The sequence below is a fragment of the Canis aureus genome, chromosome 36, assembly GCF_053574225.1.
Source record: "Canis aureus isolate CA01 chromosome 36, VMU_Caureus_v.1.0, whole genome shotgun sequence".
Taxonomy (NCBI): domain Eukaryota; kingdom Metazoa; phylum Chordata; class Mammalia; order Carnivora; family Canidae; genus Canis; species Canis aureus.
This window is the reverse complement of record NC_135646.1, coordinates 17768972-17841060: the sequence shown is the minus strand read 5'-3', so window position 1 is coordinate 17841060 and position 72089 is coordinate 17768972. Positions and strand designations below refer to the sequence as shown.

The 72089-nt window shown below is 40.4% G+C and overlaps 2 long non-coding RNA genes and 1 pseudogene across 2 annotated transcripts; 1 reads left to right on the top strand and 2 right to left on the bottom strand.

Moving 5' to 3' along the window:
* Positions 1–6776: 6776 nt before the first annotated feature.
* LOC144306297 (U6 spliceosomal RNA) lies at positions 6777–6876 on the top strand (annotated as a pseudogene).
* Positions 6877–11733: 4857 nt separating this feature from the next.
* On the bottom strand, positions 11734–17698 carry LOC144306116 (uncharacterized). Its single transcript, XR_013373137.1, has 3 exons — positions 17573–17698; positions 15777–16003; positions 11734–11871 (listed from the first exon to the last, which is right to left on the bottom strand). It is a non-coding gene; the product is annotated as an uncharacterized LOC144306116 (long non-coding RNA).
* Positions 17699–49617: 31919 nt separating this feature from the next.
* On the bottom strand, positions 49618–67923 carry LOC144305836 (uncharacterized). Its single transcript, XR_013372858.1, has 4 exons — positions 67571–67923; positions 59220–59299; positions 58074–58149; positions 49618–53722 (listed from the first exon to the last, which is right to left on the bottom strand). It is a non-coding gene; the product is annotated as an uncharacterized LOC144305836 (long non-coding RNA).
* Positions 67924–72089: the final 4166 nt, after the last annotated feature.

Sequence of the window (72089 nt, the reverse complement as noted above, 5' to 3'; positions counted from 1 at the left end):
CTTTCCTGTATGAACTGTGTTGCAGAATAATTAGATATGTTCAATGAGGGAAAATTCTCTTCTTTGAAGAAAAATTTCATGTTTCACCATTGTTTTGTCAGGCTAAAATAACACAAAGTCATTGATTTGCTTTAATATATTTCAGAATAGAAAGAAAGGGATAGATGAAACGAATGGGAGAACTCTTGATAAACATTGAATCTACATTAGATCTGCTATGTGGGGAGGTTTACTCTATTATTTCTCTTTCTGGTTTTTTACTGAGAAAGAGAGACAGAGTCTTTTCCTTTTCTTATTCCCTCCAGCACTATCATTAGCCTTGGGTTGCATACACATTCTTATAAACGTGATTACCCATTATTAAGATAAACAAAGCACTAACTAATGCAGTTGAACAGCAAGCAACAGTTTTCTTTCTAAGATGCAAGTTCCAAATCATGATGCCTGTTCCTGCTGTGATCACATTATAACCTTAAATTTTCCCTAATGAATTGATCCACTTATACATAGCCAGTGCTTGTTATGAAATCTTGCGTGCATACACACTTTATAGGTTTGTTGTGTGGATTTTAAAAAATGATGAATGTGGGGCTCCCATCAGAGTGTCTGGCACATGGGGAAGGAAATGAGTGTAGACACATTTCCCACCTCCTCCCCTTCCCATATCTAAATAGGAAAGGCTCCTTTTAGTTCCTTCCAAATGTAAATATATTACCTGAGAAGGGTACTAAGTTAACTCATTAGCACCTCCTAACACTTGAGCAGAGTTTACTTTATCAGATTAACTACAGAAAACAAGGTCCTGAGGCAATGGAACTTCAGATGCATGGATGTTGACAGGGACAAGGTAGTATGGAAAGTAAATAAATAAAATTCTATTTTACCTTTGTTTGCGGATACACACATTCTGGGTTGCTTTTGTTTTGAATCTTACCTGATCCTCACAGACCTCACTAAATTCAACACAGGAGACTCAATAAGCATCAAGCATAGACCTAGCCTTAAAGAGCTAATAAATGGCAGAGCAACAATCGGTACTTGGACCTTCTAACTCTGAAGTGCAAAGAAGGCCTGGACATCTGGAGCCCAGAATGAGAAAACTGAGGAACACAGAATAGCAGAGGAAGAAGAGACAAAAGGTGGGTTATTTGCCCCCTTCATAAAGGGATCCCCTTAGGCTCCCTACTGTGCATAAGATTTCAGTTTCTATATTTGTCCTCATCTTATCTACACTGAATCATGTGCAGGGCAGTTTTCTTGGTGACCTGTAACAGCCTCAAGTTGCATTCACAAATACCTTCCCCAGAATATTCATGGCTGTGTTGTTTTACCCACAGCTAAAAGCAAAATAAGATATATCAACATTCCTGGAAAGCATTCTTCAAATTATACCTACAGATTATGTTCTGATTTGAGAAAATTCTAGCTTCATTTTTCCTATTCTTGACTACATACGTAACATTAAAAAAAACTATTGATAATTACCCCTGTTTTAGGTATTTGAAACTCAGGGCATGGTGAATTTTAATGGCAAAAGATAGACTGTTTTTACATTCTTCCCCATGGAAAATACTCTTTAAAAAGAAGATTCTTATAGAGTTTGCTGGTTCTACAAGTTGTACATATCTATAGCTTTCAGCATTAGAGATTCAAACATTAGAGTAGTATATAAATGAGACAGTGACATTCCCCCCATAATCCTGTTCTTCAGCATGAACCATAGTGAATAGCTGGGCAGCTCTTCTTTCAGACTTTTTATTTTACAGAGTTTACAAAGCACTTTCACATACTTCATTTCATTGAAACCTCACAACAGCAGTATTCAATTATAAATGTGAGATTGGGGAAATTGTTTTCCAGTGAACTTTAATAACCTTCTCACAAAGGGAGCTACCATGACTGACTACCTTCTATTCACATTTTTGCAAACCCAGGCCAGGATTGATTCACTGTGACCTTTCCTGCTCAATTCATATAGCAAAGAGCAGACTGGGCTGTGGAGAGCAGAATCAATCCAGAATCTGCTAAGCATTTTGGTTCTATCAGCCACAGCCCTAGCTAAACACAGAACATTTGCATGGGTAATAGATAAAGATGGAGCGGTCTTCCAAAACACTATAAAGGATGCTTCTTCAAGATCACTAACAAAGAAAAATGTGGGGCTAGCTGGTCCAAACTCCGGTATAAAATTGAGTTCAAATTAGAGTAAATTGTGGTATTTCCTCCTATAGAAGTGGGTAGAGATAGACTGAATGCACCAATTACTACTGGAGATAAAGTAGCAGCTCTCAAATTAATGGAATAAAACAAGTCCCCCAGGCTAACAGCATAGTCTTGGGGTTAGCTGCTTAATTAGTGGGCTCTTTGTTCTAATAGATCTTTTAGATAAGATCTTGAAATCAAGTCAGATGGGGGGAGGAGGGAGTTAGAGAGAGCTTGGAGTCTTAGGTGAACCTGGTTACCATATTTTTAAACTAGACTAATGGAAAGATAAGGACCTCAATTCCGAAGAGCCAAATCAACCTTATCTCTTGAATTAGTTTGTGTATAATGAGCTATTTATTTTGGCCTGGAAAGTTGCTTCAATGAACCCATTATGATGGCCAAGCATTAACCATGATTAAATTTCCCTCCAAGGACAACTGAAGGATAGTTAACATCTTTATCTTCCTCCAGTTTCCAAATCATGAGCAAAAATATTTCCAAGGTAAAATCTTTATGATTGTGGCTTTAACACTCAGTGCTTACATGCTTCTCTTAAACCCTTGGTCACAACCTGTAGCAGGAGGAAGTGGTGACACAGTGGATTTGATTTCCACTGAAACAAAGAGCAACAAGTCTCCGAGCTCCCTGGCCCCTGTGCAAAATGCAGAATGACTTACAGTAGTGTGACCTAGCTTAAAATGTTGTAATGGCCTTGATAGTGATTCATGTCCACACAAAACAAACAGCTATCTTTCTAAATCTTCACAGCCTAGGCGGGGCCTCCACCACAGAGCTGCCTTTAGTCAGCTCTGCTGGCTTTGATGATGAGGCTCTGGCAGCCAGTCTAAGAGAAAAAGGGACATTCAGGGAATTTTAAGTGGTTTTGGATCAGCAGTTGTCATGTACAATTGATGTTCATTTATATTTTACTAGCCAAAATCTAATGCTGCCCAAAATTGGGAAAGAAATATTTCAAATACTAATCAGGTCCAATCCTGCTTTAATGTAAAAAATGAGCTGTCCTACCTTTTTTCAATCCTAGTCTCAGAAGGGAGATTTAATGTTTCCTGACAGTGCTTTAAATACTTTGCTGTTCAGACTTCAATGAATCCACAATAATTATATCAGTTAAACCAGCTTGGTTTTTCCAAAGCTGTTTCAAGCTTAGGGTGCTTTTGAACTCCTTATCATGGCATTCATCCTTTGATACCAGGTTTAATAGAAGAAGGGCTAATACTCAGATGGATCACCACTTAACTATTTAACCCATTTACCTATGTTGTTTTTGTTTTTGTCTTTGTTTTTTGTTTAGTCTATCAACTCTGTATTCTACAGTTTCCCAGCCTCTTCCCTTCCAGGAAGCTTAATTGCACAGAATATAGGAACCATATGCTATTCCCAGTGGAGAGTTTCAGGGAAGGCCCAGTGGTTTTTAATTCCCAGAAGATCAAGCAATAAAGACTTCAGCAGATTATCATTAAGAATTGACTTAACATTTAGCATCTAACTAAGCCTTTTGTAAGAGCTTTTATGTTGTCGTTTCTATGAAGGAGGTTAAAAAATTATCTTTTTCACAGATAAAGTGTGAATTATCACTATACCATTGTTTTAGGAAAAAAAGTACCAGCATCTCTAGGTGGAAATTAGTTCTATCCATCCCTCACCACTCCCTCAAGATGTCTAACAATTTCATCATAATTTTGGCTTCAATCAACGTTCATTCTTACTGAACCACACTTTCCCATAAAATGAGATCTTCTCAATCTGTTGTACTGGCAATCTCTAGCCTTCACCTCTACAACAACTGAACAAACAAAAGAGCACATTTGAGAACGATTTTCCTTCAGAAGAGCGGCCAAAGTGTGCTAAATACATTTATGTAAGGCCATAAAGCAAGTGTAGGAAGCAGAAGGCTTCTTCTCCATGTGAGTGGAGCAGTGAGCCTAGCTTCCTGAAGAAGCGTGGAAATGGTAGCGGTAGACCCTCTATTTCTTCAGACAACCAATGAATTTCCACAGGAGAATCTGTCTTAGCATCTTTGAAAGTGTAAACAACAGCACAATCAACCAGTGATCACATGTGGGAACTCTTTCATTGTTTTTCCATAAACAATTTTCCTATATAAAAATATAGGAATGTGGAGTGGGTGGAGTGGGTGCTTACTAATAACAAAAGAAATTATCAAAAGGATGCATATAAATGGTTATAAACTTGGAAGAGATCTTGCAAAACACAAACATTGCAGGGTCAAAGTATAGGAGAGATGATAGCAAACAAGGTTTGCTTTGAACTTCTCATCCAACATTTATCATGTTTTCTCTTAATTTTCTAATAACCAATTATGTATTATTTTGCATGTGACTCTTATACAACCAAACTTTCATAATTTGATGCTCTGTTCTTTAATCCTGCCATATCCATTCATATGATGCTCCAAAATTAATGTCAGCAACTAAATTTGTTATTTTCACTTTAAGTGGGAAACCTACCTTTTGATATTAATAGGCTGATTTAGAGAAGGTTATTTCTTAAGGCAACGAGTTTGGACTAGTTGTAGGATTATTGCTAAGCTGGGATATTATACTGGCAAAACTTTCTAATTTGGGTGTCAGAAGAAACAATGTAGTTCTAATTTTGCCTTTTATTAATTACATGGGCTAATAAATAGGGTGCAATTTAAACTCCCCACATATACCATAATAGGAAGTATATGTGTATGTCAGTTAGATTCAGCTACAGCATAATGGTGGTCATTTGCCCTAATTACAAATCCACACCCTAGGAGTCATCAACTAGTCTTCTAATCAACTAGTCCAACCAGCCTCCAGAGGTGCTTTCTAGCCAAAATTCAGCTATCTTAATCTTCTAAAAACACCGCCTGAATATCCTTAATTAGTATAATTTCTGTTAGTAATGCCTTTTCATTGGTAAAATTAATGTGTGTCAATTAGCATTATTGTTACAAATGGGTGAGAGTGGTGGAAATGGAGATATTAAAGAGACATGGATTGTATAAAATATCCTAGAGACTTTTCCTTGGCTGTATAAACAGAGTAAGAATCTAGAAACTCTGTGCCCTGTACTGTATTAGGGATATTGTTTCCTAACTTGTCCTGTGCCTAGCCATTGACTCAACCCTCAGTCCACTGCTGGCCTGATAGCTACTAAATCAGTTTACAAACTTCTATGTTATGTTATATAAGCTGTTTTGTGCCTATTTCCTAATAAATGTTTAATATACATCTTTATGTGTGGAAGATAGTTACTCCTCATTCATCTCTAATTTTTGATGGTTCTCATTATTCACAAAATAACTTTTGCAATATTGCCCTTCACTCAGCATTGATTTCTCTTTAGCCCTGTGCCAGATATTTGTAATGTCACCCAGGTGACCGTAGGCAATTAGGAGGTAATAAACTCCTAGATCTCCAGGCTATAAACTCAGAGGGATTCAGTGGGATTCAGTGCATGCATAGGGCTCTCTGGGTTAGCAGTCCCTCCCTTCAGGACTCTATGGTTTGATCTGACAGTTGCCTAGTCCTTGCCCTAAGTCCCAGAAGCAGTTAAGATTTCTCCAATTCCCTCCAGGGTCTTCAGTTCCCTGGAGTCTTGATCAATACTTCCCATAGACTTTCTACCACAGGCCATGGTATTTGCTATTTGCCAACTTTTGCTATTTGTCCATAAGAATAGAACACAGGGCAGGGTAGGGAATGCTTGGGTGGCTCAGTCAGTTAAGCATCCAACTCTTTAAAAAAAAAAAAAAGATTTTATTTATTTTAAGATTTATTTACTTGAGGGAGAGAGAGAGAGCAAGTGAGAGAGAGAGAGAGAGAGAGAGAGAGAGAGAGCATGAGCAGAGGGTGAAGGAAAAGGAGAAACAATTACCCCACTGAGCAGAAAGCCTCACTTATCAGATGAGGAAACCAAGCCCTGGAGAAGTTAAGGGGCTTGCTTAGAGTCACACAGATTATAAGAAGTGAAGCTTGAGCTTAACTCAGTTCTGTGTGAATCCTTAGCTCTTGACTGCTCTACTACACAGCTTCTGCAAATTCCTTCACTCAAACTGTGAGCACTGTCACCATCATACTAGGATAGGCACCGAAAGAACTAGCCAATGGTTAAATACCAAGAAGGCAGCTAAGAAGGAGTAAACAGAGGAGGATCCCTGAGAACGGAAACAGAAGATTTAAGAAATAGCAAGACAATGAGTAAGGTCCAAGCTGGTCTTAGCTGTGTACCACACTATGCACTTAATGTTTTTCCCAGACACAAAGGGCCTCTTTTTCTACATCAATGTGTATTTTTGATGAAGTCACAGGGAAATATCTATCACAGAAGATGACCATTGCCAATTGCCTATCCAATAACGATTCTCCATTCATTACTCATGGAACCCCCATTTTACTAAGGGTAACATCAGACTCAGTTAAAATGGCTCACTTCTACAGACTTCCCTGCCTTTATGGGGTGGTCATATGGCACAAGGCTGGCTAATGTAAGAATAGCAGTCTTTTGGCGAAGGTTTCCTGAAAAGTTATGTTTATTGTTGAAAAAATACAAGCTTGTGCTTACTTTGGCAGTATTTATACTAAACTTGAAATGATACAGAAATTAGCATGTCTCTTGCACAAGGATGACCTGCATATCTCTGAAGCACTCAATATTTTTGCATAGTTCCCAGAGGTCACTTGACGCTTTGCTGGTTAATACCAAGAAAACTACATGAGTCAAAGCACAGCATATGGCGTCCAATGTTGAAATTGTGATTTTTCCCTACAAGGAGAGAGGGGGAAGGAGAGAGGGAGGAAGTGTGACAAGCTCAGCTCACTCATTATTTGCCCTTTATTCATTCTTCTTCTGGCCTGGAATCCAGTTATGATGTCAAATAGGACAGCAGCTATCTTATCAGCATGAAGATTATAGTCTCACACTAAGGATGGCACAGTGGAGAGATAACAACTGCTTAGAGGCTGATCCCTGATAACATTCTAGAGCCTCCATACCAACCTAAACTTGCCTATTTCTGGATTTGTGATGATTTATGAAAAATAAACTAGTTAAGCTGCTCTTATATTATTGTTGTTGTTACATAAAGCTGAAAATAATACCCACTGACAGAGATGACCATGTTATTCTCGCCTTCAGTTTCATTTACTTTTAGTTTACTACCAAAGTCATCTCCAGCTAAAGCATATCATTGTCTTTGCCCCAGCTTTGACTGCATGGGGGATCAGGTGCTCCTTTCTTTGCACTAAAGAAGGGCTTAGAGTAATAAAGTGATATTGTACAAAGAACAGAGGCTTTGGCAAATCTAATCTCCATGGCAATTTTACTCACTCTCTCTGAACTTCAGCTTTTTTTTTTATCTTTACAATGAAGACTCTTCTATCTACTTTAAATATTTACGGAGAGGTGTGTGAAATGCCTAATTCAAGTGGTACATATGTGTATGGTTATCTTTATTATGAATTCCTCTTTCTCACTAATACAGATGGAAAAAATTATCTTACCCTCTCCTCCTCTGTTCTCAACGGATCCATCATCTTCTTGTTATAAGGTTCTTCAGAAAAATAGCTGCCCCTAGAATTTGGTCTTGGTTTTCATTTATGCATATTTTGTGTGATTAAAAGACATGGCTGGAAAAGGAAGTGGGGAGAAGAAAAAGAGTAGGACCCTAGGCACGCACGGATGACTCTGCTGTCGGGCAGAGGAAAACCTACGAGAAGATAGCAGGCAAACCTTTCCCTTCCCCAGAACTTCCTTTCTTCCCCAAGTGAAGTTGGAGACCCAAGGTTGGGACCATAGACTTTAGGTTCACAAAGTCTATCTACATATTTAATTAGTTTTTCTTGAGAGCCAAGTCTTCTGAGATGTGCTCTTGGAATAAAGTCATAATCATCTATAGTACATATTTATAATACACACACATATAGATATACGACATACATATTTATATATAACATTAGAGTCTGTTACTATGGCAACTATTGCAGTACTAACAAATTAAGCATTGTGACTCCACTGTAATAAGAAAAAAGAAATTCAAATGAAACACCACCAAGCATTTGTTTAAGCACAAATACCGTTAGTAATTAAATACACAGAAACAATACAGAAAACCACAAATTAATGTGTAGAAGCCTTTTCTAGTATGAAAACCGGCTTTGCTGTTGTTTTCCATTTTCCATTGCGTTACATGATACATCTTTATAAATTAAGCTCAGCACTGGGTTAACAAGAACAGATCTACTGCATTGGAGCTCTCACACACCAAAAAGCTCAGCTTTCCTTCTAGTTACACCTTCCACAATCAGTGAGAAAGATTTTATGGCTCTTTTTATTCATCAAAAAGAGGACTTTAAAAAAGAAAGCTCAAATGTGAAGTTGGTCTTACATCCCCTGTTTCATTCAGACAACATGTAGAACTACCCCTGGGGTTTTGAATACATTAACATCCTTTCACAATTAACCCTAATAGGACAAGTGTAGCATTTTTCCAAGCAGATATATTCAAGGCTGAAAAATACATAGTGTTTAAATAGATCTCATTATATCAGCTACACCAAATCTCTCCTCTTTATATACAGAGGATTGTACCTCTTTTCACTGTCATGCAACATTAAAATAGGAAGGCATACACAAGGATGACATGGATTTGACAAAAAATTAATGATTTGTACATCACTTTAATGCTTCAAATCTGCAATTCATGTATGCTAATTAGTTCATAATGGGCTGTTGAAGAACAGAACTGTCATCCTGCTGCTTCCCGGGTTTCTGGAAGCTCTGATTCAGCACAGACTTGCCCGGTTGCCTGCTGGATTCTGGGCTGTAACCCGGCAGATCTATGAGAGCATTTCTCCCCACATACACAATTGTTTCTTGGATGTGGTGCTTTAATCTATCAGAGTTACGATGGCATATCTCAAATAAGTGGTTCCTGGGTGCTGCGATACACACCGGGAGCAGTAGCATGGCACCACTATATCCAAATGATTGATTCCTGGGTTTTAGGCTGTCAGGCTATACCTCAGAGGGCAGCTGTCAGCTTCCTAAATGGATGAAGTTGTATTATGCAGCACATTTTGAAAATGTATGTACAACTTTTTTAAAAAATTTATTTACAGATTAAAAAGGCTGTAAAACTTTGAGAGAGGAAACAAAGGGGGTACAGAGATCAGATATCTCCCCTTATTGGAAAATCATGTCTATCTCCCCAGTGCAAGAAAAGCAGCTACCGAGTCCCTTTTTCCTTTGGTCTTTGTGCTGCTGAGGTGGAGCCAGACTGTCACAACTGCAGGAGAGTGTGAGGCTGAACTGCTTCAGGAACCAAATGTAAATACCAGGACTTGCTGGAAGCTGCGAGATTTGAAAACAAGTTGCTCTGTTTTTACTGGAGAGAAAACTGATTTTCCCTGATCTCATGATAGAGGCTTAACCCAATGTGTTTCTCATATCACACCTGCTGATCTGTACACTCAGCTGCTGCGCATGTCCAGACAGGAGACTACACAAAAGAAAGAAGCACTAAATTTGTTTCCAGGTTTGAAGTATCAGATGCCTGATGGCTGAAATTTTGTCTTGAAGTCTCCGAAGTGAAAATGCATTTAATTAAAATTTTTTTTTATTTGGAAACTCGAACTAGTGGTCATAACTGAGCCACGCCAAGGGGGAAAGATACTCCCAATGCAGATGAGCTATTAAGAGATTTTAGATGATCAAGAATACATACTTCATAAATATGCAAAATAATGATACACTACAAGAGTTTAAAAGTGATCAAGTTAATAAGAATTATTTTATTTATAGTTTCATCTAAGGTCTTTATACAAGCAAGCAGGTAAAAAAGGTACTTATAAGGCTAGGTATTTAATAAATGTTGAATGAATGAAGGATGCTCTTTGAAAAATATTGTGATTTGGAGTGTCTGGCTGCCTCAGTTGGTTGACTGTCTGTCTCTTGATTTCGGCTCAGGGCATGATCTCAGGGTTGTGAGATCAAGCCCCAGGTCAAGTTTTGCATTGGATGTGGAGCCTGCTTGGGATTCTCTCTCTCCCTCTCCCTATGCCCTTCCCCTCACTTGTGATCTAAATAAATAAATAAAATATTTTTTAAAAATGTTATGACTGAAGAAATACATGAAATGATATTCCACCCTTAGAGGCCGCACATGGCTGTCTAGTCAGCACCAGGAAAGCTCACATAGATGCAGACAGTGATGACAACATTTTATCTGCATTAGACATCTGAATAACACTTTCTTGTGAAGGAAACCAAACCACACACTTGAAGCTCCCTCCGCTGGTTGGGTTATTAAAATCTGTAGATTTTGAGTTGTGTATGGTAAATATTTTTTATTAAGATGGAGGTTGGGTCATTTAGTAGATGTATGCTTAGCTTTTTGAGAAAGTGTCAAACTGTTTTCCAAAGTGGTTGTACCATTTAACTTTTCTGCCAACAGCACACGAGAGTGCCTGTTCGTCCACATTCTTGCCAACACCCGAAATCTTTTTCACTTCAGATTATCTAATAGGCATGTAATTAGATCTCGCTATGGTTTTGATCTGCACCTTTCTCATGAGTAATGATGTTCAGCATCTTTTCATGTTCTTATTCGCCATCCAAATATTTTCTTTGGTGAAGAGACTATTCAAATTTTTTAGCTGTGTTTTACTTGTCTGTTTTTTTTTAAATTATTATTGTCATCAAGTTTTGAGAGTTCTTTATATATTCTGGATACAGTCTTTTATCTGATATATAATTTCATACATACATACATATATTCTTTTGGTATCTCCTTTCCTTGATCAGTCTGCTACAAGTTTATCTATTATCTTCTCAAAAAACGGATTTTGTCTTCATTAATTTTTATCCACTCTTTTTCTATTTCCTTGAATTTTGCCCTTATCTTTATTATTTCTTTCCATTTGCTTATTATACATTTCTTTTGCTCTTCTTTATCTACATCTTAAGCTGGATGCTAAAGTTCTTGATTTCAGATAAAAAAGAAATGAAACCATATGCATATGCAAAGACTGTTATACAAATATTTATAGAAGCTTTATTTTTCATAGCCAATACCTGGAAACTACTCAAAGGCTCATCATCATGTGGATTAATTCCTAAATTGTGCTATATTTATTCAATGGACTATTACTTAGCAATAAAAAGAGAAAAAGTGGTACACAAACTGCGTGGCTACATCTGAAAATAACTATACTTTTGAAAGAATCCAGAAAAAAAAGGAAATACTATATGATGTCATTCATACAAAATTATAGAAAATGCAAAGTAATCTCTACTGACATGATAATATGTAGGGAAATCAACCCAATAAAACAGTAAGCAAAATATTTCAATAGCTATTTCATAAAGAAATATATATGTATGGCCAAGAAGCCTATGAAAAGATGAATAACAATATGAGTCGTCTGGGAAATACAAATTAAAACAGCAGTGAGATACCACTACACAGCCACTAGGATGGCTAAAATGAAGAAGTGATAACACAAAACATTGGTGAAGATGTGAAGAAGCTGGAATTTTAATACCTTGCTGGAACAATTGCTGGACTGTAAAATTTGAAAATTTGTTTGACGCTTTCTTCAAAAAGTTGAAGATATGATCCCTGGGACCCAGTAATTTCTCTTCTGAGAATGTACCCTAAAGAACAGAAAGCAAATGTCCACACAATATATGAATATTCATAGCAGCTTTATTCAAGATAGATCAGAACTAAAAATAATCCCTCCCTTGCTCTGGGGACTCCAATTACATATATGTTTGGTATTTAAAGTTGTCTTACTGATGTTCTGCTCATTTTAGTTTTCAATATATTTTTAAAATTCTTTGCAATTATCATTTTAGATAGCTGCCATTGCTATTGTCTTCAAGCTCACTAATCTTTCTTATTCCAATGTTTAATCTGCTGTATTTTTTATATCAAACATTGTAGCTTTCATCTTTAGAAACTCAGTTTGGACCTTTTTTTATATCCTATATGTCTCTAGTCTTCATGTGCAATCTTTCCTCTAGTCTCTTGAACTTATGGAATACTGTCATAAAAACTCTTTTAATGTCTTCTCTACTAATTCTAACATCTCTATAATTCTTAGATCAATTTTCATTGATTGATTCTGTCCTCATTATGGGTCACACTTTCCTGCTTCCAAATGCTAATTGAAAAATGTTAATTCTGTTCACTTCTGAATGGATGTCAGACATTGTAAATTTTACCTTTTGGGTGCAGGGTATTTTTGTATTCTTATAAATATTCTTGAGTTTCTGGGATGCAGTTGCATTACTTAAAACATGTCAACCCTTTCAGAATCTACTTTTAGGCTTATGTTATGTGGAAATAGAGCAGCCTTTATTCAAGGGTTACCTTTGTCTCAATATCAAAGCTTAACCTTCTTAGGACTCTACCCAACACCTCATGAATATTGAGATTTTCTACTCTGCCTGGTGGGAACAGGAATTATTCCTGGCTTTGTGTGAGGTCTTCGTACAGTCTCTCTAATATTTTCATAGTTGTTTCCCTGAACATAGTGTCTTTACAAACATGTGCCGATCAGTACTCAGCTGAAGACTCCAGCAGCACTCTGCAAACTAACCACAGACTCCCTTCTCTCCCCAACTCCAGGAGAACACTACTCTGCTAGGGATCCCACTCTCTGCACCTCAGCCAGAAACTCTCTCCATGCAGCAAACTAGGGCAAGTGTAGGGCTCACTGCATTTATTTCCTATCTCTCAGGGCTCAGTGTGTTTCATTGCCTCATGTCCAAAGTCTTGAAAACCATTGCACCATATATTTTATCTAGTTTTTCTGTTGTTTTAGGAAGGAAGGTAAATCTGGTTCCCGTTATTTAAACATGACTAGAAACAGAAATCCATCTAATCTATCCCACTACTCAATGAGGTCTTTGGACCTCATATGAACAATTTTTAATTTTGAAAAAGTCCATGTTGCTGACTTTTTTCTTTCATCATTAGTTCTTTTTTTTTTTTTTTGTATTGTCTAACATGAAATTTTGCCTATCCCAAGGCTAAGATTTTCTCCTATGTAGTCTTAAAGTTAATTTTTGGGTATAACATGAGGCAAAAGTTCAAGGATTATTTTTTCCTGTGGATATCCAGTTGTTCCACCATACTTGTTGAAAAGACTGTCCTTTCCCACATTGAATAACCCTAGAATCCACGGCCCTCTGCCATATTTGAATGAAATTATGTTTTCACTCTCACCAGTCCCTCCTCCACATTGAACTTCAAAGTCTACTTCTCTACAGCAATTTTCTTTTCCTTTTTTTAAAATCACAAACATTTCTGAGCATATATTTTATACAAGGCACTGTGCTAAGATCTGTGAAGAATACAATAAAGTAAAATATAGTATCTCCTTTTCCAAGAAGCTCTCAATATTAAAAAGAAGTAGGAAGTTACAGATAGTACTTTAGGGTAAAAGAAAGGCCAGGTGGAAAAAAAAAAAAAAAGAAAGGCCAGGTGGTTTATTGAGATGAGTTAAGAAAGAAGAGTCAAATATAAAAATGGCCAAAAACTTCTAGTTGTAAAATGGAAAAGGGTATTATATTAGGCATAGTAACAGCCTCCAGAGATGTCCAAGTCTTAATTACAGCAACTGTGCATATATTACCTTATGTGGCAAAAAGGGGACTTTGCAAATATGAAGGTAAGTGTCTTGAGATGTAGTGATGATCCTGGATTATCTGGGTGGGCCCAGTGTAATCACCAGGGTCCTTATAAGAGAAAGCAGAGAAAGCAGAAGGCAGGAGAGTCAGAGAAGGAAAAATGATGATGGAAACAGGAGTCTCAGTGATGAAATTGCTGGAAGTGGCCATGAGCCAAGGCTGGAAGGCAACCTCTAGAATTTGAAAAAAGTAAGAGACCATATTTCCCCATAGAGTCTCCAAAAGGAACAGAATTCTATTGAAACCTTTATTTTAGTCCAGTGAAGGCCATTTTGGGCTTCTGAGCTTCAGAACTGGAAAGTGATACGTTTGTGTTGTTTTAAACCACTAAGTTTGTGGTAATTTGTCACAGCAGTACTAGGAGAGTAATACAGGTATTGAATAGAAGGTCTACTTTTTGCCTTAGTCCTGAGTGAGGTTGCTAGGGAAGTGAACTTCCCACATGGAGGTTTCCTCATACAGGAGTGATCATCATTTACCTGTTGGTGAATAAAGAACTAAATTCAAAGTGCCTGTTACTTTCTGTCAGCATCTGTTGCTATAAGAAATATTTTGACTCAAAATAAATTTTTAGTCAAAGTTTTCTATATTTGTAGCAAACACTGGCTTCCTGTGAATCAAAAGGAGTTCCCCAGCCCTAGAGGGAACCTAAACTACACAAGGACTAAAGAGAAGAGGGTGGCTTTACAAGACCTAAAATCTGAAATGCTGTCATATTTGTAGCACTCCTAATTGGAAATCCTCCTTCCCTTTGTAAATTTAAGTCTATTATTCAAACTTCCTACTGAAGTCCAGAAACATGAGCCTGAATATTCCCAAATAGAAGATTAGTTGTATATGACTCTTGGCCATATTTCTCTTCAGCTTGATTTCTCTTTGCTTGAAGGAATTTTCTAGTATTTATACAGTGAAGTTCTGGTCATAATCCATGGATACCTTTGTGTCCACATGAGGCTAAGTCAAATGCTTCTTTATTAATGAACATTCTTTAATAACCAGCATAAGTTGTCTATATTAAGACCAAGCAAATGCAAGTCCTTTGCCCAGATCATTACATTGCTCTCAGCAATGGTGGAGACAAAATGCAGAGAGCTGAGCAGTGGCCTTCCTCTCCCTGGTGGGAACAGAGCCGCAGGACACATGGTTGTCACTTTGGGTTGTAAAAGTCCTCTCTGCATGTGGGGATCTGCACAGACAAGCAATGAGCTGAACGTGCACAAGCATTGTGTTGGATGAGAACCTTGCTCCTGGCTAAATAGCAAATAGCAGTGTTCATTGTTGAGGCTAATCCCCACTCACTTGGCCTCTCTGTGAGAAATGAATAATGCTCCACAGCCTCATATGTCCGGGCATCGTGCTGTAAATCCAGGCAAGGCTAGGTGGAGACAATGGGCTTAACTAGATTAGATCGCTCCAATGTATTCATGTGTGGGGGAGGGAACCTTCAAAAGGTCCCTGCAAAGCAAGCCATGGCAAGATTTCAAAACACACCAGGTAAGACAAGAAGATGTTCATGAGCAGAATTAAGTTTGCAGTGTCCTAAATCTCTATGGTGAATTAGCTTATTTTTCAGATGGGTAATGTTTTCACATTCAGATTGTATCTACATAGGATTAAAAAGATGGTAAAACTTAAAAATTCAGATAACCAGTTTTTTCCTTTCTTGACCATATGATATCAAGGAATTGGTTTTAACTTTTTATTTATTTTAGTTGATTAGAAGAATTCACTTATTTCACCTTACCTAAGAAGGTTTCTATTTTGAAATGGGCTTAATGTGCATTTATAGTTTGTCCCCACTTTAAACATATACACACATATTTCGCATACTCTTCTTCCATCTTTTCTTTCAACCTCCTGACCTGGAAGATTCTCAAAGTGAGAGGCTAGGAGTTCTTGGGTGGCTCAGTCGGTTAAGCAACCAACTCTTGATTTCAGCTCAGTTCATGATCTCAGGGTTGTGGAATCGAGCCCCCTGTCAGGGTTGAGTCCTCCACTCCCTCAGGATTGAGCACCACATCTGGTTCCATGCTGTGCGTGGAGCCTGCTTGAGATTCTTGCTCTCTCCTTCTACCCTCCCTTTCTCTCTCTAAAACAAAACAAAAAAAACAAAATTAATGATGAAAGCTAAAACAATATTAGTATAACTGAGCTGTAATTATTCTAAATTTTTTATGCTATCGTTTGGCTCTCAGAATACTGATATCAAATTTTCCACTTGTGACATTGCCAATGAAATGGTGTATAGAGGCTGGGAACAGAGTTTAAAGGAATCTAGCTTGGAGAAATACTACAGAAGCATAAATCTTTTAGAAGCCTGTTGGCCTGGACGATGCATGCTGATTCACGTGAATTGTAGCATTCATGAGGCAGGTGAGAACACTTTTAAAGTAGGAGGAGTTCAAGGGAGTTTGGTCCTAAATGTTAGATAATTAGGCAAAGAGAATTTAATGCAGGAAAAATCTATGAACAAATATAGTGAGTAATGGATTCAAGGTTGTGATGGTTTTTTATTTTTTTATTATTTTTTATTTTTTTAATAATAAATTTATTTTTTTATTGGTGTTCAATTTACCAACATACAGAATAACACCCAGTGCTCATCCCGTCAAGTGCCCCCCTCAGTGCCCGTCACCCATTCACCCCCACCCCCCGCCCTTGATGGTTTTTTAGAACAATTTTGACTTGAGATTAGGTGGTCCAGATACAATTGGCCCCCTTTCCTTGGTGGCTACAGAACAATAAAAGATGTTCTTGTCTTAAATTTGGAAATGAAACTGACAAGTAAGTATTATAAAATCTAAGCCATTTGCATGAAGTAGCTTCAATGCTCTTACTTCACACAATAAATGAATATTTTGTACCTGAAATGTGCAAGACTCCAGGTAGGCAAAGTCCAGTAGAGGACACGACAGACATGGTTATTATCTTCAGTGGAGCTTAAAATGTGAAGAGAAGACAAATGTGATAGACTGAGGAACACCCCCACCTCCAAAGATGTCCACATCCTAATCTCTGGATTTTAATTTATAAAATGTTATCTTACACAGCAAAAAGGACTTTGCAAATGTGATTCAGTTAAGGTTCTTGAGATAGAGATTAGTCTGGTTTATCTAGACGATCCCAGTGTTATTTCCAGGGTCTTTATAAGAGGAAGGCAGGAAGACCAGAGTCAGAATTGTGATAGTCAACCAGAAGTGGAAGCAGACATATCCACTAGCTATGCAGATGGAAGAAGGGGCCACAAGCCCAGAAATGCGGGTGACCTTTAGCAGCTGGAAAAGGCAAGAAAACAGATTCTTCCTGAAAGCCTCCAGACGGACCATGGCTCTGATGACACCTTGATTTGGGGCCAGTGAAATCCAGCTCAGATTTCCAGTCTCCAGAGCTATAACATAAGAAATTTGTGTTGTTTTAAGCCACTACATTTGTGGTGATTTTTTAGAGTAGGAATAGGAAAATAATAAAAATAATACCAACAGAGATGAGCAAATAACCATTCTAAATGCCATTTCATGATCATTGTTGAGGGTGTCTGAGGGAAAGCACAGAAAGCCAGCAGAAACAAAAATTCTCTTTGCCTAATTATCTAACATTTAGGACCAAACTCCCTTGAACTCCTCCTACTCTACTAATCTAAAACAGGACCAGAGCTGACCTCTCTCAACTTCAGCTTCCCTGAAGAAGACAGGAGTAAGTTGACCAGGAGATGATGGGGAGTGAAGTGCTGCACCTAGAACCACCTCGGCAACACCCCCTGCCTGAAGCATTGTGACACACCCAAAAGAAAGACTGAGAGGAGGGAGCTGTAGCATAGGGAGCAAGGGGACAGCCCCAAAGGCTAATCAGGAAGCGAGCTTGGTAGGGTTTGGTGGACTAGAGAGAGTTTAGATTTTGCCCCAAAGGAGGGAGATATTATGACCCTGGATGGTCATAATAAATGGATGCTAAGATCAGATTCAGGTTTTTGAGAGATCACTCTGGCTCTGTGTAGGGAATGGATGTGAGGAAGGAAGAGGGGAAGGGAACATACCAGGTGAAGACTGTTGCGTTGTCAAAGGGAGGAATGATTATGGGTACCAGCATGGTGGTAATGGGAGGAAGGAAGCAGATACATTTCGGAAGTAAAATCAACAGGACTTGGCTATTAGTTGATTTAATCAGTAATTCTTTTTTTTTTTAAATTACTGATAAGTATTTCATTTTATGATTATGTGATAATGCATTTGTCAATTCTCCTATTGATGAACACTTGGGATTTGTCCAATTTGGGGCTATTCTGAGTCATATTGCTATCAATATTCCTGTGTAACTCTTATTATGAACCTATAATTTTACTTCTCTAAGAGTGAAGCTGTGGAGTCAAAGGGGAGGTTTATATTTAACTTTTTAAGAAACTGCCACACTGTTTTCAAAAGTGACTGTGCCATTTCATACTTCCTTTGGTGATTTATTTGGACTGTGTCAGGCATGTTCCCTCAAACTAAAGAAGGATATGCTGAGTTCTTTAAACATTTCCCTATGCTTTGAGTGTTAAGAAAGACAAAGAGGTGAAGATAAGCCCATAGGTCTAGTTGTACATTTCCTAAGCAACAGAATCCCTTGGTTCCTTGGGTAGAAGGTGGAGGGGGGAGTTCCTTAAATTGTCACCAAATCATTCTGGGGAGTGTTTTGCTTGCAAACTTGTCAAGACCATATTTTATCGAAGCAAACAATCAGACTGGATCAGAGACTCAAACTTCAGAAGCTGATCACTCTTAGACTATATCAGATAGGGAAACTGAGGCCCTAAGCTGTTAGGAGAGGCTTGATCACTTAGTCAGTGGAACAGAAGTGTGGTTTTGATCTATGCTATGGTTACCAGGTGTGTGTGTGTGTATGTGCAGCTCTCCCCTTCAGGTCTTCCCTGTTCCCACGTTAACCTCCAAAGTTGCAGGTTTAAACAAAGGCCTCTCCCTCCTCACCACTCATCACTCTCTAAGCAGAATCCTTTCTGTCAATTGTTCCTCAAGTCCTCCCTCCAAAAAGGAAAGTGTTCTAGCTGGGGGTATTATCAGAATGAGGGTTTTGAGCATTAGAGAAGGTGACAACCAGAGAGGACATGGGGATGGATGAACAGGCTGAGTCTTGGACTGTCTCAGGCAAACCAAGATGTACCACCACTGGTTTGGAAAGCCAAACTGACCTACATAGTAAAGCAGCGAAGGAAGAACTATGGACAGAATACTTACCAGACTGACTGAATAATAGAACCCTAAAGCCAAGTAGACTGTGAGTTTTGAGAGAGATTTGAGGAGTCGTCTACAAGAGAATGATGATCTTAAACAGTTTTGACTCATAAGAAAATTGAAGAGGCAAGGAAAGGGTATGTTAAAAATGTCTTATTGCAGTACGAATGGATTATATGTTCATGATTAGCCTCTTACCTAAGCTATAGGAAACACTGAGGGTTCCTAGAGGGGAGGTGGGTGAAGGATGGGGTATCTGGGTGGTGAGCATTAAGGAGGGCACTTGACGTAGTGAGCACCAGGTGTTAGTGATGAATGGCTAAACTCTACCTCGGAAACTAATAATATATTATTTATTAACTCATTGATTTTAAATTTTAAAAAGTCCTTGGATTTAGAAAAAAGGGTTCAATGGTGACTCCCACACCCACCAAAGGATGTGTCCACCCAAAACCTCCAGGCTGAACTTTATTTTGAAAAGGAGACTTTACAGATGTAATGAGTCAAAGATCTCAAGATAAAATCATCCCAGATTATCCAGGTGGGCCCCAATCCTATGACAAGCATCCCTGCAAAAAAAAGGCAGAGGGAGAGGAGGAGGCCGTGTGAGGACAGGGGCAGAAATTGGAGTTCTGCAGCTATAAGCTAAGAGACACCTGGAGAGACACCAGAAGCCAGAAGAAGTAAGAAAGCATTTTCCTTTTGACCCTCCAGAGGCCGTTTGATCCTGCCAACATACTGATTGCAGACTTCTAGCCCCCCAAGTAGTGAGAGAATACATTTCTGTTGTTTTAGGCCACTGAGTTTGGGGTTACTTGTTATACAGCCACAGGGAATTAACATAGGGTAGAAGGGAGGTTCTTGTTCAGCAGGCCTGGGGGTGAGGTGGAGGGAGGCAAGGCATATGTAAGTGTGGAAAGAAGGAGCTGGGTATGAATGGCTGTGAACTTCTCCTAAGTCCAGGAGCAATAGAATCTAAGGGCGAGATGTGGCGGGGAGCACAATGAGTCCATGTAGCCAGCTCCTCATCTAGGGTCACAGCTGGGGAACCCCCAGGACAGATTTCTCATGCTGCTTTTATATTATCCACCCAGTTTGAAAACAAAATCCAGTTAGAGATTGGGAGAAAACGACTTCCTCCATCTCTCCTGCAGGTTCCATAAATACATGCAACTTCTGTATTTAGTTCAGGCTCATTACCAGTAGAGAAGCCACACAATTCAGTTCTTTTAATCATTTTTCTCATTATTTTTTGTTCTCTGTTTTAGTTGTCTCATATTTCTTCACTTCTGTCAACCAGTCCCTTGGTTATACATTTTTCTTGTCATTCGTCTTAGAAAAACAAAACTAAACAGCATAATTAGTAGTGCCTGTATGAGAGATGTGACTTTTTAGGGGGAAAAAAGTTGCTATTAATTGCTGATTCACATTGTAAACATCTTCAGCTCCTCTGAGTGTACTGAATTTCTGGTTCCCACAGGGCATTTCATGGGGTCCACAGGGCTCTGACTGTCAAGAAATGGTGATTCAGGCATGACTGTACAGAGCGATCTGGATGCAGAGATGCATGGCCAAGACTAGGGTCACATCACACCAGTGTTTGTGTTGAGAAGAGAAGCCCATTCTCAGCTAAAGCTCCACAAAAGTAGGTGTCTGGGTTTTAAAAGGAGAACATTTAATCCAATATATATTTGAAATACAGTTTCTTTAATCAAGCAGCACTTCATGTTTGTGGATGATTCTCCTCTGTAGAGCTTAAGGATGCAAACCAAACCTCCCTACACCTGATTCTTGAACATCACCCCCCAGCATCAGGGGATTAAACTGCTAAATTTGATTTAAGTTTAAAATTAGGGCAAGAATTAGAAGAGGCAGTGTAAGGCAGTGGCTAAGAGCCTGAGCTTTCGGTTGAGATAGATCTAGGTTTTCAAGTGCAAGCGTGCAAGCATCAAATGAGAAATATATCCAAATACTAGGTACAACACAACCGCTCATTAAGTATATTAATTTTAATAGTACTGGGTAGGGTTACTCCAAAGCAGGGTGTGGAAGGGAGGGCCACTCCTTTTCTCCTTTTGGAGTCCTTCTCAAAGTCTATGGTTTCAATGGTTCAGAAAAATTGGAGTGAGGTCTCAGCAGTGCTTCCTGGGCTCTCCACTGCAGTCCTTACCACTCACCTGGAGGCATATGGTCTGCCTCCCCTGCGCCAGCACTGGGCTGTGAAGCTCTTAGCGGAGATTCCTGAGTGTGGCATGCAATGTCCAGCCTCTCCAGGGACACATGCAGCCAGCCCTATTCTGGTCCCTCCTACCCTAGTAAAGACCCCTCGCCTTCTCAGGGCCCAGAACAGCCCAGCCTCCTGCCTTTGGATTAGGTCACCTTAACTCTGAGAAACATATTGGGACAATCCAGCCCTGGAGCATCAGGGACCTAGACTTTGGGGAATGAAAGCTTCTCAATTCTCTCCCAGATTGAGGGAAGTGTAAACAACTGGGTACAAATCTCAATCCACGTTTCCAAGAGGAATAAAGAGAAAATGCCCCCTTACTCTTTCTCAGATGACCTATAACAAGAAAACACAACTTGATTAGTGTTTTGTCCTGACACATGAGCAGCCCAATCTTCACGGGAGGGACAGCTTTGTGAAGTACTCATAAGCCTGGAGTAGTGAGCCACACTAGTGGGTTCAGGTCCTACTCCTCTACTTACTGGAAGTCTGTTCTTAGAGCTCGAGTTGCCAGATAAAATGCAGGATGCCAAATCAAATTTGAGTGCCCAATAGATATTTTTTTTAGTGTACATATGTCCCATATATCTCATGCAATATTTGATTAGCAAAAATTTGTGAGGCTGTGATATATGGGACATACGTATACTAAAAGATTATCATCTGTTATTCTGAAGTTCAAATTTAACTGGGCATCCTGTATTTTTACTTACTAATCTGGCAACTCTATCTTGGATAAGGCCCTTGACCCCTCTGAACCTCAATTTCCTCATCTGCAAAAATGGAGATGAAAATAGTATTGTCTTCTGAGTATCCCTCTCACAGAGTTGTTACAAGAATTCAATGAGTTAATATTTGTAAAATGCTTATAATAGAACTTGGCAGATGACAGGTACTAATAAAGACTTGCTAAGTAAATAAACAATCCAACCAACCTCTTGTCAAGCTGTCTATACATGCTTTACATAAACAACTATCCCTTGTTCTACAAAAACAATATTCACAGTCTCTGAGCAAGCTAGAAAAGGCATGAATCCTGGAAGGCATGGTTCATGGGAGTCATCAGAGGAATGGTCTACTACATCCGTTTTGTAGGTTCTGTAGTACTTCCAAATAATACTCTGCCTCATGTCTACTATTGGGTTGAACACATATTTATTGAACACTTTTAGTATTCAAGACACTATAAAAATTGTCTTTTTATTTGTGAAGGAGGTGCTTGTTTATACCTTTACTTAACGATCTCACACAGTTGAAGCAGAACAAATACATGGGTATACACAAATTCCAGTGGAAGGCATACTATGAACCCTTGCTACTTAAATAACTCTAAAAAGAAGAGGATTTAGTAGAGGGAAAAATTGTTCTAAACTACAGGATTATGAGAGTTTTATGGAAAACTGCCGAGAATGTGCTTTAGAAATTACAAATCAGAACTCCTGGGTGGCTCAGTGGTTGAGCATCTACCTTCGGCTCAGGGTGTGATCCCAGAGTCCTGGGATCACGTTCCGCAACATGTTCCTTGCAGGGAGCCGGCCTCTCCCTCTGCCTGTGTCTCTGCCTCTCTCTCTCTGTGTCTCTCATGAATAAATAAATAAAATATTTTAAAAAATTGTAAACCACAACAAAAAAAAGATGATATAGGGGCACCTGGCTGGATCAGTCAGAAGAGTGTTCAACTCTTGATGATCTCAGGGTTGTGAGCTGGAGTCCAACACTGGATATAGAGATTACTTAAATAAGTAGAACTTTTTAAAAAATAGTTGATATAATCAATGTTGCTATAAAGTTTTTTCTCATTGAAAACTATATTTAGGAGATTCTGCTTCCCCTAGGTCTAGTGTCCAATCTGTTTACATCTTACGAGGATCCTTAAGTCGGTGACTTTGGGCAGTTACCTAAACTCTCTGTACCTCAAAGGCATGACCTTAAAGGGTTTGATAATTTAGTATATTCGAAGTTCTTATAATAGTGCTTAGCATGCAAAAAAAAATGCCCAATAAGTGCTAATCATTGGTGATTATGATGTGCTGAGTAATGCCTCCCCCCAGAGATGTCCTCCTGCATAGGAACCTGCGATTATGTTACCTTACATGGCAAAAAAAAAAAAAAAAAAAAAAGAGTTTGCAGAGGTGATTAAGGAGAAGGCATCTTGGATTATCCAGTGGGCCAGTGAAATCACAAGGATACTTATGAAAGGGAGGCAAGAGGGTCAGAGTCAGAGAAAGTGATGGGGTGATGGAAGCAAAGGTCAGAAAGATGTGGAGTCAGGGACCGAGGAATGCTAGCAGCCTGTAGAAGCTGGAAAAGGCAAGGGACAGAATCTCCCCTAGAGTTTCCAAGAGAAGCACAGCCCTAATAACTCATTTTAGACTTCTAACATCCATAACTATAAAATAGTAAATCCGTGTTGTCTTTATCCACTAAGTTTTTGGTAATTTGGTAATTCAGTACAGCAGCAAATAGAAAGTTAATGCAATAATAATGATGACAATAATCTGAAAGCCAGCACCTACTATACATAATCAAGAAGTAGAACTTAACGAACCAAAGAAATCTATGCTCTCTGGCCCTAGAGAAAGATATCAGGTAGGGAGCCTGATAAAAATGAAGTAATTCTGTGCATCTGATTCAATCAGGCTGTCACTGTTCTTTGCTTTTTAGATTTCAAACATCAAAACAATGCTAACTACTTTGCATTTATATTTTATGACTTGTTTTTGAGAATTTCCATTAATATTTTATCACAAAGTCATGAGTTTTACTTTATTTATTTTTTTTAATTTTTTTTTTTATTTATGATAGTCTCAGAGAGAGAGAGAGAGAGAGAGAGAGGCACAGGCAGAGGGAGAAGCAGGCTCCATGCACCGGGAGCCCGACGTGGGATTCAATCCCGGGTCTCCAGGATCGCGCCCTGAGCCAAAGGCAGGCGCCAAACCGCTGCGCCACCCAGGGATCCCGAGTTTTACTTTAATTATATATTTTGTGAAGTTTTTCAGCATACTTAAGTATGACTTTCTCATGTGTTGGGGCTGTTTTGGGGTTCTTTACCCTTTTAGGTAACACATCCCCAAGAATGCTCTCACAGGCAAAGGGAGGTGTTCAACATTCTGGAATTACTAACAACTCACTTCTGCATGTCACTTCACAGTTTACATAGTTCTTTTGTCAACCTAATCTCACATACAATGTTCCTGTGGGAGGGGCAGTAACTAGCCTTAGGAAGATTAAGAATGAATTATGGAAGTAGCATAGATAGTAAGTAGTGGAGCCAGGTTTTAACACAAGCCTCTTGACTCTCTGGCCACTATCCTCAGAGGTATCGTCAAAAAATTTCAGGAGAAATTTCAGAGATTCGCCTCTTTGGAAAATGAAGCTTCCTATCTCTCCCCACTTCTCCCTCAGTGCTCCTTGATGTTGGAAGGGCCTAAAATGTTCCAGATGTGCAGATACATGCATGACATGCAATACAGCTGTCATGGCAAGTCCAAGTTTAAATACTGGCCCATTAACACATGTGTATTCCCTTGATCAAAAGCAAGGCATTGGGGATTGAGTGCTAAATATTTTTAACACTGTCAATAGAAGACACATTTCTTCAGAATTTGGAGATATGAGTGAGGGCTGTGGAATGAGGGAAAATAATATGACTTCTTGGCTAACAGTCATTCTTTCAGAAACCATTGTAAGTTCAATTTCAATCTACTAAGCCAAAACTCTAAAATGTTGAATAAGAAACTTGGCTGTGAGGGATGCCTGGTGAGTCAGTCAGTTGAGTGTCTGACTCTTGGTTTTGGCTCAGGTCATGATCTCAGGGTCATGAGATTGAGCCCTGTTTTGGTCTTCTTGCTCAGCAGTGAGTCTGCTTCAGATTCTCTCTCTGTGCCCCTCCCCCTGCTTCCTTGCTCTCTCTCTAAAGGAAAGAAAGAAGAAAGAAAGAAAGAAAGAAAGAAAGAAAGAAAGAAAGAAAGAAAGAAAGAAAGAAAGAAAGAAAGAAAGAAAGAAAGAAAAGAAACTTAGCTGTAGCCTTTCAATATATATCCTAGTAAAGAGAATATGAATTCAGGTCTCAGATCTTTGGATTTGAGAATGAAAGGGAAATCTTGATTACCATTAAGAACACTGTGAGCAATGATGGATATGCTTTGGGATTTTCTATCACAACCCTCACTCAGCCTATCATATTATATCACCTTCGAAAACAATTGTGTAAGTAGGAATTAAACAATAAAGAAATGCAGAGGAGCCTACAGTAACCTTAAATAGACTGTCACAAATAATAAACAGATGCAGAGACATTCCCACCAGAAGAATTAGACACCCTTAAATAATGCTGACAATGAAATCTCATACCCGCCATCAAGCTCTTTCATTGACATGGACCAAATATAACTTCTTCCAATTAAGAATTTCTTTAATACCTAAGTTCCAGCACTTTTAGGGCTGAAATGGGATCATAGAAGGCACCTATGGGAAATAATTTAACCAGCTGGCTGAATACAAAATCAAGATTAATAAAAAACAATCACTTTACTATAAACTGGCAAAAACCAATTTGAAAATACAATGGAAAAAAAATCCCATTCACAACAGGAACCAACAGTATAATACCTAGCAATAAATCTAATAAGAATGTGTAAGACCTATATAAATAAAACTAAAATGCTACTGAAGGATAATGAAAGCTCTGAATATATAGAGAGTTAACGTTATGTTCCTAGATGGAAATGCTGAAATTTTTAAAGATTTCAATTCCTTCCAAATGAATCCATAAATTCAATTTACTCCCAATCAAAATTCTACTGAGTTTTCACAAAACTTGATAAGCTTGTTTTAAAATTCATATTAATATGGATAAAATTAACTATAACCTTTTTAAAAAAAACAAAGTGGCATTACTTTAACAGATTGCAAAACATACTATAAATCTATAACTATTCAAGGTGTGATTTTTAGCATAGAAATGTATTTTTAAAGTCAATGAGACAGTTAAAGACTACAGAAAAAGAACCATGTATCTATAGGAATTCAGTATATGATAAATGGGATATTTAAAATTAATGGATATAGGAACACTTGGGTGGCTCAGTCAGTTAAACATCTGTCTTTGGCTTAGGTCATGATATCAGGGTCCTGGGATTGAGCCCCATATTTAGCCCCCTGCTTAGCAGGAAGCCTGTTTCTCTCTCTCCCTCTGCCTGCCACTTTCCCTGCTTGTGTTCTCTTTCTCTATGTCAAAAAAAATAAATAAAATCTTTTTTAAAAATTAAAAAAATAAAATTAATAAGTTATGAATGCATGTTTAGTAAGTAACAGACACCTGAAAAATAATGGCTTAATCAAACAGGGATTTATTTCCTCACATAAGAAGCAGAGCCTTGGAGATCCACATTCCCTTTAGTTTTCCATTCTAGCTTCCTTATCCCCTCCTTCTTATCATTAAGGTGGTCACCTCTTGGGCAATCTTCTGATCCTCCTGCCCATCCTCTGATCTCATGTCCCTATTTTAAGCAGGAATAAAAAGAAGAAGCGAGGATTAATGGATGTGCCTTGAGATCAGAACTTTTCCAGAAGTCCTGATAGGCTTCTACTTCTATCTCATTGTCAGAACTCTGTCACCAACACTCTAGCTTCAAGGAAGTCTAGGATATACAGGTGCTTATCTGAGCACCATGACACCATGAACAAAAATATCTATTTTCCTTTTCCATAAAGAATAAAGGAAGGTTGGCTAAGCAGATATTTTTTTTAAGATTTTATTTATTTATTCATGAGAGACACACAGAGAGAAGCAGAGACATAAGTAGAGGGAGAAGCAGTCTCTCCGCAGGAGCCTGATATGGGACTCAATCCCCAGACCCAGGATCATGCCCTGAGCTGAAGGCAGACGGTCAACCACTGAGCTACCCAGGTGCCCTGGCTAAGTAGACATTTAAAGGTGTCTGCCCCACAGGGTCAATCTGATGGGTATGAAGCCTATGCAGCCACACAGGACCCCATGCTTGGTTAAATGTTTTATCATAGTCATCTTGAAAGCCTTAATAACTTTATCTTTGAATTTGTGTTTTATAAGTGAGGTCTAATGGGACAACGGACCATGTGCATGAGCCCAGGAGGTATGTGTAATATGCATGTTCATGGTCTCATTGCTCCTTTTTGCACATAACATTCATGGTCTCCAATAAACAAAGAATTCTGATGGACTCATGATTTATGGAAGCTCAGTGAAATTCAAAACCAATACAAAATAAGTATGTTACATCCCTAATAGTAAATAGAGGCACTAACTGCCCTGAGAGGCTGTGCTTTCCGTTCAAATCAGAACTTGCTTCAAATACAGAAAGAAAGTAATGGCATTTTGAGAAAAATCAATAATTTAGATACTCTATCATACCCTTTTTTATGTAGGTTCCATCCCTACGTTTGCCAGTCACCTAAGGTGAAAATAATGATGTAAAGGTAAGATAAACAGGGCAACCTATAATTCCTTTTCCTTCCAGTCATTCCTTACTCCTCAATAAGTTAAAGGTAGAGACTACTGGTAGAATGTATCAAAAAGTGACATTAAAAACAGTTGAATTTGTCTTGTACAGTGTTCTCACTTTTCTAGTAAGAATAAAATGCATATGCAATCTATCCTTGAGGAAGCACAAACATTAGACTTACCAGTCAAAGACTAAATCCTCTATTTTAAATATGCTCAAAGAACTAAATGAAGCCATGTTTAAAGACCTAAAGGAAATTATGAGAATGATGTCTCATCAAATAGAGAATGTAAGTTTAGAAACAGAAAATATAAAGAAGGAACTAAATAGAAATTCTGGAGTTGAAAGGGACAATAACTCAAATAAAAGATTCACTAGATGGGTTCAACAGCAGCCCTGGGCAGGCAAAAGAATCAGTGACCTTGATGTTATGTTAATTGAGATTATCTAGTCTGAAGAAGAGTAGAAGAATGAAATAATTTATCTTTATTAAAAAAACAGAGTCTCAGACACATGTGGAAAATCATTGGGCATACTACCATGTGCATGATAGGAGTCCCTGCAGGAGAGGAAAGAAAGTAGCAGAAAGAATATTTGAGTAATAATGGTTGAAAACTTCCCAAATTTGATGAAAATTATTAACTACATATTTAAGAATTACAATAAACTCCAAGTTGTAGAAACTCAAAGAGATTTACATCATACTCAAACTTTCCAATGCCAAAGGCAAAGAAAAAATTATGAGAGCAGCAAGATAGGAACTTATCATGTAAATAAGATTAACAGTCAATTTTTATCAGAAACCATGGAGGCCAGAAAGTAGTGGGATGATATATTCAAAGTTTTAAAAGAAAAAAAAAATGTGTCAATCAAGAAATCTACATCCTGCAAAGCTATCTTTTGAAGAAGAAATTAAGACATCCCCAGATAAACAGAAACTGAGACAATATTAATGCATTTATTGTCTAATACTTTTTTCCTTCATCTCTAATTTAAAAGATAACTGCATTAAATAATAATTACAAACCTGTGCCAATGAGTACACAATTTATAAAGATGTCATTTTTATAACAATCACAGCACAAAAAAGTTATTTAAAAAATGTTTTATTATACTATTAAAATGAAGCTAGTATTAAACTGAGCTATACTTTAAAAAATTAAGATGTTGGGGCAGCTGAGTGGCTCAGTGGTTTATTTTATTTTATTATTTTTTTTTTTTATTGGTGTTCAATTTACTAACATACAGAATAACACCCAGTGCCCGTCACCCATTCACTCCCACCCCCCGCCCTCCTCCCCTTCTACCACCCCTAGTTCGTTTCCCAGAGTTAGCAGTCTTTATGTTCTGTCTCCCTTTCTGATATTTCCCACACATTTCTTCTCCCTTCCCTTATTTTCCCTTTCACTATTATTTATATTCCCCAAATGCATGAGAACATATAATGTTTGTCCTTCTCCGACTGACTTACTTCACTCAGCATAATACCCTCCAGTTCCATCCACGTTGAAGCAAATGGTGGGTATTTGTCATTTCTAATAGCTGAGTAATATTCCATTGTATACATAAACCACATCTTCTTTATCCATTCATCTTTCGTTGGACACCGAGGCTCCTTCCACAGTTTGGCTATCGTGGCCATTGCTGCTAGAAACATCGGGGTGCAGGTGTCCCAGCGTTTCATTGCATTTGTATCTTTGGGGTAAATCCCCAACAGTGCAATTGCTGGGTCGTAGGGCAGGTATATTTTTAACTGTTTGAGGAACCTCCACACAGTTTTCCACAGTGGCTGCACCAGTTCACATTCCCACCAACAGTGTAAGAGGGTTCCCTTTTCTCCACATCCTCTCCAACATTTGTTGTTTCCTGCCTTGTTAATTTTTCCCATTCTCACTGGTGTGAGGTGGTATCTCATTGTGGTTTTGATTTGTATTTCCCTGATGGCAAGTGATGCAGAGCATTTTCTAATGTGTATGTTGGCCATGTCTATGTCTTCTTCTGTGAGATTTCTGTTCATGTCTTTTGCCCATTTCATGATTGGATTGTTTGTTTCTTTGGTGTTGAGTTTAATAAGTTCTTTATAGATCTTGGAAACTAGCCCTTTATCTGATATGTCATTTGCAAATATCTTCTCCCATTCTGTAGGTTGTCTTTGAGTTTTGTTGACTGTATCCTTTGCTGTGCAAAAGCTTCTTATCTTGATGAAGTCCCAATAGTTCATTTTTGCTTTTGTTTCTTTTGCCTTCGTGGATGTGTCTTGCAAGAAGTTACTATGGCCGAGTTCAAAAAGGGTGTTGCCTGTGTTCTTCTCTAGGATTTTGATGGAATCTTGTCTCACATTTAGATCTTTCATCCATTTTGAGTTTATCTTTGTGTATGGTGAAAGAGAGTGGTCTAGTTTCATTCTTCTGCATGTGGATGTCCAATTTTCCCAGCACCATTTATTGAAGAGACTGTCTTTCTTCCAATGGGTAGTCTTTCCTCCTTTATCGAATATTAGTTGCCCATAAAGTTCAGGGTCCACTTCTGGATTCTCTACTCTGTTCCACTGATCTATGTGTCTGTTTTTGTGCCAGTACCACACTGTCTTGATGACCACAGCTTTGTAGTACAACCTGAAATCTGGCATTGTGATGCCCCCAGATATGGTTTTCTTTTTTAAAATTCCCCTGGCTATTCGGGGTCTTTTCTGATTCCACACAAATCTTAAAATAATTTGTTCTAACTCTCTGAAGAAAGTCCATGGTATTTTGATAGGGATTGCATTAAACGTGTATATTGCCCTGGGTAACATTGACATTTTCACAATATTAATTCTGCCAATCCATGAGCATGGAATATTTTTCCATCTCTTTGTGTCTTCCTCAATTTCTTTCAGAAGTGTTCTATAGTTTTGAGGGTATAGATCCTTTACATCTTTGGTGAGGTTTATTCCTAGGTATCTTATGCTTTTGGGTGCAATTGTAAATGGGATTGACTCCTTAATTTCTCTTTCTTCAGTCTCATTGTTAGTGTATAGAAATGCCACTGACTTCTGGGCATTGATTTTGTATCCTGCCACTCTACCGAATTGCTGTATGAGTTCTAGCAATCTTGGGGTGGAGACTTTTGGGTTTTCTATGTAGAGTATCATGTCATCGGCGAAGAGGGAGAGTTTGACTTCTTCTTTGCCAATTTGAATGCCTTTAATGTCTTTTTGTTGTCTGATTGCTGAGGCTAGGACTTCCAGTACTATGTTGAATAGCAGTGGTGAGAGTGGACATCCCTGTCTTGTTCCTGATCTTAGGGGAAAGGCTCCCAGTGCTTCCCCATTGAGAATGATATTTGCTGTGGGCTTTTCATAGATGGCTTTTAAGATGTCGAGGAATGCTCCCTCTATCCCTACACTCTGAAGAGTTTTGATCAGGAATGGATGCTGTATTTTGTCAAATGCTTTCTCTGCATCCAATGAGAGGATCATATGGTTCTTGGTTTTTCTCTTGCTGATATGATGAATCACATTGATTGTTTTACGGGTGTTGAACCAGCCTTGTGTCCCAGGGATAAATCCTACTTGGTCATGGTGAATAATTTTCTTAATGTACTGTTGGATCCTATTGGCCAGTATCTTGTTGAGAATTTTTGCATCCATGTTCATCAGGGATATTGGTCTGTAATTCTCCTTTTTGGCGGGGTCTTTGTCTGGCTTTGGAATTAAGGTGATGCTGGCTTCATAGAACGAATTTGGAAGTACTCCATCTCTTTCTATCTTTCCAAACAGCTTTAGGAGAATAGGTATGATTTCTTCTTTAAACGTTTGATAAAATTCTCCTGGGAAGCCATCTGGCCCTGGACTCTTGTGTCTTGGGAGGTTTTTGATGACTGCTTCAATTTCCTCCCTGGTTATTGGCCTGTTCAGGTTTTCTATTTCTTCCTGTTCCAGTTTTGGTAGTTTGTGGCTTTCCAGGAATGCGTCCATTTCTTCTAGATTGCCTAATTTATTGGCGTATAGCTGTTCATAATATGTTTTTAAAATCGTTTGTATTTCCTTGGTGTTGGTAGTGATCTCTCCTTTCTCATTCATGATTTTATTAATTTGAGTCTTCTCTCTCTTCTTTTTAATAAGGCTGGCTAATGGTTTATCTATCTTATTAATTCTTTCAAAGAACCAACTCCTGGTTCTGTTGATCTGTTCCACAGTTCTTCTGGTCTCGATTTCGTTGAGTTCTGCTCGAATCTTTAGTAGCTCCCTTCTTCTCTTGGGTGTAGGATCTATTTGCTGTTTTTTCTCTAGCTCCTTTATGTGTAAGGTTAGCTTTTGTATTTGAGTTCTTTCCAGTTTTTGAATGGATGCTTGTATTGCGATGTATTTCCCCCTTAGGACTGCTTTTGCTGCATCCCAAAGATTTTGAACGGTTGTATCTTCATTCTCATTAGTTTCCATGAATCTTTTTAATTCTTCCTTAATTTCCTGGTTGACCCTTTTATCTTTTAGCAGGATGGTCCTTAACCTCCATGTGTTTGAGGTCCTTCCAAACTTCTTGTTGTGATTTAGTTCTAATTTCAAGGCATTATGGTCCGAGAATATGCAGGGGACAATCCCAATCTTTTGGTATCGGTTCAGACCCGATTTGTGACCCAATATGTGGTCTATTCTGGAGAAAGTTCCATGTGCGCTTGAGAAGAATGTGTATTCAGTTGAGTTTGGATGTAAAGTTCTGTAGATATCTGTGAAATCCATCTGGTCCAGTGTATCATTTAAAGCTCTCGTTTCTTTGGAGATGTTTTGCTTAGAAGACCTATCGAGTATAGAAAGAGCTAGATTGAAGTCACCAAGTATAAGTGTATTATTATCTAAGTATTTCTTCACTTTGGTTAATAATTGATTTATATATTTGGCAGCTCCCACATTTGGAGCATATATATTGAGGATTGTTAAGTCCTCTTGTTGAATAGATCCTTTAAGTATGATATAGTGTCCCTCTTCATCTCTCACTACAGTCTTTGGGGTAAATTTTAGTTTATCTGATATAAGGATGGCTACCCCTGCTTTCTTTTGAGGACCATTCGAATGGTAAATGGTTCTCCAACCTTTTATTTTCAGGCTGTAGGTGTCCTTCTGTCTAAAATGAGTCTCTTGTAGACAGCAAATAGATGGGTCCTGCTTTTTTATCCAGTCTGAAACCCTGCGCCTTTTGATGGGGTCATTAAGCCCGTTCACATTCAGAGTTACTATTGAGAGATATGAGTTTAGTGTCATCATGATATCTATTCAGTCTTTGTTTTTGTGGACTGTTCCACTGAACTTCTTCTTAAAGGGGAATTTTAAGAGGCCCCCTTAAAATTTCTTGCAGAGCTGGTTTGGAGGTCACATATTCTTTTAGTTGCTGCCTGTCTTGGAAGCTCTTTATCTCTCCTTCCATTTTGAATGAGAGCCTTGCTGGATAAAGTATTCTTGGTTGCATGTTCTTTTCATTTAGGACCCTGAATATATCCTGCCAGCCCTTTCTGGCCTGCCAGGTCTCTGTGGAGAGGTCTGCTGTTACCCTAATACTCCTCCCCATAAAAGTCAGGGATTTCTTGTCTCTTGCTGCTTTAAGGATCTTCTCCTTATCTTTGGAATTTGCAAGCTTCACAATTAAATGTCGAGGTGTTGAACGGTTTTTATTGATTTTAGGGGGGGATCTCTCTATTTCCTGGATCTGAATGCCTGTTTCCCTTCCCAGATTAGGAAAGTTTTCAGCTAGAATTTGTTCAAATACATATTCTGGCCCTCTGTCCCTTTCGGCGCCCTCGGGAACCCCAATTAAACGTAGGTTTTTCTTCCTCAGGCTGTCGTTTATTTCCCTTAATCTATCTTCATGGTCTTTTAATTGTTTGTCTCTTTTTTCCTCAGTTTCCCTCTTTGCTGTCAACTTGTCTTCTAGGTCACTCACTCGTTCTTCCACCTCGTTAACCCTCGTCGTTAGGACTTCTAGTTTGGATTGCATCTCATTCAATTGGTTTTTAATTTCTGCCTGATTAGCTCTAAATTCTGCAGTCATGAAGTCTCTTGAGTCCTTTATACTTTTTTCTAGAGCCACCAGTAGCTGTATAATAGTGCTTCTGAATTGGCTTTCTGACATTGAATTGTAATCCAGATTTTGTAACTCTGTGGGAGAGAGGACTGTTTCTGATTCTTTCTTTTGAGGTGAGGTTTTCCTTCTAGTCATTTTGCTCAGTGCAGAGTGGCCAAAAGCAAGTTGTATTGGGAAAAAGAGAAAAAGAGAGGAGAGAAAGAAGGAAAGAAAAGAGAAAGAGAAAAAAAAAAGGGAAGAAAAAGAAAAAAAAAACGAAAGAGAAAAAAAAAAAAAAAAGAAGAAGAAAAAGGGAAAGAAAAAGAAAGGAGAAAAAAAGGGGGTGGGGGAAGGAAACAAATCAAAAAGCAAAACAAAACAAAAACAAAAACAAAAACAAAAACAAACAAACAAAAAAAGAACCACCGGGGAGTATCTTCTGATTCTGTGTACTTTAAGTCCCTTGGCTTCTCCTGGAAGTTGTCAGTCTAGCTGGTGTTCTGGGGGAGGGGCCTGTTGTGCTGATTTTCAGGTGTTAGCAGTTGGGGGAGCTGCTGTGCCCCTGCCTGGTGCAGGGCTCGGTGGGGGTTGTTTACCCCGTGAGGCCGCAGGAGGAACAGCCCCAGTGGCGGGGCAGCTCTGGAAACCTGGATTCAGCTCCGGCAGGAACTCCGTCTGCAGGGCCTGGAGGCTCCGGGGAGGGGCCGCTGATCTGCTCAGCTGGGGCAGGAGCGTCCTTGCTGTCCTGGGCCCTCCCGGCCTCTGCCTGTCCCGGGGGAGACCGGATCCTGGGCTGTGTCCCGGCGCCCTGTGCTCCGGAGCCTGCGCTGGTGGATTCGCGCTCCCGGGCCGCGCAACCCCCTCCGCGGAGCCGCCGCCCGAGCCCCTCCGAGCTGCTCCTGGAACCGCGCAGCCCCCTCCGCACGGAGCCTCTTCCTCTGCCCGAGCCCCTCCGAGCTGCTCCCGGGGCCGCGCAGCCCCCTCCGCGGAGCCGCCCCCGAGCCCCTTCAGCTGCTCCGGGTCCCGCCGGGTCCCGCCGTGCGCGCTGCAGCCCTTAGGGAGCTCGGCGCACTCTCCTGGGCGCGCAGTTGCTGTTACTGTCCCCGGGAGCCCGAGGGCCTCTTCGCCCTCCTGGTCCTGCTCCAACTCCCCACGAGCCCCTTTCCGCCGGGGAAGGTCGGTGCAGCTCCTGCTCCTCCGGGACGGGGCTCTCCTGTCCTGGGGACACTCGCCCCGGCCTCAGCCCGGCTCCTCGCGGGGCCCCTCCCCCTTGGAGGCCTTTGTTTCTTTACTTCTTTTTCCCCGTCTTCCTACCTTGATAGATGCGCGAACTCTTCTCACTGTTGCATTCCAGCTGGTCTCTCTTTGAATCTCAGGCCGAATTCATAGATTTTCAGGATAATTTGAAGGTTTTCTAGGTAGTTTGGTGGAGACAGGTGATTTGGAGACCCTACTCCTCCGCCATCTTGCTCCTCCCCGGCTCAGTGGTTTAGAGCCACCTTCAGCCCGGGGTGTGGTCCTGGAGGCCCAGGATCGAGTCCCACGTCGGACACCCTGCTTGGAGCCTCCTTTTCCCTCTGCTTCTCCCTCTCCCTCTCATTCTCTCTCTCTCTCAAAAAAAAAAGAAAAGAAAAGAAAAGAAAAAAAAGATGTTAATTGTAATCTCTGGGGCAATCACCAAGAATGTAATCCAAAAATATATACTAAGAGAGATGGCAAGACAATTAAAATGATACACTCAAAAATACCTATTTAATACAAAAGAAAGCAGTAATGGAGTAAGAGAGGAACAAAAAGACATAGATATATAGAAAACAAGTAGCAAAATGGCAGATATAAATCCTACTTTTATTAATTTGCTCAGACTACCATAATACTAGAGTATACATGGCTTAAAAAACAGACGTTCATTTTCTCACAGTTCTGGAAACTGGAAGGACTGGAGATTAGATTGCCAGCAGAGTTGGATTCTGGTGAGGCCTCTTTTCCTGGCTTGTAGATGGCCACCTTCTTGCTATATCCTTACATGGCCCTTTCTCTGAAAGATTGAGAGATCTCTGGTGTCTCCTCCTCTTCTCACAAGGACACCAGTACTACTGGATTAGGACCCAAACCTCATGACATCATTGAAACTTAATTATCTCCTTAAAACTATTTCTCCAAATATGGGCGATTGAGTCTTCAACATATGAATTTTGGAGTGACACAATTCAGTCAATAAAGCCATCTTTCATCACAATGGAAGGACACTAAATGTTGATAACAGAAAGAACTTTGGGAAATTCACAAGTATGTGGAAACTAAGCAAAACTTCCCCAAGAACAAATGGATCAAAGGAAAAAAACATAAGGGAGATAATACGATACTTTGAGATGAATAAAAATGAAAACAAACATAGCAAAATTTATAGGATGCTGATACAGCAGTGGAGAACTTTTGCTCTATCTGCATGGTTTGAAATTCATTAGAATGCATTCAAGCGCAATATAAATTTTTATAATTACTAATTGTGTAACATTTGCCAAATCCCTCAATTAACAGTTGGAGGCACTGATGCCCAGAAATGTTGAACAACTTTCCCACAGTCACACTGTTAGTGGAGACTCAATAAAACCAGGGACTCTAAGTTTCTGCATTATTTGTGGATCTATTCCACATCCCTTCCACTCTATCATACTTTGAATATTCAAATAATTTTTCTTTACTGCAGTTGATTGTGCATTGAGTTTCCCTTATCTGCTAGAGTGTTAGTTCATAAAGTATAAAGACTTCCTTATTTTTCTGAACACATTAACATGGCATTTTGAGTAGTAATTATGAAAGTGTATATTGGGTACCCATTATATTGCAGGTACCAGGCTAGGTAGTAGAGATAAAAGGTGAACAAGACACAGTGCCTTCCATGGAAGAGGTCAGTCAAAGTCTAGTAGGTGCTCAGTAAATCCTTCGTTGATTGAGTAAACTGATGATGAAGCCTACAAGTGGACACTCCTGCCTACTTAGCAGCACTTGCTTAGATTTACCAAAATACTTTTAAGTATCATGTGAGAAAGCTCAGCATGAAGAGCTAATTAGCCAACTAACTTTTCCACAGTATATTGAAACCATGAGTGACCATCCCGAACTTGCCCTTTTTTAGACCAAAAAAAATCTAAAATAGGATTAAGGAAAGCTTTTACCACCCAGACAGGTAATTTCCACTGACAAATGAGATTATGCACTTCCAAATGTGTAGATCCTATGAGACACTTCCTAAGCTATGAAAAATAAACCTAAGAGAGACTTACCTTCTTAAATATTGGCAGTAGCAACAGAAAATGCATCTCTAGTTTGGAAGGTAAATTGAATTACAAATGCAATGTTAAAATATACACATGCCCAGAAAGAACCCTATCAGAAGCGGATTATATTTCAGACTGGATTTGTTAGGTTCAGGTCTTTCTAAAGAGTAGTGGGACCTGGGCCTTTCCTAGCTCTGCTACTACCAGACACACGTGTCCTGATGGTAGGGATTGTGCTGAGGCTCCATGGAGTTGTGAGACAATGGACTATGAGTGTCAGGCTTCTGCAGAATGTCACTCTGGGAAGGCTCTGCACATTTGCTTTCAGAGGTTCCCCTTTCTCTTGATGCTTGGTAGATATCTTCTCCTTGCAAGAAGCAAGAGGAGTTTTCCTTGTTACTGACAAGCTCAGTTACAAAGAATAAGGCTGGGAAAGCCAGATAAGCATTCTTGGGTGGCAAGAGTCATCAGAAAAGGACCAAAGTCAGTGGGTCATGGAAACATAGGGCTTAGGAAGCATTTTCAATACTTCAGAATTGATGGTGGTCCAAATCACTGAATTCAATCTTTTAAAAATCTTAACTTCGAATTTGTTAATAAATATTTATTGACTGTTTTAGTCAGGACTGGATACATTATGCCTCAGTAAAAAGCAACCCCAAATGTCTTACTGGGTTATAACAACAAAGTTCTATTTCCTGTTCACGCAAGGCATTTATCAGAGTTTTGCAGAAAACTCCATCCTTTGTAGTTGCTTAGATTCCCAGACTAATGGGGCTGCCACCATCTCAAACACTGGTCACCACGTTAGAGGAAAAATTGCTCTGGAGGATCTTGTTCTGGCAACTACATGGTCTCATCTGAAGCAACACACATCACCTCCACTCAAAACTCATTCAACAGAACTGGTCACATGGCCCCATCCAATCTCAAGTGGACAGGAAGTGTGATCCCACCATGTGCCCAAAGTGAGAGAGCCAGAAATATTTGGTGAACAACATCGATGATCTTCACAGTAGTGACAGTGATGGTGGAGACAGAACAGAAATTCCAGTTGCTTTAGGAAACCTCTGCCTATGTGTTGTCAAACCTTCATCAACAAATGTTTAAGCACCTACTATGTGCCAGGCTCTGCGTCACCAAACTCCAGACAGTTACCCCAATATTTTGTGATCTTTCCCATCCTGTCATTTTCAGCTCATCTATTACCTACCAGCAGGCAATTTAGAACATAACTTCTATATCTCCATTGATTGCAAAATCCACCGTGTAGATAACCTGTGACTAAATAATCAGTGCAACTGAAAATTGCGGGTAAAGTAGTTTCAGAACAGGTTCTGCTACAATAGAATATGGGACTTAACATGATTTGGAGTTTAATATCTGTAAAGACAGGGTTACAAACTCAAATGCCTGCAGGGGACAGACAGGGAACATAAATGCATGAAGAGGTTCAATGTAGGAGGACAGGAGTGACAGAAGCTAAGCTGAATGGGACAGAACATGGCCTATCTAAAAGAAGCAGAAGTTCTCATCCAGATTCTTATGTGAAATCTTGGTTTGGGATTTGGGCTAAAAAAAAAATCTAAATTATAGTTTTTAAATTACACTCTATGAACCAAGTAAAGCATATCATAAGCAAGATTTCACCCACAGGCTACCAATTTGCACCCTCTGCTGAAAAGGTTTGGGTTATTAGCGTATGTCCCACGAGGCTGATTATTTCCTGTCAGGTGCCACTTTCTCTTCGGAGCAGGGGCTCCAGCTTTAGAGCTGCCATTGGGTTAATGATGGAAGGGGCACGTGAAGTCACAGGCTGTGAGTACGCAGTGTTTGGTTTGGGTTTTTGAAAGAATGGTTGAGAGTACATGGGGCTTACCTTGATGAACTAATAATCCTTCTATTGAAATACCACACTAACAGATTTAAAGGGCATGTGTTAGGAATAGCTAATATTTCCTTTTAAACACAGGGAGTATTGAAATATATATATATATATATTTGAAATATATTTTTAAGTAAATGACAGCATCCAGTTACGGGAGTATGTAGCGTATCACTAAATTGTATCATGATAAATTTATATCTCATCCAGTGAACCTCCGTAAGTGTGAGCCTCAGCTCCAAGCTCCTCCTCAGCATATATGTGTAGTCTTGCTTAGTGGTTTCAGAACATGAAATATGGAGCCAAATCCACCTTCATCAGCTGTGTGATCTCAGGTAAGTGGCTTAACTTCTCTGTGCCTCAATTTCCTTATCAGAAAAACAAGAATAATACCACTGAACCACCCAGGCCTCCCTCTTAATTCTTTCTTATTAACTCGGACACTCCTACATTGTCACTCTTTGCTAGAGACAAACGCTTTATTTTTTTCCCCAACAAACTCTGTCCTTGACAGCTATTCTTTGAGTGTTACACAAAGTCTTCCAAAAGAGTGGACTATCTGCACCGGTTATCGTAAAATCTCAACACTACTGTCTCTCTTCGGTTGGGGTTTTCATTACCATGTCACAATATGGTTCCTGTCGGTACTTCTGAGAGAACCCAAGGCTTGCTCCCTTTTCTCAGCAGGAGACTCCCATTGCACACCCTGCTCCTCTGCAGATGCTTTAAAATGCACTTGAACACCATAGACCAATCAGTTAGCAAAGTAAACAATAATTTCTTCACAGGGGACTCCTGAGGGATCTGTGGTGTTTTGATGATCTGCAGCCATGGAAACAGCAGATGAAGTGTTTGGGTCATTGGAATGCTTTTAACTCATGCTTCCTGTGGCAGAGACTACTAATTGCTTCTCAGTAGCCTTTCTCCCCTTCTTTTAAAGAAATTTTTAGCTAAGCACATCGCTGCCCCACTAAAACATTTCTCTTGAACTTAATGTTGCTATGTGAAAGTTTTGGCCAAAGAGCTGTGGGCAGGAATGCTGTGAGCTTTCCAAGGGTTCTTCTTAAAGGGAGAGCACCAATCCTTCCTTCAACCTTTTCTCCATCATGATATCTTGAATGTGGATATAATGGCTGGAACTCCAGCAGCTATTTTAGACTATGCAGCTTAAGACACCAGTTCTCCAAATGTAGAATGAGGACACATAGCATCCCCAGAGCCCTTGTTCAAGAGATTCACAGGCTTCAGCTTCCTTTTCCAATCACATGTCTGTGGAAAGCCTAGAATTTTATTCTGAGACTTCAACCAAAACAATACATTGCAATAGATTGCAAGCAGTGGCAGATATTTGCTTCAAGTGAGCCGGATAGGGATTTATAAATATGAAAACAATGTTACCCTTCTCACTAAAATCTTTTTGTTTTAGAAAATATAATGATTTTTCATAAATCTGTGTTATTAATATTTACATGCAATGAGTTTATTGTCACTTCACGATGGATTAAATAAGAATGCAAAATAATTCTGTTTTAATTTCTAATAAGCTAACCCACGTAAGAAAAGTTCTCTGGGGGCCTTCATAATTTTTAAGGGTATAAAGGGATCCTAAAAACCAAAAGTCTTGAAAACTGGTCTAATCTGGCTTTCTAGGTAGAGAGATGAGCTACAAAAAACCTGACTTAAAGTCAAATTATTTTTATTTGAGCAAAAATCGGACTTCTATTATGCATAAGCCATTATCATTAGAGGAATTTGTTACATCCAGCCAAAGGAATTTTTAGCAGATCCATTCATATTTTGTTATTCCATTTGAGACCATGGCTAAGAATACAACAAAGCAATTAAGAGCTGAAGAAGTTTTGAGAAACTCCCTTGGTTGAGAACCCTAGTTTAAATAAGACAGTGTGAAGCATGCGATCCTGGCCTCTTTTATTACCTGAAATGTCACAAATGTCTAGTTGCAGATTGTGCAGAAGCTCTGCAGCCGGCTAGTCCTCCTGACTCCTCACCTAGTTTGAAGGAAACAGAACTGGCTCTCGAGCAGCCTGGGTGGTGCAGGAGGCAGGGTGGAGGCAGACACATTCCTGTGCGGAGAGGAGCAGGTTCAGTCACATGGCCACCCTCATGCCCTTGGCTGAGGGCCAGGTGGGGTAGAGCAAAGGTTGTGCCAATGGAAAGCCACCCTTGGTCTCTGAGGCTGCTCCTCTGTGTTTCCTTCCTTCACAGAAGGCACTCAGGAACCCCAGCAGCTGGTCCCCTCTAGGAAGGAAAAGACACAGATTCTAGGGCCATGGGAAAAGGGGTGAGCGGCCCTTTGGTCTGAGTGCAAGCCTAAGGAGAATTGGGGGAAAGAATGACAAAAGCTTCCTGTGAAGTGAAACCCACTTTCTGCACCAAGAGACTCTGGTCTGCCATATAAAGGACATGCAATTCTCTTTTATAATGGAAGGCCCAGCAAATGGGCCAGACTTGTTACAATTCACAGGGCTGAAACCCATCATTTCTAAAATTCAATTTGCTGCTAGAATTTAGCCTGATTTTGTTGAACACTCAATAGAAGCAAAGTAGAATTTTTTTTCCATATATGTGAAAGCCTATTTTAAGTAATACTTTTTAAATCATAAGTCTCTTGAGAATAATATGGCAAATTTGCTTACTTTCAAAGCCCATCTGAAAATATATCAAATCACTGCATTTTTGTCCAGCCTAGATTTTCCTTCCTTTCTTTACATTGCTGTGAATCCCTATCTGTTCTGTTCACCACTGTACCAACAACCTATAATAATATCGTGCCGGGACAGGTCAGTTTGCCATCATCACAAGGCGTCATCATGCTTCTGTAAGCGATATTTTGTGAGGTCCTTCAAACAGCCTAATGGCCATAAGCAAGTTATTTGAAAGAGTTATTTAAATTTTACATGGACAGGAATTAAATATTCAAGTGTAATAAGTTTAATTGATTAAGAGATTATTTTCAGATGGCACAGTAACGAAAAAAACGTATCATGAGAATGCAGTTTTAAAAAATGTATTTAAATGATCAATTCCCTCTATGGCTGCCCTAGAAAGAAGCTGCTTTGTTCCAATTGAAATGGAGCCATCACTCAACGGCTGTAAAATGCAATCATGGAAGGGTCGGTGAAGAACTCAGTCAGAGGGACCTATCCTTGATCCGGTTAGATGCATCGCACCAGGGTGTTCAGAGCCCTACAACTGGGGGGGCCATCTCTCATTTGTCTCCAGCATCTGAGCTGACCCTCAGATGATGATGTTTGCTCTGTTGGGTTATGTTAGTTGCTAAATATCCATTCTCCCAACAGGTCCTCTGGAATGTCTAGGACTTAGTGTGACAAAGCAGTGACAGTGTGTGTGCTGTCCTGTGTTATGCTGTGCTGTGCAGTAGACTGCAGAAACAGGGCTAAATAGAGGTGAGTCATGCCTCGGTCATGCTCTTTGGAAAGAACTTAAAATAAGTGCCAGTGGGCTCTCAGAATTGTTAAATGAGAGATTGGAAAGGTCATAGTAATAACGTTTGCAATCTGAAAGAAACCTCAGATGTTACCTATTAAAAATGAGGAAATGGAGGCTTGAAGAGGTTCGATGACTTGCCCAGTGTCATACCATATGTCATAACAGAGCCAGCCCACGGCCTGGTTCTCATGGATCTTACCTTGCCAGTATTCCTTTCCCCGTGCCACCCACTAAAGTAAGCCAGTATATAATAATAATAATAATAATAATAATAATAATAATAATAATAAAACCTGTGAGCTGGCTGGGGGGTGGTGGGTTGTGGCATGCCTGGGTGACTCAGTTAAGTGTCTGACTCTTAATTTCAGTGCAGGCCATGACTTCAGGGTCATAAGATTGATCAAGCCCTGCCTCAGGCTCTGTGCTGGGTATGGAGCCTGCTTAAGACCCTCTCTCCCTCTGCCTCTTCCCCACCACTCCTTGCCCACATGTGTGCGCACACACACACACACACACACACAGTCTCTCTCGAAGAAAAAAAAACTTGGAAGGCATTTTGAATACCGTGTCCTACTAGCATTTATTATCATTTATTAAAATCATCTATTGATCTATTCACCCTACAATTGTGAGCTCCTTAAAATTGGAATTTAGTTGTGGTTGGTTGGTTTGTTTCCTCTGTGCCTAGCCCCAGTGCCTTACACATAGTAGGCACTTGGGAAGAAAATTCATATTTACTTTGAATTTGTCCTGACCATTCTTACATTAAGCTGTTGAGTGGCTATACTGGGAAGACATAGAGGTGACCCTTGAGCAATGTGGGGGTTACAAGCGCCAACCCTATGCAGTTAAAAATCTGTGTATAACTTTTGATTCCTCAAAAACTTAACTGCTAATAGACCACTGTTGACAGGAAGCCTTACCAATAATATAAACAGCTGTTTAACACATATTTTGTATGTTACATATATTATTTACTTGTTCTTACAATAAAGGAAGCTAGAGAAAAGAAAACGTTATTGAGAAAATCATAAGGGACTGATAGCACTGTAGTTATTTTAAAAAATCGACGTATACATGGACTCATACAGTTCAAACTATGTTTATCAAGAGTCGACTCCATTGGTTAGGGTCCAGCCAAGGAAAAAAGAAACTACTCTGTATCTTTACAGGGGGTGTATAATATAAGACATCGATACACAGTATGGAAGACAAACAGAAGGTGGTTAAGATTATTATTGGAGATTATTAGTGGCAGAAAGTTGGAGGGCAATTGGGAGGAGGTGTTATTAACAGAAGTGTTTAAAGAGAAGTGGTACCACTGGTACCATTGGGGGAATAGTCCCCCAAGAGCTGGGGTCTTTGTGGAGATGGACGTGAAGCTGGAGGGAGGCCCACCAGGAAGCAGAAAATACTCTGTTTTGTTTTTTTTTTTTCCCTCCTAAGACCGCTCTTTTCCCAGTGAAGGGAGCAGGGAAGAGGAAATGACCTCTGGGAGACTTCCCCCATCTTTTAGTGTGCTCAGCTCATCATTTGCCCCTGACATAATGGAGGTCCTTTAAGATCACCACTTCCTTCTGCACTAACTCAATATTCAGCCAGCAGCCCTCATATCTCAAACCTAATTCTGTTTGTCATGCTGTTATTTCAGCCAAAGGACAAAGAACTTTTTTTTTCTTTTCTTTTCTTCTTTTTACAATTTTTATTGTTTTGTTTTTTTTTAAAGATTTTATTTATTTATTCATGAGAGACACAGAGAGGCAGAGACATAGGCAGAGGGAGAAGCAGGCTCCCTGCTGGGAGTCTGATGTGGGACTCAATCCCAGAACCCCAAGATCATGACCTGAGCCAAAAACAGACCTCTGCTCAACCACTGAACCACCCAGGAGTCCTTCTTCTTTTTTTTTAAATAGCTGGTCAGCTGATCAGCAAGGTGAAGGGGAAATATCAATCATAACAACTGAATTTTGTTAGTTTGGGGATTTCACTTGGTTTTTTTTTTGTAAATTAAGAGCGAGGGACCTAAAACTTTTTGAGTGATACAACAAATAAAGCACATTTTTCAGCCTGACCTTGAAGGATGTAGGTGTCAATGAGCAAGGGTCAGCCTCTCAGCAAGGGTCTTGGAGTTGCTTGGATTATTTTATAAGTTCCACATGAGGGTCATCTTTTACAACTAGATGCTTCTTTCCCCTTTCTTTTAGAAAAAGAAAGAAGTAAATTCTAGCCCAGAGAAAGAAAGATATCCTGTCTTAGAATTAGGGAAAAAAATAAGAAATAAAAGGAAAGCGATCTGAAGCTTAGTCTTGCTGAGAACCTACCTCCTGCTGTCTCTGGCAGTCCTGACCTCATCCCTGAGAATAAGCTTCCAGAGAAGCCCAGAAAGAACTTTTACTGTCGACTCTCAGATATGTGCACAGTTAAATTTGTTGATCTCAACGGTTGCAGCAGAAACTGACAGATATCGACATTTAGAAAAATGCTGCAAGCCAGATAAAATTGAGATTAAACCAGAGCAGCTCTGGAAGCCAAAGGTTTCCCTGCTCCCTGAGTATGGCTGGCAAACACACTGCACAGATGCATAGTAGATACCATCAGGGTATGATCACTAGTCCTCTTACATTATGATACCGGTAGTGTGGGTAGAAGGAGGTTAGGCACACTTTTAGAAGATGCACGCAGAAATACATAGGGGCGAAGTGTTAATGATGTTTGCAAGTTATTTACAAGTGATTCAGCAAAAAAAAATTATAGACGTATATATATGTATACATATATACACATATAAACGTAGATGATTAAACATTAGAAATCTAAAAAAGAGTTAATAATTCTTAAATCTAGGTGGTGAGTATAAGGATGTTCTGTTTTTCAAAGATTTTGTTTGAAATTTTTCATAATAAAACTCAGGGAAAACCAATGTTATCCATTTGACAATTAGAGTTTTTATCATCAACCACTAGCATGGAATTGTTTTAGTATAAGAAGTCCTATTTCTTGGGATGCCTGGGTGGCTCAGCGGTTGAGCGTCTGCCTTCGGCCCAGGGCATGATCCTGGAGTCCTGGGATCGAGTCCCACATCGGGCTCCCCACAGGGAGCCTGCATCTCCCTCTGCCTGTGCCTCTGCCTCTCTCTGTGTGTCTCTTATGAATAAATAAATCAAATTAAAAAAAAAAAGAAGTTCTATTTCTTGAGTTGGTAAATTTGAATCAATTAACCAGAATCTGAGATAAAGAATTGACCTTCGAAACCTGGCAAACTTGAGTAATCAAACCCTTGACTAGAAGTCAGCACAATGCGCAAAATACTGTGACATTCCAACTCCTGTAATATCAATGTCTGTTACACTGACTTATGTCAAGGGCAGTATTCTCAGCTGTTCTTACAGCCAGGAAGCACCTGCTGTCAGCCCTAGGATTGGAGAATAGGCCCAGTCTACTGTCCAGAAGCTTCCAGACTACAGAGGAGATGGAATTGGGAACAAATGTGGGCAGCGAAGTGTGACTGGTGCAATGATTCCATAGGGCACTAGGACGAGAGTGAAACAAAGGCAGCAATGATCACTTCCACTGGGTCAATGAAGAACCAGCAGGACAAGATTCAGAAACAGAGCACAACAGTCAGAGAGGTCAGTGAAGGGATAATTTACAAAAGTGTGGAAGGGTCGAAAAAAACCAGCGGTAGTGAAGCTACCAATTGTGGGGATCCATTAACACCCCTCAGTCTAAAAGAGGCAAGAGGAAGGGGCACTACCAGAACTCAGAGAAGATAGTATGGCTTTTGGTTCACTGCCAACCTGCAGTGAACCAACAGGCAGGGGACCAGGGGAGAACACTCTGATCCTGTCCTTCCTCCCACCTCTCACCTCCCACAGAGGCTCCCACTCACTGAACCCAGATGGCAGTCAGGGGACCAGAAAGCTTGGTGGATACAATCCCGAGGGTTCAGCCTCCAGAGACAGAAGGCAGGTAGAAAAGGTCAAGGCCAATAATATTGTTCAGCAAAATGCATAATGCTGGAGAAGGCCTTGACACAGAAGTAGGAGAAAAGGAGGCAGAGAGGTAGGTGTCCACTAGAGGAAAGTAAAGGGCATGATCTGCAGAAGGAGCACCATGAACCAAGGCGGAAAATACCCTTGCATGCTCAGGAATCGGGGGCTTCTCAGGATAAGCTTCAAATTGTTTTACCAGCGGAAGAAAAGACTTAGTCATAATCATCTCCCTCTCTCCTGTGCTGTCTTTCACCATTTTGGCATTCTTATAAATGCAAAGTAAAGGGGTTTTAAATTCCTCAAGAAACATGGCCAGCAGCATTCCCTAAAAGTTATTTGGCACAGGATTGTTGGTGTGCTTATCTTGTGTATATGCTTCGTCCTGCCCCTGGATCTTAAGTTTCTTGAAGGTAGTGATGCGCCTGGACTTGCCTTCACACCTCATAGAATGTTCCGCCTGTTGTAAATAATGATACATATTAACTTGCAGGGTATGACCTGCATCCATGTTCTGAGATCAGAGAAACTTAGACAACACTTAGGAGAACTAGTTGTGATTAACTATAATACTAATAGATCACAGATGAATTAAAAATAAAGGGGTCCTATATCAATGATTCCCAATCTGTTTAAATATAAAGATCTTCTCTGAGTATAAAATATTTTACAGAGTCTACATATACTAATAGGTTTGGTGTACACTAATTAAATAATGACAAAAAGTGTTCTGGGTTCATACCCATTTATCATTTATTAACCAAAGCATCCACAGTCATTCAAAAACAGTTGTAGGGGATCCCTGGGTGGCGCAGCAGTTTGGCTCCTGCCTTTGGCCCAGGGCGCGATCCTGGAGACCCGGGATCGAATCCCACGTCGGGCTCCCGGTGCATGGAGCCTGCTTCTCCCTCTGCCTGTGTCTCTGCCTCTCTCTCTCTCACTGTGTGCCTATCATAAATAAATAAAAAAATTAAAAAAAAATTAAAAAAAAACAAAAACAGTTGTATGTATTATTCAGTAGTCAGTGCTTGGGGTCCATATAGATCTTAGAAATCTTTGCAATAACTCCATAGCTAAGAATATTCCTATTGTAAGTGACAGATACTCAGCTTAAATTAGCATAAGCAAAACAAGAATTAATAACTGAGATATTCCTGAGGTGGCACTAGTTTTAAATAAGGTCCTGTCCAGGCATTGAAATCTTGTCACCATGCCTTTCTCTCCCTCTTTTCATCTATTAACTTTGTTTTCTCTTCTGTTGGCTTCACTCTCCAGTTGATTTTCTCTGGTTGGAAGCAAAGATATCCACAGGAAATTCCAAGGATGTTCTGTCCTTACAGCTGGTGAGCCAGGAAAATGAGAACAGCCTCACTCAACATTCCTTTCCATTCCTCAAAGTGGATTCATATTAGCCTTGATTGCATTGAATGCCCACCTCATCCCAACACAGCATCCAAGGAGAAACAAACTCTGTCAACCAAGATCACGTGGCCCTCACCATGAGGGAGAGTTGGGAAGGGGGTATAATTGGGGCTGGGCAATTTATAAGGGGCAAAAATGCTGAACAGACTAGACTGCAGATGGACATTACCACAGTCCATAGGCTGTGACTAATACACTCCTCTTTCTTTTTCTTACTCATATATTCATGAAAACATTCTTAAGTTCCACTTTAGGTCAGCTACGTCATGAGTAACGCACCAGTGAACTTGAAAGCTCTGTAGTATCTCACAATCCCTCATCTTGTTTTTGTGCATTGTTGCTAGCAGTGATTCATACAATCCTCCAAAAATAATGTGAATTCTAGTTTAATTCTATAGTTCACTTTACTTTTCCTGCATATACATTCGTTCAGCCAATATTTATTGAACAAGTACAACGTGCGATATAAAATAGTGAATATAAATCTAAAACCTAAAGTGTTTTGTTGGTTTTTATTTGCCAAAATCTAAATTAAGATTTCTTTAAACAGTGAATAACATTACGACTCTAAATGTCCATGCAGTTACCTGTTGCTATTAGGGCAATTGCTGAAGAAATCATTCTTTGTACCGTAAGGAAAGAAAAAAAAATGATCCATGTGTCCTGTTTTAGTAACTTTGTGAGTTTTAACAAATATGTTTAGTCTGTTATAATATAAAATATTTAAAAGATTAGTTTTGGTCTTGAATAGTTATGTTGTACTTTTATACAGTAACAAGAATGTTTTAAAACAGGGTTATTGGGACACCTGGGTGGCTCAGTGGTTGAGCGTTTGCCTTTGGCTCAGGCTGTGATCCTGGGGTCCTGGGATCAAGTCTCACATCAGGCTCCCTGCAGGGAGCCTGCTTCTCCCTCTGCCTGTGTCTCTGCCTCTCCCTGTGTGTCTCTCATAAATAAATAAATAAAATCTTTTAAAAATAAATAAATAAATAAAACAGGGTTGTTTTTCACAAATATGAATTACATATTATGTTCATGAGTTATAGAATTTGAATTCTAATGTCTTAGTACATTTTTTTGAATTTATAGGAAAGACTGTAATCTGTTGACCTTTTTAATATTCTGCTCTCTCATTGGCTACCTCTCTGAAACCTTTCTTCCATATTAGTAGGAATTGTTACAAGAAGAGGAGGAGTGGAAATGCCAGCCAGTCAGAAACCAGAATATTTAAAAGGTCAACATTGTACAGTTTTCTGCTATAATTCATAAAAAAATATTAAGCATCCAATATTTCATCTCAGGACCAAGGTTGTAATGAGAACAGAAAATGGCACAACATTAATTCATCTTCATGACAAATCCTGTAATGAGAAAGGCAGGATACAAGCTATAAATATTTGGTTACCGTTTCAAAATTATCTTATATCCTTTATAACATAATGAGAGTAAATTTATATTTCCTAAAGTTGAGTCCTCTCACTAAATACTTACTGCCTTTTAAATTAAGAGGGCTCCTTCGGGACCACGCTAAAATGAGGCTGTACCCCCAAGAGAGCTGCTGCTACCACGAGGTTGCAATAAATAAATGTACAAGACGTTCATTATAATAAAACAAATGAGTAGAAATTTTATTTTGGCTAATTTCCACTTTCACTATTATTAAAGTCTTGGAACGTGCCTAATTAGAAAGTTCTCACCATTTTAAATGGATACCCCGTTAACCACCTTTATATCAACATGATCTCCAAATAAAGTAGCATTCCTTCATGATTAATTCTATCATATGACAGATGCTGCATTATGTGACTATTACAAACAGAAATTAGGGCTTGTGTATTCTGAGTCTGAAGGGACTCAGGCAGGAAATCAATCCAAATCAAGTAGGGAGCGCCATATGCATTCAAGACAGTTTTGTATCTTTCTCTTTCCTAGTGTATATACGTGTGAGGTGAGAGGGAGGAGAGCCCGAGTCCTAGCAGAACTCAAAAGCAGCTCAAATTATTTTACTGAAAGGACTGCTTGCAGGGTTGTGAACAGGAGTGAGGAAATCCGCATGGTGGAGGCAGCCAGAGACCAGAAACAGCAGAAATTCCTTATTGCCTTTGGGTAGAGGGCAAGGAGAGGAAATAGTGTCAGCGGAGCCCTGAAAGAGCTGGAATCTTGGATGAGGGGCTAGAGGCAGGAGCTGTAGTCAAGGGGGGAATGAAGTCGCTGCCAAAACAACAATGCTTGGTAGGGCAAGAGGAGAGAAGAAATATTGCTGCCTCTCTCTTCTTGTGTCCCAGTGACCAAACCCAACCAACCATGAGCTATCAAGGAAGCCTGGGTGAGGGTGGCACCAGCAGTGAACATGATGGGCAGAGGTTTATTTTTTTAAATTAATTTATTTTTTATTGGAGTTCAATTTGCCAACATATAGCATAACACCCAGTGCTCATCCCATCAAGTTTTTAAATTGATAGTAAGCAACAGAGATGTTCAAGGCTATCCTGGGGAAGCTTCGCTAAAGGCAAGATTTGAGGTCTCATGAAAAGGAGCACAATGGAAGGAGGTGAGAATGGCTGGAAGAAAGAATGGACACGAGCATAGAGGGAATGAAGGGAACGGGAATCAAATACAGCTCTCTGAGTCTGCCTAGAAGTCAGCAAAGCTATTTCTTTTAGCATATTATTTGGAAAGCTGCCTTAAATGAATTTAAAAACAAATGAATCTGCCAAACAACTGTATAGACTATCTCCTGGCACATTCATTTTGAAATCGGAGATGATGCTGAGAGACTGTGAGCTTCGGTCTTCGGTATTTTTTTTTTTTCTTCTGTGAGATCTTTGGATGTCAAAAAAAAAAAAAAAAAAAAATCCCCTATGAAATCTGCCAGTCCAAGTTCTTTGATATCCAACTGGTTCTTGGTGTAGTGAATACAACTGGAGTGCTGAGTGATCGGTTAACAAGAGCACAATCACTGCCTGCCTTTTTACCATAGCTTATTTACTACTAACAAATATCATCTTGCGATGCTACAGAGTGCCTTTCGCCCACTGGCTCCTGGAGTGCTTTATGAACTAGGAATGCAGGAGTAGCTGAAATAGAGTCTCTCTGGGGTGGAATAAGACAGCTGTTAGCCTTGCAGAAATGTTGCACAACAGCCTGAGTGGAAACCAGGGAGGGTTCTCAATCTAATTGAAACTACAAGAAGAATTTAAGTTGATGGACTAATTGCTGAGGCTGGCATCTATTCAAAAAACCAGGGCTTTTTCTTCTCTGGTGGTGAGTGGCACAGCAATGTAGCTCCATTTAATAGATCCTGCTGTTTCCGTTGAAGAGATGAGGAAACTGAAGTTCGAGGCACAAATTATGCTTGAGAGAATTAGGTTGTAATGCATACCCTTTGAGTTTCCGGGTGCTCATTATCTTCTGAGTTACGTGGCAGACAGGAGCATCACTGCAAAGTAATGAGTTAGTACCACTATGAGAGAGAGACTACACCCATGGTGCGCACTTTTTTTTTTTTGCAGAAATAGGGCTACTCTGGGAAGGTCGCCATGTGATCCTGACTCAACTTGACCCTACATAGTTTCTGAAATCAGTCAAGTTCCAAGAGCCAGAGGTGGTATAAACGCATAACACTCCCATGCCTTCAAGAAATGGCATATTGTGAGTCAAGGAAATTTAAACTGATTAGTTTGCAGTGGGCTCCTCTTGCCTAACACTCCTTTCATGCTGGAATGTCACATTAATTGGTTCTTAATTGAACAATGTGCTTCCAATTTTCAAAACCCAGCAGAGTATAAAACAGAAGAAGTCAGACTCTTGCTCTTTGGAATTGGAAGTCATATGGGTAAAGACACAGTTCATAAGGATTAAACTCTCATGAAGGCTGAAAGCTGTCACACAAGCACTTCTTAGCACTGGGAGGCACAGCTCTTCAGGTTGTCAATTTTAACATGGGAAGCAGTTTAATGCTACTTGTTTGGAAGAGAGCATGATCCTGAGGTCGAAGACGATGACTAAAACTTCCTCCGCTTCTTGATTTCTGGAAAACCAAGATCTCTCGATGTAGCTGTGGTTAATTATCCATTTCCTCTATAAATCAACGACTTGTTTTTAATTTGTGTCCTTAAAATAAGCCATCATTTGGTGGTAGCTAGTTAACTCCTAGATATGACAGTTTCTTATCTGCAATTAAATTTGGGCCAAAAGGTCTACTTTCCACCTGAAATTAAAAACCTGTTTGTTCATGTTCTCTCTTTGCAAATGTTCCATGTACAGGCAAGTTTATTTTTTCTATTCTGAAGAAATATTATTTTTAAATAAGGGCTGTGTTCTGAATTCATATAGTGTGAAAAGTAAGAGATAGAAGGAAAGTTGGTTTCTTGCAACAAATAAACCTTTCAAAAAAAAAAAAAACCTGTCAAGTTTCTGAGTTATTTTTTCCTAATACTGCTGTGCTTGGGGGGGAAAAAAATCACGATTCCAAAAGTTAGGTATTCATTTTCTTTCTGTCTATTTGTATCATACTTGCTCATCTTAAAAGTGAGAGAAGGGTTTTTCTAATTGCATGCTCTAACACGCATCATTCACCAAAGTTGGGCTATTTCTGCCTCTTGCATCAGATGTAGAAGTTACTTTCTTTCTCCTCCTTGCATCATGACCTGTGGTCTCATGCAGCACTTAGCAGTTGATAATGCAATTGGAAGAGACTTTGCTTCTTCTTTTAGGGATGCACTGGTCCCATGGTTATTGTAAAAGTAGATAGGAAAAGGGAAGAAACAGTCCATGAGACAATGCAATCTTAGCCACAATCTCTCTGGTTATATTGTGTGTGTGTTGATGATAATATGTTTTGGATCAGAAAGTACTGATACTGTGATTTTTTTTTTAAATCTGTGTATCACCAATAAATCAGATGCACCTATTGCTTCTCATTAATAAAGAATCCTTGTGGGATTCCAGACTCTTATTTAAAAACAGAGTCTGGAAGATAGGTCAACCAAAGGTGTGTCTAAGAAATGTGTAGTGATCTCAAATGAGCTTATTCTGAGCATCTCCAGCTGTGGAAGGCCTCTGACTCTCAATCCTTGTGGCAATTTACTATGCTGACACCATGATCACACATCTTCGAGTTAATTACTCTCATTCACTCAACACTATCCTTTCTGCTCTAACAAGACCTCCTTTAACTTCACTAGGACCAAATCTGGCCTCGGCAACGCTGCCACAAGAGATAAATGTTTCCCTGGGTACAAACTCAATAATAAGTGCAACATTTGACAAAGAAGAATGCCTCTGGCAGCCCTGCTCAATCTCTCTAAGAAATTGACACTGCAGAGCACAGGAGCAAAGCCCAGACAATGACAGCTACAAAAAGCTTTTGTAAGCAAAGTAATCAGGCCCTTGTCAGCCAGTCTCTCCTTTCATGATCTCTTGCCTGAACAGTTGGTAAAATCTGATCAATGAGATATTTTTCAGTATCTACGACAAATCATCAGTCAGTACAAGGTGATGCTCAGCTACAATGACCTGAACAACGACAATGACGACGAAAGTGAGAAAATGGATTCTGGTTTGAGGAGAGAGTTGCATTTGGTGGATGATAATTTTTGGGACCCTTTCTTCACCAACTGCTCATCCAGCAGGATCCAGGCACTATTTATGCAAGCAGCTATGTTCAGCTACTTTCTGTTCTACGTAGGTTCCTACGGCACCTGCATTCCTAAGCTGCTTCTGGATGTGGGGAGAGTCCACAGAGTCTTCTTTGGGTGACTTTTTCCTACTCCAGTGGCATCACCTGTAAAATAGAAGTAAATGAAGCAGGTAGAAATTATTGTTATTCAACCCAATGATCCATTCAGTCCATCCATTCACTTAGAAATCTTGTTTTCAATGCATACAATGACTAGGCTCCATGTTGACCGTTGGGAGGAACTGTCACTGTGAGGGTCCCTGATGAACATGAGGTTTGCTGGGGTGGGGTGGGGGTAGGCAAGTCATACACATGTCATTGCAGTAGAGTGTGATAAAGTCCATAAAGTCAGTATAAAGTATGAAGGTGTTCTGAGGAGGGATAGAGCACTTGTGACAGAAATTCATGGGAATTAAGAGGGAAGGTTTCTTGGTGGTGGTGGCATTTGAACTAGGCTTCAAAGAATGTGTAGAATTTAAACCTGTAGAGATGGAAAGTGAACAATACAAATGGAAAATATCACAACAGGGATCCCTGTGTGGCTCAGTGATTTAGCGCCTGCCTTCGGCCCAGGGCGTGATCCTGGAGACCCGGGATCAAGTCCCGCATTGAGCTCCCGGCATGGAGCCTGCTTCTCCCTCTGCCTGTGTCTCTGCCTCTCCCCCTCTCCCCCCACCTCTCTATGTGTGTGTGTGTCTCTCATGAATAAATAAATAAAATCTTAAAAAAAAAAAAAAAGGAAAATATCACAACAGAAAAGCTCCCTCCTAAGACACTGCAGATGTTTTAGGCAGAAGGAGAGAGGTCTGTCTGGGTGTGTGTAGGAAACACAATGGATTTTTGCTCTAACATTTACAAAGTGCTTCTATACACTCAGTCTTAGAGAAACTGTGTGGTGTGCAAGGAGAGAGGGAGATTCAAAACCCACAGTGCCTGGGTTCATACTGCCACCTACCAGCTTAGGACTTGGAGCAAGTCACCTCAGTTCCCTCCTCTGTAAAATGGGGATAATTGCAATACTGCCCCTGTAGGTTGTTAGGGGGATCAGTCCGTAATAGTATCTATAGTAGATACATGCTACACGACAGATGAGAAATTAGTATTGCTCAGAAGCCACACAAGGGCCTCATAGAGGCAGCAGTCACAGAAAGTCCTCTGTCTCTCAACCATGTGCTCACTATACCCCAATGAGCCTGAAGTGAGAGACCCTGAAACACACCTTGTGGGCACTCTAGCCCAGTGAGTGGTTCTCAACGAGGAGTGTGGTTTTGCACACACACCTGCACATGTGTACACACACACACACACACACACACAGATACACACAGGAGACATTTGGTAATATATGGAAACACTTTTGGTTATTAGAACTGCGGGGTTGCTACTGGCATCTAGTGGGTAGAGGCCGGTTATGCTACCAAACATCTTACAATGCACAGCGTAGAATTATCTAACCCCAAATTTCAACTGTGCCGAAATTGAGAAATCCTGAATAGAGCCGCCTCTTGAAGAGATATTTAAATAGTTAAATAGGGCAGCCCGGGTGGCTCAGCAGTTTAGCGCTGCCTTCAGCCCAGGGCCTGATCCTGGAGACCTGGGATCGAGTCCCCCGTTGTGCTCCCTGCATGGAGCCTGCTTCTCCCTCTGCCTGTGTCTCTGCCTCTCACGAATAAATAAATAAAATCTTTTTTAAAGATAGTTAAATATTTCAACAGGACTCCCCTTTGCATAAAATACTTTGCTGGAAACCATCAAAGCAAAAGGCAAGTTGTGGCACCAGTGAAAAATCTAAGTGTTGATGGCATCGCTGGGGGGGGCTCCTCTTGAAAAGAAAGCGCTATGTTCATGAAAAATAAAAGGAGAGAATCACCCGGAATCCTGATCTACGAAAGGGAATCTGAAAAAGCAGTCTAGCTCCTGAAAGAGGCAAAAAGCACAGGCGTGCTGCTGCAGTGTGGAAAGCACCCAGCCCGACACACACCTACACACAAAAATAAGTTATCTCTTTCCATCTGCAGCTCAAGGCTACCTCAACTGTCAAAAGTGCTAGAGAAAAAGGTCTCCTCCTTCCTATAGTTAATTATCATTCAACCTGCAAATATCACTCACTCCATGGATTGTGCTGTGAGTATACTTTTTCTCTTTAAAAGGCCATTAAATCTGGTATAAAAGACCTATTAATTTTCTACTATAAATAGTCTCCCAGACGCTAACTACTTCATTGTTTGAATCCGGGACTGCAGTTCACGCAGATGAAATTCTCTGCAAAGCTGTGGTTTTATACCTTCTGCCGGCCACTCTCATCTTCCCCTCAGTCCTGGGAACAATAATTCAGTTTCCAAATACATTAAATGTGTTGTAAATAGTACATGCCTCCACAGCGCCACCTCGATGGACTGGTCGATCTTGTTGCGGTGTCATAAATTTGAAGGCATCTAATAAAGCTGCCACATGCAGCCAGACATTGTTGTTCTGAGACTTACCAGGCAGCTCAGTAAAGCACCTCACCTTGCTCATTTCTCCCCCACCATCCCTCCCATCTGTGCTCCTGGAGACACACCATTACTGGATCTTAGCAGCAAGAAGACTTATAAAAAGAGCATTTGTATACACTTGCCAACACACAAAGCCCATTTATGAACATTATCTTATTTGCTCTTCATAACAATATCTTGAGCTTGGAGTGAAAGCTCTTATAAAATGATCCCAATTTTGTAGATAGGACAACACGAGCACAACCTACTCGAGTCCTATAAAAATCTCTTTCGAGACCTGAAGTCAGCTAAGACAAGCAAGACCTATGGGAGATGTTCTCATGATACTGCTCATCCTGGCTTGAGTTCCCATTCAAGCAGAACCTGAGACTTGGATTCCAGTGTAAGTGGTGTGGGAGATGATTCTAGGAAGTATCAGGAAGGGAGCGGGGAAAGAAGACACGAAGGGAGACAGTGAGGGTGCTTGATGGAACAGGTACCAGTGGGAACCCTTGAGGCTTAATCCCACAGGGGAGCACTGTAGATAGTATGGGGTGATCCTCCCTGCAGGCGAGAAAGCTGGAGTATGACTGTTCCAATTCCCATCCACTATTGCCTGAAGCCTGTTCTTGGGTGGGGTGGGGGGAGGGTGGAGAACTCCTCAGAGCTTCGGACGCTTGCTGTAGGACATCAAGACAAGCCAGTGAAAGAAGGTATGAGTGCCACTAGGGTGGTGCTTCTCCATCTTCAAAATCATCGGTGTCACCTGTGGTGTTACAGTGCCAGACTATGCAATGAGAACATACAGAGGAATCTCGGCTCTCTCTTCTGTGCAGCTGTGCTCCTGACATCCCTATGGCATCCCTCTGATCGTGACATCTCTATGACATCTTTTAACATAATAGCCACTCTCTGACCTTCGAGGCTAAACACCTTCTGATGCTCTCCTCCCCCATTTACTGGTGGGACACTACCTTCCCCTTCAAAGTTACTTCTCAGATTACAGACTTACTCCAAGGCATGAGTGGCTGGTAACTTTAAACATCTCTCTTCTTAGGAGGCAAAAGAGACCAAAATCTTAATCAACAATGGTCAAGTTCAAAAAGGGTGTTGCCTGTGTTCTTCTCTAGGATTTTGATGGAATCTTGTCTCACATTTAGATCTTTCATCCATTTTGAGTTTATCTTTGTGTATGGTGAAAGAGTGGTCTAGTTTCATTCTTCTGCATGTGGATGTCCAATTTTCCCAGCACCATTTATTGAAGAGACTGTCTTTCTTCCAATGGATAGTCTTTCCTCCTTTATCGAATATTAGTTGCCCATAAAGTTCAGGGTCCACTTCTGGATTCTCTATTCTGTTCCACTGATCTATGTGTCTGTTTTTGTGCCAGTACCACACTGTCTTGATGACCACAGCTTTGTAGAAGGGGAGGAGGGTGGGGGGTGGGAGTGAATGGGTGACGGGCACTGGGTGTTATTCTGTATGTTAGTAAATTGAACACCAATAAAAAAAAAAAAAAAAAAAAAAAACAATGGTCAGCAACGGTGGCTCCGGGCCTATATATTGTTTGGTTTGGCTTTAATTTTTTTATTTTATTTTTTTATTTTATTTTCAAGATTTTATTTATTCATTCATGAGAGACACAGAGAGGAGAGAGGCAGAGACACAGGCAGAGGGAGAGGCAGGCTCCATGCAGGGAGCCCGACGTGAGACTCGATCCCGGGACTCCAGGATCATGCCCTGGGCCGAAGGCAGGAGCTAAACCGCTGAGCCACCCAGGGATCCCCCGGTTTGGCTTTTAGATTTTTAATTAGCTGTCACAATTTTTAAATATTAAAAGATTTCACCTAAAAATTGGAATTCCCTTCTTCTCCTGAAGCATCGGATGACCTGGCCACCCTGACCCACATGAAGACAACACAAGGGTCTGCTGGAGGGGGTGGAGGCTGCTCCCCTGGACAGGGCATCCATTCTGCACTTACCTGCACCCCTACTCCTGGCCATCTTCCCTCATTCCAAACACCTGCCTGCTTCTCCGGGCTTACGGATTTGTGATGCCTGACATTAGAGATGAGAGAGAAGATTCTTAGAAGTCGTTGTTTTTATTTGTGGTCCTCTGTCAGTGTCCTTGAAATCACACTATCTAGTGTATATTTATTCTTAGCACTTACCTAACCTTTTAGCTCTGTAAGAGAGGAAGGGTTTTTGAGAACTTTGAGGGATGATACAGACCATTATATAAATCTACATTTAATTTTCATTAGAATTGTCCTAGATAGTGTTTGAACTTTAAATCCTATAAAGTAGAAGCAAATCTGTGTTTCAAGTAGAACTTGCCAGAAGAAGGGACAAGAAAGGCATTTAGATAATTTCATCTGGACGTGTGAAGCCAAAGCAAGATTCATCCTTCCATTATCTGTAAGTTGGAGCCACCTGTTTTTCATGACTGTCTGCTGGTTGGAAAAGGAAGCCCTGAGTTTAATTAAGTTATGCGTGTGGGAGGCACATGCTCTGCAGCAGCAGCAGTTAGATTATTAATGGACTCCTATATTGAAGTGTTCACATTTTTGAAAGGCTAATTACAATATAATTTTAGTTTTAAAATATTGCTTTGCCAAGGGTGGGAGTTGTATCATGTATTATTAAATGGTACCTTTTTTTTTTCAATCTTAGGGGAACTCTTGGCTTGTTTATGGTAATCTTTAATATTCAGTTACTTCTCATGCTTTCTTACTTGATGCATCTAACTCTTGGAACAGAAAAATATGCTGCATGCTTGTCAAATACCAAAAAGCTACACTGGAGTTTCCTTGGCTGATTTTTCTTATGAAGAAAGTCAAACTGTTCATAGGTTGAGTAAACTAAATTTTGTGTTTTTCCTTGCTACCTGAGACCCATGATCTTATCAGCTGTGCAATTTTAACATTTCTGGAGGGAAGATTGAAGTAGTTGTCTAACGAGCTTATTCTGGAATCCATACTACCGTTCCCTGGTTATAGCTGCTCAAGTAGGACTCCAGTTGATTGTAATGGGAATCACATGATTTTTAGATTCAAAGACCTAATTTAGAGTCCTTGTGTTAGAAGTTCTGTTTACTGCATATTCCAAACCAAAATCAACACACATACCTTCTACCCACATATCCTTCCAATGAAAATCATGGTCACTTCAATGACATTTTAGTTTTACGAAATCAGAGAGAATGAACCTATAGAAAAGAACATGAATAGGAGTAATTAGTGTTTTTATATGTACTGGGAAGAGCCTCAGGGAGAAGAGGTGTTTTTCAAATGGCACCTATTCAGAGCAGTCCTCCACTGGACTCGGGCTAGTCCTCTAGCTGTGGTCAGCAAGGGCTGTCATTTGATATCTGCATTGCCCACCAGCCCAGCATCTCCTTGTGCCTGTCCAGACAAGCATTGCAGTAGCTGGCTAAGTACCTTGCAATGATTAAAAAAAAAAAAAAAAAGGCTCCATTCCCTCCTATTACCTTTTGCTGTATTTGATCTTTTTTTAAAAGAATTTTTTAATGTAATTTTTAAAAAGTTATACTTTGCCTACAGGAAGTGCTAGAACAAAGGAGAAAGGCCTCACCTGCTCTGCAAGATGACCAATCCCTTAGGCCAGTCATGTCACTCCCTTGCCTGGAGACATACATTCTTCTGCTCCCTGGGTGGGGAATTGACATGACTAACCCCCAGCAATGAGCTGAGATTTTGCCGCCCAATCCTCTGTGTAGGCAGTTGTACCAAGTCCTCTTATCGTGGGAACAGAGAGGTGCCCATAGAAACCAAAACAACTTGATGTATCCTCTTGTCTGAGTATCCCAAGGCCAAGGATGTTCCCACATCTTTTTGAGCCTATGGCAGAAATCCAATCCTGCGCTCTTTCCTCATCCCCGGCATGTTCTGACTGACAGAGCGAACAGAGCTGGTGCGGTACCATCTGGTGGCAAGTCTACCCTACCAGCTTAGCCCAGCCAAGCTCCCCCTCAATAATTGCTTACATATTTTCAGTTCTAACTTGTTGCCGTGAGTCAGTACCTCGCCCCAATTTGCTGTTATGTTTTATATTTAATCAAAATAATAAACCCAATTCTCTGCTCCCTCCAGCTTCAGCTGTTTAATTGCTGATAGAAGAAAGGAAGAAAACTTTCACCACTTGGCCAAGTTGTGTTAGTAATATTAAGAGGATCAGAAATAATAGGGGATGAGGGAAATGCCAAGACTATGGGCCCATCTGTATGCCCAAGACCAGTACGGTTATGATCTGGGAGGAAGGAAAACAACAGCCCTTGCTGAGCACCAACCAGGAGCTACACTCCCTGATCTGGTTCTGCTTGGGCTTCAGGTTGTTTAGAGTTGGCCACAGTTAAAGATGAGTATGTAAACTTGAAAAGGAAGAAAGCCAGATGGTCCAGGAAGAGCTGGAACTCTGAACCTTGTATACTACAGTTACTAGAACTAGAGATTCTACTACTGCTAGAAACTCTGGGGAAGTAAATAAGGTCATTTACTACTCAGGTTGAAGATATATGCAAGCCAATGAAGTAACAATGCAACTCATGACTTGGTATTAAGGTTTCTTTGGGATCTTATTAGAGTTGCAGAGTTTTGGGGTGCAGGAAGGAGAGGGAGAGGTAAGTTTTCACATAGCTCCCCAGTGTTCATTCCGTCTCAGGCAGAAAGTATTAGCTGTAAGGGCTGCCCAGTTTGTGGGTGACTGAGCCCTCAAGCTCTCTGAAATACGATTCTCCCAGGGCGAGAACTCAGATGCTTGAGTCTCCTTAAATAACCTTAAGTACCCCAGGCTCTTAGGATATGTGTACAAAAGATTCAGGACCTTTCACAAGGCCCTCCACAGGCCCATGCCCATGAAACTTCACAACCTGTGGATCCACCACAATAGTCAATGAGTGATGAGGCTCTTCCTTGTTTCTGCCTTTTTCTGATTTTAAAATCAGGAAAGAACTGTTTGAGATCATTTCTTCTTCCCTTTATCATTCCTAATTCCACTTCCATCCCCCTTGTCTGTCTACACCACCAGTGGCTAGTCAACCACAGGTACTAAGGTGCATTAATTATCTCTGTGCAGGGGCAGAGGCCTAGATTTCTGTGGTGCGAAGGCCTGCGTGCCTAGGAGAGGCTTTCTGTACCTGTCTGCAGGTGGGCACAGTGATGTGTTCAACCTTTGCTACAATTCATTAGCATGATCCTCGCTGCATGTGGCTAGCCTGGAATCTCTTTCCCCTGGGGCTCCACTATGTTAACGCCTAGAAAACTTGGAGTTGCTAGGTGAAGTCCTCCAACGCACAGAAACCAAGAGGGCGCTGTGGCTGGCTTCCACCTGGCACCCTTCTGAATCTGTAGTGAGCCAGGGAATCCGGGTCAAGAGATAAGAGCCTTAGCTCCAGGTGCAACGGTGTGGATGTTTGGCTGGGTGAGAAAGGAATGAGGTCAAAGAAGGTAAGAGCTATATATCAGTTACAGATCACTGTGCTCTCTGGAACACCTGCTGGTGCTCTGCTGGGCAAGCGCCTCCATATGCCCAAGCTCTTGTCTCAGTGCCTCTGGACCACTTGGTCCACTGCAGTCTCCTCGGGGGAGGCTCACAGACCACTCAGTAGGTCTTTCCTCCCCACCCCGCTCCATCACTATGGCTTCTAACCATTTCTCTTTCCTTTTTTGAAAACTGCTGGGGTAGCCTAGGTGGCTCAGTCGGTTAAGCATCTGCCTTTGGCTCAGATCATGATCTCCGGAACCTGGGATCAAGCCCTGTGTCAGGCTCTCTGTTTAGCCTCCCCCTGCCCCTACCCCCTGCTTGTGCATGCTCTCTCTCTCTCTCCCTCTCTCAAGTAAATAAATAAAATCTTTTTTAAAAAACAAAAATTGCAGTGCAGATGATGGCATGACTTGCACCACCCTCTTCAGCTGTTGGGCAATCACCACACTCCACACCCCCCTTCATTAAGAACAGCACTCAGCTGGCTGTCTTGCTCTCCAGCTCTACACAGGCCATTGTTCGTCCCAAGGCCTCTTTCAAGGACAGGTGTTCTCCGTCTTCATCATTTTCTTCTATCCTCCTTGGGCATCTTTTCCCTTGGTTGTGCTCTGACCTAAATTTCCACTTGGTTTTCATCTCTGTCTTGGACACCATTCCCTGCCCTTCCACCACACCTCCCTATCTTTTGAACCCCCAGGGCAACTATGCATAGAACCACCTATTTTTAGCTATCCATAGCCCCCTATCCTGGTCTTCACTCTCCAATTTATCCAGGTACATCCTGAGGTCCCCTGCTGAGTCATTCTCTTGCAAACATCACCTTCTGCCCTGCTTGGCCTCTACACCTCCAGTGGCAACTCAACCAAAGGTACTAAGGTAGGTTAATTATCTCTGTGCAGGGGCAGAGGCCTAGAATTCTGTGGTGCGAAGGCCTCTGTGCCTAGGCCTGAGTCATGCCTCTCATACCAAAAGAATAACACCTCAACCACTCTCTTCCTTGGACATACATCTTGTCAGCTCAGTGTGACTGGACAATATTAAACACACGGCCTTGCTACTTTTTAAAATTTCTGCACAGCCCCTGCCCTCCCCCCGGCCTAGTTTTACCCAGAAATAACATTGCTGGGCACCTGTGTAGCTCAGTGGTTGAGTGTCTTCCTTTGGCTCAGGTGTGACCCTGGGCTCCTGGGATGGAGTCCCACATTGGGCTCCCTGCATGGAGCCCGCTTCTCCCTCTGCCTCTGCCTCCCTCTCTCTGTCTCTCATGAATAAATAAATAAATCTTTAAAAAAAAAAAAAAAAGAAATGTCATTGCTTTTCCTAGGGATCATCCCTCGAGACTCAAACTTTTTCCACTTGTCTCATTTCTCCATAGAGTTAACTGACACTCTTTGCCCATTCACAAAATAAACACCACCTGAGTAACCACCCTCATCCTCCCATTATCAAATATACAAACCTGAATGCTTCCTTCTGTTGTAAAGGAAATGGTGTCTTTGCTTATAGCCACAACTGGGGCTCTGCTGCCCATCTCGTCTACCTCCCCGCCCCCCTGCTCCCCATTGGTCTCTTCTGGAAGAGGGAAGATGGGCTAGAGGTTGAATCAGCCGATGGCCACTGATTTAACCAATCATGACTCTACGAGGAAGCCTCCATTAAAGCCAAAAAGGCTGGGTTCCGAGAGCTTCTGGGTTGGTGAACACGTGCAGAATGAGGAGTGTGACATGCCTGGAGAGGCCACGCAAGCCCCCTTTTCCACAGACGCAAGGTCTTTTCCACAGACCTTGCCCTGTGCATCTCTTTCATCTGATTGTTAGTTTGTATCCTTTATCATATCCCTTAATAATTAATAAACTGGTCAGCACAAGTGTTTCCCTGAGTTCTGGGAGCCACTCTAGCAATCTTAAAGTACCTAAAGAGGAGGTTGCTGGAGCCTCTGTAGAGGGTAGGTCAGCAGCAAAGGTAACAGCCTGGCGCTCAAGGCTGGTGTCTGAAGTGGGAGGTTGTAGCAGAACCCTTAACCTGTGGAATCTGATCCATAGTTCCAGGTAGATAGTGTCAGAATATAGTTGAGCTCTTGGATACCAGCAGAGGCCTGCTTGGTGTTGTGGGGGAGGGGGAACACCCCAGTGTTGGAGTTGGCTCTGGGAACGCCTAAAAGGTGTCAGTGAAGGGATGCACTCACATAATTCGAATTTAGGAAGATATAAAAAGGCATACAAAGTAGCATCAAATGACCTCCCTCACTCTATACGTGGTCGACATTTGCACCTGCTGGTGCATCTTAGTGGAAATATTTCATGCATGTGTGTAGCTACATACAAGTATGTATATTCTTTCTTCGTTTTTAAAAACAAAGCATGCTGCACAGATTTCTCTGCATTACCTTTTTCACTTAAGTGCACATGTTGGAGATCATTCCACCTTTGTTCATACAGAGCTTCCTCATTCTGTTCTACAGCTGTCTCATTCCATTGGAGACACATATCATAACTTATTGAACCAGTGCTGCATCGAATATCTTGTTAAAAAATGAAGAAAAACCACAGCCTTCTGCGATCTCACATTTCCCCTCTAGCCACGTCCCATTTCCCTTCTTCTCTTTATACCCAGACTCCTCAAATCTGTCGATCCCCCTTGCATTCTTCATTCTCCACTGAAATTGTTCTTGTCCAGGTTACCAAAGTCAATGACCATCTCTTTGACTTCATCTAACTTGAATTCTCTGGATCAATGTTGATCACTTGCCCCCTCTTGTTTCCAAACAGCTTACACACTCGTGGTTTTCTACCTTTCAGGTTACACCCTTTCTGGAGTTTTCTCTCCTTTATGTTTTGAAGTACTTTAGGTCTTCTTATCTATCTACCCATTGTCCCTAGATGAACTCATCCTGAACTTTGGCTTTAAATCCACATACTGATGGTCTCCATATTTATATTGCAAACAGAGACTTCTCTAAATTCCATATACAGCTGCCTATTCAACATCTTTACTTTGATGTTAAATAAGAGTCTCAACAACAAAGTTCTTGAACCCTCTCCCCCTCCCCGTCCTCCTCTTCTTCCTCCCTAACCCTGTTCCTGAATCAGACTTCCCACCCCAGTATACAGCACCACTCTCCATCATCATGAAAGCCAAAAACCTACAAGCCATCCTTAATTCTTCTCTGCCAGCTGTCCAGTCCATATCCTAGTCCTGTCAATTTTATCTGGAAACTGACCCCAGCATTTCTACTTCTCTTCCTATTGCTCACCACTGTCTCCCTAGACTTCCCCAATAACCTGCTGGAGTTTCTCTATTCTAGCTCCTGGCCCCTCCAACCCATTTTCCTCAAGGAGCCAAACTAACATCTTAAGATGGTAATGAGATCATGTAGATCAGACCAAATCACTTTCCTGCTCAAAACTTCCAATGACTTTCTTTTGCACATAGAATAAAATCCAAACTCCTTATGATAGCCAAAAAGATCCCTTAAGAACAAGCCAGGGTCTCTGCCTTTATTCTCCTAATTCCAGCCCAACCACACTGGCCCTTTTCATTCCCCCAAATCACTGTTCCCTCTGCCTGAAATGCCTTTCCTCTGAGAGTTGCCAGCTCATTTGCATCCTTTGACCCCCCACCCTCACCCCAGTCCTATTGTCACCACCTCAGAGAGGTCCTCCTTGATTGCTTCTTCTCTCACCCCTGGCAACATCCTGATTATTGCCTTCCTAGGAAGTATTACACTCCAGTGTTACCCCATGTATTTGTTTGCTATTTATTTCTGTCTCCTCCACTAGGATACAAGCACTAAGGGGCCAAGACCTAGAGTTTGTCTTTAGCGTCTAGCTCCTGGCATGGTGCCTGGAATTTCCTGGAAGCTTAGTAATTCTCTGAAGACAAAATTATTTCCTAAACTACAAAATTACTAAAAGAATTTGGTCAAGTATTCTGATCTTACCAAAAATCTCATAAAATACTATAGATTCTCATCCTGCTTAAACCTTTTTTTTTCTTAAAGGTATCAAAATATTTAAGATTAAGACAATAAAAGATACTCAGATGTTGTTAAAAAGGGATGGATTTTGCTTTATTTAAAGGCTTCATTTGTGAAAAATCCTTAATTCTATCTTTCCTATAATTTCATACAGCAATTTTAATTTTTAAGGTTCTTGACTTTTTTCTAGTTTAATTATCTGTGAATGTTTTAATGAAAGAAAGCATCCAATAAATTTCATTATGTGGCAGGCATATTATTTCTCTGAAAACAGCTCAGAATTTACAGGAAAAAAAAAATCAGTTCGGGGAGTTGCCAACAGAGTCGAAGGCAAAATTGGTAGAAGTGACACACAGGAGGCTGTACCTTGTCCTCAGATGTGCAACTCTTGTGGGCATGCATTAAGATTTTAACTTATCTTAAGGAAACTATTGCTCTTCCGGGATTATCAATGTCCAAATCACGACTTCCAAACACTTTTTCTTCACCCCTTGTCTGTTCCCATAAAATGTGGTGCATTCTCCCCAGAGCTTTCTTAATGCAAAGTCATGCATACATATTGGACTTCAAATAAATAAATCCCTGCCTATTCACTGTTTGCTGTTTGTATCACAAAGCTCCCGCTGACCAGCTGGCACATGCATAGCCTCCAAGGCTTCTGTGGCTTGATTTATTTTGTAGTCTCTTAATTCATACGTATGATGCCACTGCTGTATATTATACGGGCAGGGCCATCTCGTCTATAAATTATGAAATCAGTTGGAAAGCCTGATTGCCTGTTAGTGAATGTGTGCTCCCTGAACATTAATCTCACACTGGGCTGCAGTCAACAAAGTCCTGGCATCAGGCCAACCCACCAGCACTGGAGCACTTTTGACTGCAAGTCAGGTTCACCGAGTTGAACAAGTGTGGAAGACGGATCGCAGAGCAGCCCAGGAGGCTGGGGTAGGATGCAAAGGACACTGGTGACTTCAGCCTAAAGAAACTTAGGAAAACCTCAGCAGAGTATCTGCAAGTAGGCCATGACAATGGAGAAGCAGCAGCAAAGGCCCCATCTTTCTGGCCTAAAGGAATCAGAGGGAGCAGCAGAGACATCACAGAAGGGGGGCCAAGTGGCAGACCAGCTCCAACCTACAAAGACTAAGGATCTGGGGGGCGGCAACCAGTTGACTAAGGACATGCAGGCTGTACACACTGGAGCCAGAGGGGTGGGTGGCTATGTGGGTTCAGGCGCACAGATACACATACCAGAAACAAGGCCAGCTTCCTTCAGTCACCCCGTTTGTCAGCAGTGCCATTATTTTTAAAGTCCTCTATAAATCTTAGAATTACATTTTAAATTTTCCTATAAAAGCAATATATAACTTTTGCCCCTCCCCCGAATCTCTCTCTCTCTCTCTCTCTCTCTCTCTCTCACACACACACACACACACACACACACACACACACACACACAATTGTCCTTGTGTGTAGAGTAAAACATGGAATGTCAAGTCCTCCATTTATACCTCCCAACCCTATTCCCTAATGTAACCACCATGAACTGAAGGTTTCATCAAGTTCCTTCTAACCTTTTTTGAAGCTTTCCTCCAACTTCAGCTTTGTTCTCTTTCTCCAAGAAAAGAGCATGCTTGGAACTCACCCCTTCATGAGTGAGGGGAGTAGCTTTCCAGCCTCAATCTCTGCATTCACCACCGCCCCAACCCCTCACCCCAACCCTTCACCTTGCCCTACCCCCACCCCCACCCCCGCCAATACTAGACTCTTCTTCCTGGAGCACTATTTGCTCTTAGAAAAACCCCAGGGCCTCTCCCTAGAGCCTCCCACATGGCTTCCAGACCTGTCATCCACCCTCCACCCTCCTTACACAACCACATTCCTTCCCCGAGTCGTCCATCCAGCTAGAGCTGTCCCCCCGCATTCACCTTATCCGTGCTTCCCTGGGTTTCTGCCCATGCCACCTCTGCCTGGTGCAGTCATCTTGTCCTCCCACCCACCTACCTCTCCTCCTTTGTTTGCTCATCTCTTTCCTCTTTATCCTTCCATTCCGGTCTCACACTCTACTTCCTCTGCAGAATCTACCTGCTCCGCCAGCCCAGCAGCTCTCTCTTTTCCCTAAACACCTCCTCAGTTACATGGCTTAGCATTTGTTGTTTTCTAGTTCTCCGTGGAGTGTTCATTCTCTCTCTTCCGGTGCGAAGGAGATCTCTTGAGGTTAGGCAACGTACTTTAACAATTCTGTTGGCCCCATAGAAGCTGGTCCCACGTTGAAAGTTGAACAATTGGGGAAAAGTCTCAGTGTCCAGGAAATGGCCAGAAAACAGACAAAGTTTGCTTTTCACATAGATACTTATCTCCCCACTATTTTGTACACAGGGCTGGCTTTCATTTTTTGCTTTTGGTTTATGTCCCTCTAATCATTCCCTTTTATGTGGTCATTAAAATAGAGGTGAAATTACCTTCAGGGCAAGGCAACTAATAGGCTTGGTGGATTAACTGCACCCTTCCTTTCAGGGAAAAGAATTTGTATGCATGTGTGTGTCCTAGAAATTTGGAAAGATACTGTCACTCTCAAAAAAGCCAGCTCTTGGAGGTACAGCAGGTAGTTAAGCCCTACCTGTGATTTGAGACCCACTTGATTTTAACTTTAAACATTTAGTCCACATGCCATTTTAACAACTCATGGAATGCTTTCTTTTTTCTCATTTTAGTGCAGAAGAAAATTTTAAAGAAAAGGGTAAATCTACTGGTGTATGACATATGCGGGTCAAGATCTTACATAGATTTTCAGCATTAAGGCAGAACGAATAGACTGCAAGATTACAAAGAAAACAAATTCAGAGCAGTAACCTTTTGAGAACTGCCAAATTGCTGGCAGGATGAAAATGGGGTTGCATTTGAGAAATTATGCAGCGTTGTGCTTTGCTTCTTGGAGAAATGTACAGCACAGAGGAGTATATGTGTTTCTGTTTGAAACTATTTTTAATATTCATAATGACACTAACTGAAGCAAATCTGACTATATGTAGAACATGCAGTAAATGGTAAGTGGTCGTTGTGAGGAGGGGGAGTTATGTGGAAATAGAGGCTCTGGTGAACCAAGTATATTTTTGAAATATCAGACACATTCAGCCTGGATGCTGAAGATCACTGTGCAGGGTGAGAAAGTGTCGAAAATTTGCCCAGAAAAAGTCTGAAATCACAGCACACAGAGGGCTGGATTCTCAGCAGAATGAAGGAGGGGAATATATAGAAGAAAATATCTCTTTGCATATCATAAATATAGCAAAATTTCTAGCATATGTCGCTATTTTACTTTTTTATTTGGCAGACCATTTGTGACTAGTGATGGGTGGGGCTGTTCTTGCATGTATGCTTCAGCCAAGTATGATGAATGCTCAGACTATTTTTCCTGACCTTACATGAATTTATTTCTGTTTTTTTTTTTTTTTCTTCCTCATGTGCCTTTTCCTGGTGTTTTCTCTCACATAGGGTTCCTGGGCAGCTCCGTACAGGATCATATTAGAGATATATGGAGTAATTCCATTTAGATATAAAATTGACCCATTTCTGAAATGTGTTCCCTCATTTCCTTCATTTGATTTGACACACATGAGACGGCAAGCCAATGAGAATTTAAGTAACATAAGATTAATAAAGAAGCAAACACATGCTAATAAAGATTTAACTCCTACATCCATCACTTTTTTCCAGGCTTTAGATAAATGTTACTTCTAGGCTTTTCCAGAGTTCAATCAGTGTATCAGATCTTTGTGTCTATTTTGTTTTCAGATTTATTTTCCTACTCACATGTTTCTACATATTGATAAAGCTCACACATTTCTTATTTATAATACCTATTTGATATTCTGTGTTCTTAACATACCATAGCTTGTTTAGCTGTTTTCCTTTGGTGCTGCATCCAAGTTACTGTCAAATTTTTACTATTATATACACTAGGGATTCACCATCTGTGTAAGATATCCCTTATTTATTTCTTCTTTAGATTATTTTTAAGGTATTTTCAAAACTGGAATTCCTACATGAAAAGGAAATGAACCATGGTTCCCAAACTCCCATAACCTACATCCAAATTGGCCTCCTGAAAATTTCCATCAATCTGTTGTGCCAACAGCTATTGAAAGTGTATCCGGTTTCCCATACCCCTTATAAAATTGAACTTTCACACATTCATTTTTGCTAATTTGAGAAATTCACTGAAAGACTTTTTATTTGTATTTCTCTAATTTCAAAAAAGGCCGTGATTTTAATGTAATTATTTATAGAATGTATTTCTTCATATACCGTCTGTTCATTTCTTTTGAACATTTACTAATTTATGTGTTTATATGAATTTGTATATGTTTTTGTAGTAGAGACAGTAGAGAACAGGGAAAGTTGAGAACATGGCTCTGAAGCCAAACTCCTGCATTTGAATTTGATCTTCTCCACTTATTAGCAAGTAAACTTCAGCGAGTTAATCAATCATTCTGTGTCTAAATTTTCTCCTCTGTAGAATGGTGATGATAATAATAGCAACCACCTCTCAAAGTTCCTTTGAAGAGTAAATGGGTTATTACATGTAAAGTGCTTAGAACAGTGGCGGGCAGATAAGTCTATGTAAATGTCTGTTTACTTTTATAAGTAAGCCTTTGAGTTAAAGTATTTTTAACTTATTATTCCATTATTTTTCCATTCTGTTACTTTCCTTCTGGTGTTTATTCTATGACATTTAATTGAATTTTAAAATATACATCCAGGTATGCCCTTTTATTGCTAGGAAAAATGTCATTTTAAAACCACTCCTTGATGATTTGCATTTTGTTGACTACATGGTATTAGAGTCTGGCTCCAAGTGAAGGTAATATTCAAAATACTTAATAAGTGTTTTAGAAAACAATCAAAACATTTAACAATTGACAACATTTAACAATGATTAATAATTGTTTCAGGAGTCAATCAAAATATTTAGCAATGATAGAAATTAATCAACCAAGGGGCACCTGGTTGGCTCAGTCAGTTAAGTGTCTGCCTGCAGCTCAGGGCATAATCCTGGGGTCCTGGGATAGAGCCACCACCACCCCACCACCACCCCCAGGTAGGGCTCCCTGCTCAGTGGAGAGTCTGCTTTTCCCTCTCCCTTGGCCCCTCCCCCTGCTGTGCTCCCTCTCCCTCTCTCTCTTTCTTTCTCTCTCAAATAAATAAGATCTTTAAAAAAAAAATGAAATGAATCAGAACAAGGCACCCACCAATCAGAACACTGCCCAACAAATCAGAAGTTGGCATCAACCTGTGAAAATGTACTTGATAAATATCCCCGCACTCCAAGTAACTGTTTTCTGTACTGTTGCAATTGTTCAATTCACATGTATTTGACAGCAAACCCTTTTCAAAGCATAACATTACTTCTGATTTGCAATGCCATCATTTCTCCTTTTGGAGAGGGACATTTGAGTGGTTTCATTGTGTTCAAAATACCTTTCACCTTTTACTTCTAATTACTTAAAATATCTAGCTATAGCTACTTTCACTAGTATCATACTAATTGCAAAATAATGCCAGGGATAAATGAAGTTCAGCTTGTGGTGGAGACTTCAAATGGCATATTTAATGTACACAAACCATTTAACCCACATACTGTAGATTAAGAGATTGTTCTCACAGTGCTAAAACTTTGATAAAATGTGAGAAATCGGATTTTTTAGGACGCCTGGGCAGTTCAGTGGTTGGGCATCTGCCTTCAGCTCAGGTCGTGATCCTAGAGTCTTGGGATCCAGTCCCACATCAGGCTCCCTGCAGGTCTCCTTCTCCCTATGTTTCTGCCCCTCTCTGTGTGTCTCTTGTGAATAAATAAATAAAATCTAAAAAGAAATAAATCGTATTTTTCACACATTATAATAAATACTGAGATGTTTGGAAGCCGTTGGTTGTCTAGAATGAGGTTTTTACTTGCCATTGCATAGATAGGCATAGCTACAGCCTCTGGTTATCCAAAAGGTTGTTGACGAGAGGATGGAATATACTCTGCCGATCGGTGTTACAGAACTCTGTCATTTCAAGTGCCTACTCTACTGATATTGGCTATTTTTTTTTTTCTCGGAGAAGTGAAAAAATAATTATAAGCTGTCTCTTTGGCTTATATATGCTTTGTACCCTTATTTCTTCTTCCATCTCTCAGTTCTCAGATTTTAGTAGCTGCTTCTTAGTAGCTGCGTGCTGCGGGGCATGGTGCTCTAAAAAAGTTAAATAAAAAGAGAGGGGCATTTTCTAATCATATTAGCACAGATTCCAGGACTATATTTTACGAGGAATATTATGACTTTCTTCAGCACATTTTCTTCATTCTGTCTCTTCCCTCTCAAATTGTAATTGATGCATTTCATTGTATGTGTGCATTTTCCTAACACTTTTGAATTTATCTGTAGGAAATACAGTGTGGCCCATACGGTTAGAGAGGCCCCTCTGATACTCTGAGAGGCAGCCTAAAAAAGTTGGCATATGAAACATGAGCTCAAATACA